Raw genomic sequence first — 72089 nt, forward strand, 5'->3', positions numbered from 1 at the left:
CAGTTGGAGAAGCTCGGCATTCAGACAGGATTGATTATGATATAGAGACTCAAGCAAAGCTTAACTACCTAGTCTGCGGCATGCCAGTGGTAAATAGAGATATCAAACTATTCATCGAGTGCCAGGAATTGGTAAACAAGCAAAGAGCAAGAGCATGTGGGAATATAGAAGGAACAGAATAAAAGCTGAAGGAGGCTGGATTATGGGAGCATGTAGGCCGGTCTTGGCCTCAGAAACCCCCTGCTGAAGAGCCACAAGAAACAAGCAAGAAGAGGAAGCAGGAGCAAAGAAAGAAAGGAGAGTCCAGCAAAGGAAAAGAGCATATAAAGTGGAGGTGGTGAAGTTCCTTCATAATCTTAATAAATAGGGAAGATGCATATCTGCAAAATGATATGCCTTCCAAGATATGCAATTTTCAAGATAAAGATTTTATGTTTTGCAATTTTATGTTTCAAGTAAGTTTTGCATTATGTCTTTTATCTTATCTTTTAATATTCAAAATAAGTGATCTAGCCAAAGTGTCTGTCTCAATTTTCATCTTACTTGAATATAGGCTTTTTTCCCCTCGCATGAATAAGAGAAAAATGTTGAAACAGGAAGTGATTGTCCAATGTGTTAGGAATTAGAATGAAGTTTTGTGGTGGTAATTGCTTGATTGGATGGAAAGCTCAATAATAAAAGCTGCATAATAGAATGCTCCTTGTAGTATGAACTTAGTTGCTGTTATAAAACCTGTCATTAATAATAATCCCTTGGAAAATGAATAAAAGTGAGAAAGAAAAAGAAAAGAAAAGCCAAGGATTGGCAACAAGAAAGAAAGAAACAAATAATAAGGCTAGACACCAATAGCTTGGACCTTAGGACATATGCCTGTGGTGCTTCTTGTACTAGGATATGCTTAGACAATTAGGTTCTGGGGAGTCTTTTAAAACTTGGTAACTTTGATTAACTAATCCAGGATTACCAACCGAAAGTCCATTATCAAGAGCAACCTAGTTATAAAGCATTTAGTAGCCCAAAGAGGTGCTGGGCATCAATGTCTTAGGATGAATTGTGAGCTAAGTGTCTGTGGTGGAGATGTGTTTACTGAAAAACAAAGCTAAAAGGATGCTGCAACACATAACACCAATCTATGAATAAAAATGTAAAACAAAAGAAAATCAAAACACCAATGATGGATGGATAATAAGGTTCATAGCAACAACTTTATTCATCAATTAAAAGGACATTTCTATCCTAATTTCTAATAAAAGCAGAGCTTCAAGTTTATCTACATAAAACGCCATGAACCAAATTCATTTATCTGCTAAATAAGGACACATATGCTTTTCTGTTTTCTTTCATTTATTTTCATGTTTTAGTGCTTGCTTGGGGACAAGCAAGATTTAAGTTTGGTATTGTGATGACAAGTCATCTTATGCTAGTTTTACCAGCATTTTTCACTAGTTTCATTAGGTTTTATGTACTTTCTTGCACAATAAGTAAGTGATTGGAGTAGAATTTCATGTTGCTTTGACTCAATTAAACATTGTATATTTTTGTATAAAATCATGAGATTTATACATAATTTATTTGATTATTATAGATGATGCAAAACCTTATGATTTTGGTGAGACTTTGATGGCATGTTTAATTAATAACAGGTGAAGAAATGAGAAGAAGAAACAAAGAGAAAAGCAACGTGCAGGAGAATGCTGCGTTCACTCAATGAACGCAATGTTCACAAGGGCACATACGCGCACAAGCCGCCTCCACGCGGGGAAGCAAGTTTGGAGATCCAAGCGCACGCACGCACGCATAGTGCGCACGCGTGGATTGAGGATTAGCGTTCACCAACAACAAACACTACGTTCATTTCGAGTGAACGCCTGCAATACTTTCAGAGTGGGAAAAAGGAAATCGACGCGCACGCGCACATGTTGCGCCCGCGCCGATGGAATAAAATTAGCGATGGATGCAGATGCGTACAAAACGCTGGAACGCAGAATTGATATGTGGCTATACACGTGCAAGCGCACAAGGCGAGCACGCGTACATAGCGTTAATAGCGCGAACGGAGTGTTCAGTTAATGAACGCTGCTCAAGGGCGCACTCGCGCACAGTACGCGCCCGCGCCAATGATAAAAAGCGCAAGGGACGCGGATGCACTAAGGACGCGCACGCGTCGGTAAAAGAACGCTACGTTTAGTTTGAGAACGCTACGTTCACCTGAGGCTGCATGGAATTGCCATTTTGAATCCACTTCTTCAAAGGCCAAAAAGCCCACTCCAAGTGTTGAGATCCAGAAATAGAAGGTGTATATATAGCTAGGAATTTGATTTCCTAGGAGCTCTCTTTTTTAGTTTTTCATTGTTAGCATTTTTAGAATTGAGATCAGATCTAGTTTTCTTTCTATTCATTCTTTCTTCTACAACCTCTATTTTCTGTTTTGGGTTTTGAACTAAGATTGGAGAACTCTACTGAATTCTTCATCTTAGAATCATCTTTCACTTTTCCTTTTTGTTTTGTTTCCAAGAATTGAAAGTTGGATCTGAATTTCCTTTGCTGTTTTCATTTTCATTTCTTCTGCAATTTCTTTTCTGTGTTGTCAAGAGAGTAATTGAGATCTAGATCTACTTTCTGTTCTCATTACTCTTCTTCAATTGTCAATTTCTCTTTAGGATTTCATAATTGATTTAAGTTTTCTTGCTGTTTTGTCTCTTCAAGCAATTTTCCATTTCTGTTTTGCTACTGAGCTGAATCTCTTTATCTCATAGCTCTCTGACTTACTTTCATTTACATTCTATAGTTCAATTTGAATCCCAGCACCCAAATCCCTTTACTCTTAATGCAATTTTTATTTCCCAGCAATTTAGATTCAGCAATTTAAGTTTCTTGCACTTTAAGTTTCAGTCATTTACCTTTCTTGTAATTTAAGTTCCAGCTCCTTTACTTTCTTGCTCTTTGAGTTTCTGCAATTTACTTCTTCTGCACTTTAATATTTAGTCAATTTTCATTCTGCATCTTTTATTTTCTTTCAATTTCACTTCTGTTAATAAAAATCACTCAAATCATCAAATATTCGCTTAACTAAATTCATCACCTAACTAAAATTGCTCAATCCATCAATCCTGTGGGATCGACCTCACTCTTGTGAGTTATTACTACTTGATGCGACCTGGTACACTTACCGGTGAGTTTGTGTGGAATCGTTTTTCCCTCATCAACTATCACGTTACTTCCTTGGTTCCATGGCTTTCTTGCTAGTGCTCACTTAGTGTGGTTTTTTCATCCCTTGTGTTACAGGTATATAAAAAACACTTTCATGTATATTTCACTTTATTGATTTCATGTTAAAGTTAGCATTAGATGTATTTCTTTTTTAACTTTCTTGAAGTTGCATCTTTTAATTTTGGATCATCTAATAGATGTTATTTTTCTCTTTATTTTTTCTGTAATTATTGAATACTAAATAGGTGGGGTCCGTTCTTTATTCGTAACACTTTATTTTTGAAATAACAAAGATTACTTATTCATAAAACCAACTGACATTCTTAACATACATACCTTGCCTTAACTAGAGTAAGTAGTTAATTATCATTCATTGGTTTGTATTCTAGTCTTGACATGATTGTTAAATTACAATTACAATGAGACAGGTGATAATTAATATGGCATAGGAATATATAACACCTGGTTGATAATCGGGTGATTGGGAATTTCTATATTTGCTTGTTGCTTACTTCAAGCTATTTTTGATACTTGAGTAAATTATTAGCTGATAAATGCTTGCATGTATGAGTGAATATAGGTTTTGGCAACTGCTGTAGTTGTTGGATTGGTGGCTCGTATTTGTGGCCAGGTTGGTCCTGCAGCTATCGTCATTGGGAGTGGCCTCACATTATCATTGACTGCTGTTGTTCTACAGGTAAATAACCTCACTACTATACAGGTAAATAACAGGTGTTGTAGGAGAGAGGTGTGAGCACATCATGGCATGGACGAGCTACATTCTCTGCTTTACTTTTTCAGGTTACTTTATAGTTTGTAACTTGGCTATATATCTAGAGACTGCAAGAAATTATCTATTACAATTAACATCCAAGCCAACAGATACCTTGCCCCTCAGAAGCCTTTTGCTAAGGAGGTAACATCTTATTACAATAAGTTTCGTGCGGTGAATGGTGATGCACTTTATGATGTTCTAAAAGTGTATAAATATGACATGATTAGGCTATATATTTTCTGTTCACAAGAAGATCCTTCCTACAAAAGTCTAGCCGTCTTTCTTGCAGTGGCAATGACACTACAAAAAATATTGATTAAAATGGCAATAGTATTATAGCATGTCCATAAAATTGCCATTTTTTTGGCTAATTTCTGCAGTTTTAATCTCCGTCGTAATGTTCAATTTCTTTTGGCAGTCATTTTCCCATCTTATTACATTTGCACACAAGTCTCATCTGCTTCTCTAATATATCCTATTTACTCTTCCTAGGTTGGGCCTTTGACATTCTCGGTTGGGGATTCTCTGATCTAGGTTTGTTTTTGTTACTTACTCTTCCTATTTTATGTTTGTTCCTCTCCCTAATTTTTTATTTTAATGATTCTCAATTTGTCTTCTTTTCTTCAGCAGAAAAACTTACTTCATGTGATGTGGTATCAAAGCACGAACACTTCTATCAGGTGCTTAACAAACTATGTGAACTTGAGTAAGACAGTTATTCTATAGGGTCTAACTTGTTCCTCAGCCTATATTCTAAAGGAATATTTGTATTGCCAATTTTCAAGTTTTATTTAATGTGTATATTGTTGTTTTTGTTGCAATTGTTTCGGATTGTATTGAGCATGGATTTGATTTACCTACCAGTTTTGCAAGTCTTACATCAAAAGGCCAATGATATTGGTTAGACCAAGCCTTGGTTCTACTGTTGCCATTGATTTTGCAGTCAATTATCCAGAAGTTGTATGTCCTATCTAATAATTTAAATTCAGACTATTCACAACAAGCCAGTTTTTGAGTAATTTATTTTACATTAAGCAAAATTTTCATTGTGAACTTATCATTCATTTGCAGTTCATCTTTTCAGGTGGAAAAGCTTGTTTTGATTGATGCTAGTATATATACAGAGGGAACAGGAAACCTAGCAACCTTACCTAGACTTATAGCAACCTTACCTTATATTTTGCAACAAAAGATAGTTAGACTTACAAAAGTAATGTGAGTTTTCTTTCCTCATTTGAGTTGATCATGGATGAAAGAATTCTAATGTTCCTACTACTCATTTTCAGTTCTTTGTTAGTTGTCACAATAAGAACAGCAAATCAAGATTGTAAATTTGGTTTTTCAATGCTGTTGTGTCAATCAGATACTTTCTGGGATTTTAAAATACTCATTCTTTTGATCATGTATCTTTTGTTGGATTTTTGTTTGGAGATTGACAACCCCCAAGAAATTACCCATTGGTGGAGACTAAGTTTTCTGTTCCCCTAGCTTTGTTTGATTCAACTTGACGCAGATTTGTTCTTTATCTTTTCTATATCTATTGTATCAATCTATTAAATAATACCAAATAAAAGCCTTTTCATTTTGTTTGGAGATCCTCTTGATTGAATGTTTCTTATGTGTTTAGTCTATGAAAAGTATCATATTATATTTCTTGCATCCCTTTATCTCATTGTAAAAATGTTGTTAAACCTTGAAAAAGCATAGCACAGGTAGCACTTGTTATTTTTGTATTCTATAAAAGAATTAGTGATAATAGAAGATCTAATTCCTTGGTTTCTAGGCTTTTGATAAAGTATTATTATGTTTTGTGATAATAGAAGATCTGTTGATTTCAGATGTGTTACTCCAACTTCATCAAGATTTGCCAATAATAACAATAATAATGATGCACTAGTTCCAGCAACTAAGAATATCAATAGGCCTAGCATGGTGGTGAATGTGAAGGTCTTGAAGAAGCTGTTATCTATTAACAACTATCAAAAGAAACCAAGAAGGAGAGTAAGATAATTATCCTTTTCCTGTGGTGATTTATGTCAATCATGTATAAAATTGATCTTTTATTTAGGTATAAAATTAGAAAGGCTTTTGTTAGTCTTTGGTGAGGGGATTAATCTTCATCACTAGAAAGCTATGCCTCTTCAAATGCAATGTAAATATAAATTATAGGAAGAATTTTTCTTTGATTCATTGTTACATGTCACATATTTTCCTATTGGTTCTGTTCTAATCTCTTTTAGCCAAACCAATTAGATGAAGTTTGAGGCTTTTAAAGTGGCACTATAATCTTCTTGTTTTGGTAGGGGAAGGAAAATAAGCACAATAATGTAATTTTCATTATTCATTTTTTGTTCACTTGTAAGCGTTGATTTCTCCATCGGTTATTTATGGATAGTTTCTCAGTAGCTTGTTGCGCTTTTCATTTATTCTCTCTTTTCATTTAGCACTAAGTTACATTTTGATTTTCATCTTGAACCATAATGGTACATGAAATTGTGATCACACTTTTCACAACTCCACATAACTAACCAGCAAGTGCACTGTGTCGTCCAAGTAATACCTTACGTGAGTAAGGGTCGATCCCACAGAGATTGTCGGCTTGAAGCAAGCTCTGGTTATCTTATAAATCTTAGTCAGGAGATTAATGATAAAAATGGTTTTGTTATGAAAAATAAATAGCATGAATTAAATGGTACTTGTTATTCAGTAATGAGGAACAGGTTGAGGTTCCGGAGATGCTCTGTCGTCTGAATCTCTGCTTTCCTATTGTCTTCTTCTCCAAACATGCATGGCTTCCTTCAATGGCAGGCTGTATGATCCTCTCGGATGAAAAATACCAGGCACGATCTCTACATAGCTAATCAACTATTGGATTTCTCATCTCAGATGACAAATACCAGGTACAGCTACCGCACAGCTAATCATCTGTCGGTTCTCACTAGCGTTGGAGTAGGATCTCTCTATCCTTTTGCACACTGTCACTGCGCCCAACATTCGTGAGTTTGAAGCTCGTCACAGTCATCCCTTCCCAAATCTTACTCGGAATTCCACAGACAAGGTTTAGACTTTCCGGATCCCAGGAATGCTGCCAATTTGTCCTAGCCTATACCACGAAGGTTCTGATCTCACAGACTCGGTCCGTGGATCAGAGACCCAAAAGATACACACTCAAGCTGTCGCCGAATGACTACGTTGAGCTCAGGTAGAACGGGAGTGGTTGTCAGGTATGCATTCATAGATGTGAGAAGGATGATGAGTGTCATGGATCATCATCTTCTCCAGGTTGAAGTACGAGTGAGTATCTTAGAATAGAATCAAGCGTGATTGAATAGAAAATAATAGTAATTGCATTAATCCATTGAAACACAGCAGAGCTCCTCACCCCCACCTATGGGGTTTAGAGACTCATGCCGTAGAAGATACAATATGGAATAAAAAATGTCATGAGTTGCTAAATGAATCTTTAATAGTAGCTTTTATACTAAACTAGTAACTTAGGTTTACAGAAAATGAGTAACTAAGTGCAGATTGTGCAGAAATCCACTTTCGGGACCCACTTGGTGAGTGTTTGGGCTGAGCTTTCAAGCTTTCATGTGCATATCCCTCAAGTTGGAGTTAAACGCCACCCTGGGTGCCAAAATAGGCGTTTAACGCCAAGAATTATGCCAGTTCTGGCGTTTTACGCCAGAAAGTTTTTGGCTAGCATTTAACGCCAGTTTGGACCATCAAATCTCAGGCAAAGTATGAACTATTATATATTGCTGGAAAGCTCAAGATGTCTACTTTCTAACGCAATTAAGGGCACTCCAATTGGGCTTCTGTAGCTCCAGAAAATCTAATTTGAGTGCTGACGGGTCAGAATCCAACAGCATCTGCAGTCCTTTCTCAGCCTCTGAATCAGACTTTTGCTCAGGTCCCTCAATTTCAGCCAAAAAATACCTGAAATTATAGAAAAACACACAAACTCATAGTAAAGTCCAGAAATGTGATTTTTGCATAAAAACTAGTAAAAATATAATAAAAAATAATTAAAACATACTAAAAACTACCTAAAAATAATGCCAAAAAGTGAATAAATTATCCGCTCATCACAACACCAAACTTAAATTGTTGCTTGTCCCCAAGCAACCAAAAATAAAATAGAATAAAAAGAAGAGAAAATACAATAAATTTCGAAAATATCAATGAAGATTAGTTTTAATTAGATGAGCGGGACTAGTAGCTTTTTGCTTCTGAACAGTTTTGGCATCTCACTTTATCATTTGAAGTTCAGAATGATTGGCATCCATAGGAACTCAGAATTCAGATAGTGTTATTGATTCTCCTAGTTCATTATGTTGATTCTTGAACACAGCTACTTTATGAGTCTTGGCCGTGACACTAAGAATTTTGTTTTCCAGTATTACCACCGGATACATAGATGCCACAAACACATAACTGGGTGAACCTTTTCAGATTGTGACTCAGCTTTGCTAGAGTCCCCAGTTAGAGGTGCCCAGAGTTCTTAAGCACACTCTTTTTGTTTTGGACCACGACTTTAACCGCTCAGTCTCAAGCTTTTCACTTGATACCTTCACGCCACAAGCACATGGTTAGGGACAGCTTGATGTAGCCGCTTAGCCCAGAATTTTATTCATTTGGGCCCTCCTATCCATTAATGCTCAAAGCCTTGGATCCTGTTTACCCTTGCCTTTTAGTTTGAAGGGTTATTGGCTTTTTACTCTTGCCTTTTGGTTTAAAAAGTTATTGGCTTTTTCTTCTTGCTTTTTCTTTTTCTTTTTTTTCGCCACATTTTTTTTTCCGCAAGCTTTGTGTTTTTCACTGCTTTTTCTTTCTTCAATAATCAATTTTATGATTTTTCAGATTATCAATAACATTTTTCTTTTTTCATTATTCTTTCAAGAGCCAACAATTTTAACATTCATAAACTTCACTATAAAAAATATGCATTGTTTAAGCATTCATTCAGAAAACAAAAAGCATTGCCACCACATCAAAATAATTAAACTATTTTCAAGATAGAATTCGAAATTCATGTACTTCTTTTTCTTTTGCAAATAAAAGTATTTTTCATTTAAGAAAGGTTAGAGATTCATGGAATCATTCATAGCTTTAAGACATAGACTCTAAACACTAATGATCATGTAATGAAGATACAAACATAGTCAAAACATAAAGCATGAACCAAAAACAGAAAAGAAAATAAACAAGGAGATTAAAGAACGGGTCCACCTTAGTGATGGTTGCTTCTTCTTCCTCTTGAAGAACCAATGGAGTTTTTGAGCTCCTTTATGTCTCTTCCTTGCCTTTGTTGATCCTCTTCCTAGAGGTTTTCTCCTGCCTTAGGTGCCATTAGTGGTTATGGAAAGCAAAAAGATGAGCTTTTCCATACCAAACTTAAAAGCTTTGCTCGTCCTCGAGCAAAATAAGATAGAAGGGAGTAGAAGAAGAATGATACGATTAATTTTGAAAACTTATTACTGTATACTAGAAAAGTTAAAAAGAGTTGAAAAGAATTTGAAAAGATATGTAAGTTTTGAAAACGTTTTGAAAGGAATTGAAAAGAATTGAAAAAGAATTAGAAAGAATTGGAAAGATTATTAATTTTTTGAAAATAGAAATTGAAAGATGAATGTTTAAAATATGTTTGATGCAAAAAATTATGAATTAAAACATGAAAAATTGAAAAAAATCGAATTGGAAACAAAATTACCTCCCTTGTGTCATCCTGGCGTTAAACGCCCAGAATGCTATCTATTCTGGCGTTTAACACCCACTTGACTGCCTTTATGGGCGTTTAACGCCCAGTCAAGTACCTGGCTGGGCGTTAAATGCCAGGAATCCTTATTTACTAGGCGTTTTTTTGAACGCCCAGAATGCTACCATTTCTGGCGTTAAACACCTAGAATGCTGCCTACATGGGCGTTAAACGCCCATTCTGCTATCCTTACTGGCGTTTAAACGCCAGTAAGCCTGTCCTCCAGGGTGTGCTATTTTTTTATGCTGTTTTTTATTCTGCTTTAATTCTACAGCAGTTTTTATGACTCTACATGATCATCAACCTAAAGAAAACATAAACTAACAATGGAAAATGAAATGAAAAAGTAATTAACATAGATAAATAAGATTGGGTTGCCTCCCAATAAGCGCTTCTTTACTATCTTTAGCTGGACTTTTACTGAGCTTTTAATTTAGTCTCAGTTTTGAGCATTTCTGCTCAACATTGCCTTCAAGATAATGTTTGACTCTCTGTCCATTAACAATGAACTTTTTGTCAGAATCAATATCCTGAAGCTCTACATATCCATATGGTGACACACTTGTAATCACATATGGTCCCTTCCACCGGGATTTCAATTTACCAAGGAACAATCTGAGCCGAGAGTTAAACAGCAGGACCTTCTGTCCTGGCTCAAAGACTCTAGATGACAGCCTTTTGTCATGCCATCTTTTTGCTTTCTCCTTGTAGATTTTAGCATTTTCGAAAGCATTGAGTCTGAAATCCTCCAGCTCATTCAACTGGATTAATCTCTTCTCTCCAACTACCTTAGCATTAAGGTTTAGGAACCTGGTTGCCCAGTAGGCCTTGTGTTCCAGTTCTACTGGCAGATGACAGGCTTTTCCATACACAAGATGGTATGGAGAGGTCCCTATAGGAGTCTTGAATGCGGTTCTGTATGCCCACAAAGCATCATCCAAACTTCTTTCCCAATCCCTTCTACGGGTGCTTATAGTCCGTTCTATGATTCATTTTAGTTCTCTATTCGAGACTTCAGCCTGCCCATTTGTCTGTGAATGATATGGAGTGGCCACTTTATGGTTAATTCCATATTGGACCAGGGTAGAGTCAAGCTGTTTATTGCATAAATGAGTGCCTCCATCACTAATCAGTATCCTAGGGACACTGAACCTGCTGAAGATATGCTTCTGGAGGAACTTCATCACTGTCTTAGTATCATTAGTGGGTGTTGTAATTGCCTCTACCCATTTAGATACATAGTCTACTGCCACAAGAATATAAGTGTTTGAGTATGATAGTGGGAAAGGCCCCATGAAGCCAATACCCCATACATCAAACAACTCAATCTCTAAGATCCCTTGTTGAGGCATAGCATAACCGTGAGGTAGATTACTAGCTCTCTGGTAACTGTCACAATAACGTACAAACTCTTAGGAGTCTCTATAGAGAGTAGGCCAGTAGAAACCACATTGGAGAACTTTTGTGGCTGTTCACTCACCTCCGAAATGTCCTCCATATTGTGATCCATGGTAATGCCATAGGATCTTCTGTGCCTCTTCTCTAGGTACGCATCTACGGATTACTCCGTCTGCACACCTCTTAAAGAGATATGGTTCATCCCACAGGTAGTACTTTGTATCAGAAACCAATTTTTTTGTTTGCTGCTTACTGTACTCCTTGGGTATGAATCTCACAGCTTTATAGTTTGCAATGTCTGCAAACCATGGTACTTCCTAAATGGCAAAGAGTTGCTCATCCAAAAAAGTTTCAGAGATCTCAGTAGGAGGGAGGGACGCTCCTACTACTGGTTCTATCCAGGACAGGTGATCAGCTACTTGGTTCTTTGTCCCTTTTCTGTCTCTTATTTCTATGTCAAACTCTTGCAGAAGCAACACCCATCTTATGAGTCTGGGTTTTGAATCCTGCTTTGTGAGGAGATATTTTAGAGTAACATGGTCAGTGTACACAATCACTTTTGATCCCACTAAATAAGATCTGAACTTGTCAATGGCATAAACCACTGCAAGCAACTCCTTTTCTGTGGTTGTGTAATTCTTCTGTGCGTCATTCAAAATACGGCTAGCATAGTAAATGACATGCAGAAGCTTGTCATGCCTCTGTCCCAATACTGCACTAATGGTATGGTCACTGACATCACACATTAGATCAAATGGTAATGTCCAGTCTGGTGCAGAAATGACTGGTGCTGTGACCAGCTTAGCTTTCAGAGTCTCAAACGCCTGCAAACACTCTGTGTCAAAGAAAAATGGCATGTCAGCAGCTAGCAGATTGCTCAAAGATTTTATAATTTTTGAAAAATCCTTTATAAACCTCCTATAGAATCCTGCATGCCCCAGAAAGCTTCTGATTGCCTTAACATTGGCAGGTGGTGGTAATTTTTCAATTACCTCTACCTTAGCTTGATCCACCTCTATTCCCATGTTCAAAATTTTGTGCCCAAGGACAATTCCTTCAGTCACCATAAAGTGACATTTCTCCTAGTTTAAAACCAGGTTAGTCTCTTGGCACCTTTTCAGAACAAGTGCTAGATGGTCAAGACAGGAGCTGAATGAGTCTCCAAATACTGAGAAGTCATCCATGAAGACTTCCAGAAATTTCTCTATCATATCAGAGAAGATAGAGAGCATGCACCTCTGAAAGGTTGCAGGTGCATTGCACAGACCAAATGGCATCCTTTTGTAGGCGAATACTCCAGATGGGCATGTGAATGCTGTTTTCTCTTGGTCCTGAGGATCTACTGCAATTTGGTTGTAACCTGAATAGCCATCCAAAAAGCAATAGTATTCATGACCTGCTAGTCTCTCTAGCATCTAGTCTATGAATGGTAAAGAAAAATGATCCTTTCTGGTGGCTGTATTGAGCCTTCTGTAGTCAATACACATACGCCACCCAGTAACTATTTTTGTAGGAACCAGTTCATTATTTTTATTATGAATCACTATCATGCCTCCCTTCTTGGGGACAACGTGGACAGGGCTCACCCAGGGGCTATCAGAAATAGGATAAATAATCCCAACCTCTAGTAACTTAGTGACCTCTTTCTGCACCACCTCCTTCATGGCTGGATTCAGCCGCCTCTGTGGTTGAACCACTGGCTTAGCATCATCCTCCAATAAGATCTTGTGCATATATCTGGCTGGGCTAATGCCCTTTAGATCACTTATGGACCACCCTAGAGCTGTCTTGTGTCTCTTTAGCACCTGAATTAGTGCTTTCTCTTCCTGTGGCTCTAAAGCAGAGCTTATGATCATGGGAAAAGTGTCATCTTCTCCCAGAAATGTATATTTTAGGGATGGTGGTAGTGGTTTGAGCTCGGGTTTAGGAGGCTTCTCCTCTTCCTGAGGAGTTTTCAGAGGTTCTTCTGTTTTCTCTGGTTCCTCCAAATCAGGCTGAACATCTTTAAAAATGTCCTCTAGCTCTGATTCGATACTCTCAGTCATATTGACCTCTTCCACCAGGGAGTTAATAAGATCAACGCTCATGCAGTCATTTGGGGTGTCTAGATGCTGCATAACTTTGACAGCATTCAACTTGAACATATCCTCATTGACTCTTAGGGTCACCTCCCCTTTTTGGACATCAATGAGGGTTCGTCCAGTTGCTAGGAAAGGTCTTCCTAGAATGAGAGTTGCACTCTTGTGCTCCTCCATTTCCAGCACCAAAAGTCAGTGGGAAAGGCAAAAGGCCCAACCTTGACAATCATGTCTTCAATTACGCCTGATGGAATTTTAGTGGAGCCATCAGCAAGTTGGAGGCTTATCCGGGTTGGTTTAACTTCATCAGCCAAACCAAGCCTTCTGATAGTGCATGCAGGTATCAGGTTGATACTTGCCCCAAGATCACATAAAGCTGTCTTGGTACAAGCACCCTCTAATGTGCATGGTATCATAAAGCTTCCGGGATCTTTAAACTTTTCTGGTAAGCTTTTCAGAATGACTGCACTGCATTCTTCAGTGAGGAAAACTTTTTCAGTTTCTCTCTAATCCTTCTTATGACTTAAGATCTCTTTCATGAACTTAGCATAAGAGGGTATTTGCTCAAGTGCCTCTGCAAATGGAATCTTTATTGCAAGAGTCTTGAGATAGTCTGCAAAGTAGGAAAATTGTTTATCCTGTTCTGCTTGGCGGATTTTCTAAGGATAAGGCATCTTGGCTTTATATTCTTCAACCTTAGTTGCTGTAGGTTTCTTCCTATAGAAGTGGTTGGAGAAGCCTGCCTAAGGGGGTTGTTATCAGCACTTGCAGGTGTCTGATCCCTTGTTGGCGTTTGAACGCCAGAATTGGGTGCTGCATGGGCATTTAACGCTAGATTGCCACCCTTTTCTGGCGTTTGAATGCCAGAATTGGCCATCCCTTGGGCGTTTAATGCCAATTGTTTACCCTTTTCTGGCGTTTGAAAGCCAGAATCATTCCTCTCTGGGCTCTTACTGTCCTCAGAGGGATTTTGGACAGTGGTTTGGTCATCCTCTGTCAGTTGTTCCTTTCTTGGCTTTCCGCTGCCTTGAGTTGAGATATTCAATGTCTTCCCACTCATTAAATGAACAGCTTGGCACTCTTATGTTATTTGTTTAGATAGCTGCTATCTTGTCTGATCCAATTGTGCTTTCATATTCTTGTTAGTATTTTTAGTGTCTTGTAGCTTCTCTTTAAATTCTGCTAACCGTTTTGTTATAAGAAGCAATTGCTGATTGAATTCAACAACTTGTTCTGGAGGACTAAGTTCAGCGGATAGTGCTCTAGCCTCTTCTTTCATGGAGGACTCACTACTTAAGTACAGATGCTGATTGCTAGCAACTGTATCAATGAGCTCTTGAGCCTCTTCAATTGTCTTCTTCATGTGTATAGATCCACCAGCTGAGTGGTCTAGAGACATCTGGGCCTTTTCTGTAAGCCCGTAGTAGAAGATGTCTAACTGCACCCATTCTGAAAATATTTCAGAGGGGCATTTCCTTAGCATCTCTCTGTACCTCTCCCAGGCATTATAAAGAGATTCATTATCCTCTTGTTTAAAGCCTTGGATGTCCATCCTTAGCTGTGTCATACTTTTTGGAGGGAAATATTGATTCAGGAATTTGTCTGATAACTGTTTCCATGTTCTTATGCTTGCTGTGGGTTGGTTATTTAACCACCTCTTAGCTTGATCTTTTATAGCAAATGGAAACAGTAATAATCTGTAGACATCCTGATCTACTTCTTTATCACGTACTGTGTCAGTAATTTGTAAGAACTGTGCCAGAAACTCAGTAGGTTCTTCCTGTGGAAGACCGGAATACTGGCAATTTTGCTACACCATGATAATGAGCTGAGGATTTAGCTCAAAGTTGCTGGCTCTAATGGGGGGGTATACAAATACTACTCTCATATGAAGCAGTAGTAGGGTTAGCATATGACCCCAGAGCCCTTCTGGACTGTTCATTTCCACTTAGGTCCATGATGGAGAAAGGGAGATGATGTGGATTGTGAATAAAAATTTTATTCCCCCCTTTTTTTTGAAATTAACAAAATTAAAATAAAGTAAATAAAAAAATGATGCAAGTTTCGAAAATTAAGAAAAGAAAAAGAAATAAACGAAATTAGAAAACTAAATTAATTAATTAATTAAAAAGATTTAAAAATTTTTGGGTGAGGATTTTCGAAAAATTAAGAGAAAGAAAGTGGTTAGGAAGTTTTGAAAAAGATATGTCTTAAAATTAAAGATACTTGTAAGAAAATAAATAAAAGAAAAGATTTGAAAAAGATTTGATTTTAAGATTTGAGATTAGAAAAGATAAGATAAGTTAGGTAAGAGAAAATAAGTTTTTAAATTAAAAAGTTTTGGAAATTAAATTTTGAATTTTAAATTTTGAAATTTGAAATATGAAATTTGAATTTTGAATTTTGAATTTTAAATTTTAAATTTTGAATTTTGAATTTTGAAAAAGTCAACAATATAAGATAAAGATTTGAAAAAAGATTTAAATTTTGAAAAGGTTTGATTTTTAAAATTTTAAATTTAAATTTTGAAATTTGAATTTTGAATTTTGGAATTTAATTGAAATTTGAAATTTGAATTTGAAATAAGATAAGATAAGATTTTGAAAAAGATATGATTTTTGAAAAAGATTTGAATTTTGAAATTTAAAAGTAAGATAAGATAAGATAAAAATTTTAAAATAAAAATAAAAATTTTTAAATGTAAATTTCAAAAATTCAATTAAAATAGAGAGAAAATATATTTTTGAATTTAATGAGGAAAGAGAAAAACAATAAAATGACACCAAACTTAGAATTTTTAGATCAAAATAAAGAAAACAAACAAGAAAACTTTGAATGTCAAGATGAACACCAAGAACACTTTGAAGATCAAGATGAACACCAAGAATAAATTTTGGAAATCTTTAAGAAAATAGAAACACAAAGGACACCAAACTTAAAAATTTTTATACTTTGGACACTAATAATTCGAAAATGCACAAGGAAAACAAGGAAAGACACAAAACAAGAAAAACTAAAGATCAAACAAGAAAAATAAACAAGAACAACTTGAAGATCAAGAAAGAACAAGGAACATAAAACTCGAAAATATGAAGAATAAAAAGAACATACAATTCGAAAAATTGAAGGAAAATAAAAATATTCAATTGACACCAAACTTAAAACATGAAACTAAACTCAAACATAAGACTCAATTATCAGTTTATTGGTTTTTATCTATTTATTAAAAATTTTAGAAAAAAAATCTAGAAAAAGAAAACAAGGATTTTAAAATTTTAACAAAAAAACAATAATAGAAGACTCAATTTTAGTGACTCTAAACCAAAAAAAGATAAATTTTTTCTAATCTAAGCAACAAGATGAACTGTCAGTTGTCCAAACTCGAACAATCCCCGGCAACGGCGCCAAAAACTTGGTGCACGAAATTGTGATCACACTTTTCACAACTCTGCACAACTAACCAGCAAGTGCACTGGGTCGTCCAAATAATACCTTACGTGAGTGAGAGTCGATCCCACGGAGATTGTCGGCTTGAAGCACGCTATTGTTATCTTGTAAATCTTAGTAAGGAGACTAATGATAAAAATGGTTTTGTTATGAAAATTAAATAGCATGAATTAAATGATACTTGTGATTCAGTAATGAGGAACAGGTTGAGCTTTCGGAGATGCTCTGTCGTCTGAATCTCTGCTTTCCTATTGTCTTCTTCTCCAAACACGCATGGCTTCCTTCAATGGCAGGCTGTATGATCCTCTCGGATGAAAAATACCAGGCACGGTCTCTGCACGGCTAATCAACTATTGGATTTCTCGTCTCGAATGACAAATACCAGGTACAGCTACCACACAGCTAATCATCTGTTGGTTCTCACTAGCGTCGGAATAGGATCCCTCTATCCTTTTGCACACTGTCACTGCGCCCAACATTCGTGAGTTTGAAGCTCGTCACAGTCATCCCTTTCCAGATCCTACTCAAAATACCACAGACAAGGTTTGGACTTTCCGGATCCCAGGAATGCTGCCAATTGGTTCTAGCCTATTGATAAACCACTTATTTATGGTTTATCTTGTGCTCATTTGAGTGATTTTTATCAAGTCCTTACCCACTTATTCATACTATTCGCATGTTTTACAATTTTCTTCCTGATTTTGTGCTATGATTGAAAACATGCTTCTTTGGGCTTTAAATTGCTAATTATTAATCCTCTCTTATTACCATTCGATGCCGTGATATGTGTGTTAAGTGTTTTCACCTATACCACGAAGGTTCTGATCTCACAGACTCGGTACGTAGATTAGAGACCCAAGAGATACGCACTCAAGCTGTCGCCCAATGACTACGTTGAGCTCAGGTAGAACGGGAGTGGTTGTCAGGCACGCGTTCATAGATGTGAGAATGATGATGAGTGTCACGGATCATCATCTTCTCCAAGCAGGTTGAAGTACGAGTGAGTATCTTAGAATAGAATCAAGCGTGATTGAATAGTAGAAAACAATAGTAATTGCATTAATCCATTGAAACACAGCAGAGCTCCTCACCCCCACCTATGGGGTTTAGAGACTCATGCCGTAGAAGATACAATATGGAATAAAAAATGTCATGAGTTGCTAAATGAATCTCTAAAAGTAGTTTTTATACTAAACTAGTAACTTAGGTTTACAGAAAATGAGTAACTAAGTGCAGATAGTGTAGAAATCCACTTTCGAGACCCACGTGGTGAGTGTTTGGGCTGAGCTTTCAAGCTTTCACGTGCATATGCCTCAAGTTGGAGTTAAACGCCACCCTGGGTGCCAAAATGCTCGTTTAACACCAAGAATTATGCCAGTTCTGGCGTTTTACGCCAGATAGTTTTTGGCTGGCATTTAACGCCAGTTTGGGCCATCAAATCTCGAGAAAATTATGGATTATTATATATTACTGAAAATCCCAAGATGTCTACTTTCCAACGCAACTGAGAGGGCGCCAATTGGGTCAAAATCCAACAGCATCTGCAGTCCTTTCTTAGCCTCTGAATCAGATTTTTGCTCAGGTCCCTCAATTTCAACCAGAAAATAACTGAAATTACTGAAAAACACACAAACTCATAGTAATGTCCAAAAATGTGATTTTTGCATAAAAACTAATAAAAATATAATAAAAACTAATTAAAACATACTAAAAACTACCTAAAAATAATGCCAAAAAGCGTATAAATTATCCGCTCATCACATAGCAAATTTCATTTTATTTTTGTATCTCGATTGATAAAGAGAAATTTATTTTTGCGTTTTGCTTGGGAAATAATTAGAGTATGCATATATATGATGTGTAGCTTTAGAAAATGATATGATGCTCATTTACTCTTTCTCACGTTCTGTTTTCCCTCTATTTACTCATTGAATGAAAAATTGCAGGTTGTTAAAAATGTTGCTTCTCAATCATTGGAAGTGAAGAAGCTCATGTACTTGTACCTCCTTCATTATGCTGAAAAGTATGTACATGTAATCAGCCTATAACTCCGATGTTTATAGCATATTTGGATGGTCGCTTACCTTTTTGTCATTCTATTTCTTCTCAGGGTTTATTTAGTGAGGGCTGTATTTGTTGTTTATGTCTTATGAATCGTTTAAATGTAATTATTAGTCTTCTGCACATTTGATCATTATACTAGAAAAATGTCCTATTGACCCTCAAGTAGTTATACCCCAGTTTCATGAGCTGTAGTATTATAGAATGTTAAATTTTGTTAGATAATGAATTATTGTTATGAGGCCATCATTCTCTTGTTTTTTCTGTTTCATTCTTTATGTGTCCAAATGAAAAATAGCTATCAATTAATTGTTTCCAGAAGGACCTAGGGGACATAAATCTATTGGTCCGGGCATGGGCACTTCATGCCATGGCAGGAATTCGCCTTCATGTAATTGCACCTCTTGTTCTTGTTGCGGTGGGAAAATGTGTTTAATCAGGTCAGGTTCTGAAAGTGGACTGAGGATTTTTCAATATGAGAGGCATGTTATTTTACTCATAATGTGTTGTTTCATAACAGGATATAACTAATCAAGTCGCTGCTTATATGAGGGATCGCAGTAGAATGATCAAACAGATGCGGTTGAGAAAATCTGCCAGTAGAATTTTTTGAGACAGTTGATCCTAATTCATCTTGTAAAACATTTTGTGGCTGAAAATCTTCACATATAGCTCTTTTGCTGCCAGTGTTTTTAATTTCCTGGCTGAATATTATGCCCTTAAACTCTGTTCTTTAATAGTGTACGTCAAATACCTCATTTTCTGTTATTTCTCTTTTATAGAGACAGCATTTTATGCATTGAAGAGAATGCAAAAAAAGAAACGAAAAATTGTTGATCGCCGTGCCTCAAAAAGCCGCAAGATAAGGTATCAAGAGACTGCCAATACTTTTGAGTTTCTTTCCCTGGGTGTTTCTTTCATCATATTAACTGAACAAGCTTTTGAATGATTTGATGTTGAAGGTATAATGCTCATGAAAAGATAGTAAACTTTATGGCCCCTCAACCGATGAATCTTCCTCCTAAGGATCCAAAGTTATTTGAGAATTTGTTCGGATTGAAGACTCAAAGATCATCTACTGCAGCCTCATAATCATGGTTGGCAAACAGAAACATATGTTGTATCAATTTTCCAACACTACCAAAGGAAATTTAATTTCTTGCCCGTGCAGGCCAAAATTTTGCTCTATGTACTCCATATCTATTCAGGATAGATGTGCCTAAGAGATTTTGATTAATTTAAGCTAGCTTATGTTGTTTTCGACGTCCACACATTTAAGAAGGAACAACATTACATAGCCATAGAAATCTACATTTTTGAATAAATATACATTATTGTGAAATATTAAACAAAAAATTATTTGTTTAACACGGTAAAAACGACGGTTAAAACTACATTTCTAAACGATAAAAAATGTCACTTCATACGGTAAAAATGGCGGTTTGTAATTGCCATTTTAAACAACATGAAAAGTCATTTTAACACAGTAAAAACGGCGGTTTTAAACGTCGTTTTAACCAATAAAAATACCACTGTCAGGGTAAAAATGGCAGTTTAAAATGCCATTTTAACCAACCAAAAATGCCGTTTCAACTTGGTAAAAATGGCGGTTTCAAACTCCATTTTAACCAACCAAAAATGCCGTTTTACCCTTGAAATAACGGTGGTTTGAACCTCCGTTTTAACCAACCAAAGAACCACCGTTTTACTTGGAAATAACGGCAGTTCAAACCGCCGTTTTAACCCAGAAAATTGTGGCGGTTTTCTGAAAACCACCGTAATAACCAGAATGGCACCCATAATTACGTCACTTCCTAAAACCGCCGTTCTTGGTAATAATGGCGGTTCAAACCGCCGTAAATACCCAAAAAAACCGCCGTTTTAACCAAAAGTTTTTGTAGTGTAGGATTAGGTGGACACTCAAGCTAATCAAAGAACTAATTCTTTAAGTCCACTTAACCATATTTCATCCTACTTAAACCCTAGCCCCATTACAACCCTCCAAAGACCTCATGATATTTGTTATTCATGCATTAAATACTAGTTGATTGTTAGATGACTTGCAAATCTTTGAAAAGCATGATAAAAGGAGAATTGAGTGGTTGAACCCTAAACACTGAGCGAATTGAGTGGATACACATCCGGTGAGGGGTTCAATCGCTCAATTCCATGTTCTTAAGCCTCATATTGTATCTTCTTGCAAGTTGTTTAATTGGATAGTTTTTGATAAGTTCAATTCAATTCTTTGGACATCGATCTTAGTGCATGAACTCTTAGCATTGGCCCTAAAGTTTTCTTGTGATGGATTGGAATTTCATGGTTTGTTTCTACCAACTCTCATGATAGTACATATTGGCGATTGGCCATAGGATAGTTGCATGCATTTAAGTAGTATATAGCATAAGTCATTTTCCCTTTCATCTATCTCCTTTACGTGTGTTTAGCATGAGGACATGCTAGTGTTTAAGTGTGGGAGAATTGATGAATCCATATTTGATGATGATTTTTGGTTAGAATTGAATGGATTTTCATCACATAAACTTGCACTTATTCCCTTGAATAGCATGCTTTTGAACTTTCCTCCCAAATTGCGCTTGATTATGAAGATATGCTCTTTTATGCCTAATTTAATCTATTTTATTCTATTTGCCTTCCATTTGATGCCTTGATGTTGTTTTTGAGTGATTTCAGGTGTATAAGGTAGGAATGGGTTGGAGAAAATGGAAGAAGAGCATGCAAAATGGAGGAAACATGAAGATTCAAAGGAGATGAGTTCAGAGACGTGTGCGTGCGCACAGCAACTTGTGCGTACGCACAGCTACCCAATCAGAGCACATGGATCATTACGAGGGCGTCGCGCATCCAACCAGGCATCGCCTAGTGTGCATGCGCACAGCTACTTGTGCGTACGCATAGGAAGGGATTTTCGCAAAGTGTGCGGACACACGCATCTGTGCATCCACACGGGTGTCCGCGCATGACTTCATTAAAATGGCACATGACTCGCGATTTGGAGGCTTTGGCGGCCCATTTCTGAAGTCTTTTAGCTCATATTGGAAGGGAAATGAAGGTGGAGAACAGAGCATATCATTAGTATAGTTTAGGAGTAGCAGTAGGAAGCTTTTAGTTTAGTTTTTCTCTAAATTTTTCATCATCTCTATTAGGGTTTATATTAGGATTTTACATTCAAGTGCCATTTCCATTTTTGATCTTGGATTTTGCTAGCTTTCATTGTAAGTATTCTCTTGTTATTACTCTTTATAGTTACATTGCTCTTACTCTTTCTTCTAATTCAAGTTATATTTCAATTTTACTTCTCTCTTGCAATTTCAATTTTTTGTTGATGAATTTGATGTTTGATGTTTGTTTCATGCTTTCTTGTGTTATTCTTGTTGATTGAGATCAATTGTTGCTTTTAGTTTCAAGCCTTTTCTCATTTTTCCCATGTTTAAGGTTTTTGCCCACCAAGTGTTTGACAAAATGTCAAACATGGTTTTAGGCTAAATTTTTTGCTCTTAGCTTGGATAAAGTGAGCAATTGGGTTCCTAGAGTGGAATGTCCAACATTTAGTGTCAATTCTTGGATTGTTAATTGTTCTTGTTTCCACTAACGCTAATTTATTGCTAAGGCAATTAGCAAGCAATTTAGGATTTGGGGGTTAAGAACACTTATGCTCATTTAACTTACTTTCCGATGTGAGGGTTGATCAAGTGAGACTAATCCATCATAATTGTCATAGTTGTGGTTCCAACAAGGAAAGGAGCCTTAGCTCACTTCAAGCCAAGACTCTTTTTGATGCTTTCAATCTTTCATACACTTCTATGTTAATCTCATTCATACTTTACTTGTGTATATTACATAGTCGGTTCTTTAATTTCTTCATTAGTTCAATCATTACAATGCATGTTCTTTTATTGCTTTATATGTTCATTTTTTTATTGACAACCCTTTGATCACTACAACCGGAATTGCACACTCATTGTTCTCAAGTGCTCCTTGGGAGACGACCCGGGAGTCAAATACTCTCGGTTTTGAATTAGTTTTGAATTGTGACATATCTTTTGAATTTTCAATTTGATCGATGATCGATTGTTGGGTTTGGTCTATGCTTGCAACGTCAATCCTATTTTTAGTGTAAAAATCCAAACCCGTGCTCTCGATCGCTCCATCAGTCGTGCTAAAAGTGTGACCATAGATTAGGTTATGGTCACGGTTTTAATAAATAGGTAACCATAAAGTAATCTATTGTCACGGTAAAAAAATGTGGTCTAAAGTGCCAGAATTTGATCACTGCAACAGTGACCATGAAAACCGTGACCATAGATAAAAAAAACTGTGATCATAGGTCTATAGCCACGACAGAATAGGCCACAGTAAAAAAACCGTATCTATAGTTCAAAAACCGTGACCATAGACCTATAATCACGCTTTTCACTAACTATGGTCACGGTTTTTTATCAAAATCATATATATTTTTTTTAGTGTTTTGAGATGAAGATTTTTATCTATAAATTACTTTATATTTAATTTTCTTCTCATCAAAACAATTTTACAAAACCACATTTATTCAAATCCAAATTGACAAATGCTAAATTTGCAAATTAATTAAGTTTTAGTGTTAGTGGTAACGAGGGCCTAACGGGATTCAAAACTCACTATTGAACGGAAATTCATTTAGGCAATTATTGGAAGATTTAGCTATGTCTTACTGTCATAAACATATAATGAAGAAAATGTTGAATTGATAAAAAGCTCATACACACTTTACAAATATTTTCTATTAGCTTTTTAGTGCAAGTAGCAACACTTTTTTCTCCAAGAAACTCTCCAAAATGAATATCTTACCTTCATTATTATTATTGTTGTTGTTCCTGCTTCTTTTGTATCGACATACAAATTTTTTTCTTTGATAAAAATGTCAACTATAATAAAGTTAAATCATTATTATCTCCTCACTAATCTAATCTCAATGACGTCAAATCTAGAATAAATATCATGATAAGGTTCTTAAACAATAATTGAGCACAAAACTCTCTCTAGAATGTCATTATAGTAGTTGAAAATTCCAAGCTCAGAGTTTATTTTCACAAAAGAAAATAAGATTGTAGAACCTAGATGCTATTAGCAAACAAAGAGCATAGTAGAGATCAGCATAAACTCCTTAGCGGTTTTTTATATGATTTATATGCGGTCCTAAATCCCCTTTTTTAATGATTCCAATTTCAAAAATGGTCGAACTTTGACCAATTGACCATTCTTACTCTAATAATGATAATGATGCTTTTTTTTCTATATCTCGCCCCATTTAGAGGGTTAGTAACTAGTTCACTGTTTCGAATTAAAATTTGACTTGATGAGAATGTTAATAACTTAGACGTCCTGATTCTGATATATGGTAGATAGCTAGTTATTAGTACTGAAGCTAAGTTATTTCCAACTTTACGGAAGAACTCTAATAAAGCATGGCATGAAGACGATCGATGCACATGATTCCGCTCAAATGAAGCTGAGCTGAACCTTAAGGCTCTGAATTGATAATGTAAGTGTGTAACAGAGTCCCAGGAAAAGGACGGTTGGGGACCTTATTTCGAAAAGTTACATCCATAATATTATACTAATAAACTAGCTAGCTAGCTAGCTATAGTACTGTAATTAAGATTAGATTTCTTCAATTATTTGTTGCTATAAATGTAGGAGTAATTCAATTCCAAAAACCAACCAAAGTGGAAGTTCAAATTCAGAATGTATGAGAGAGAGGGAGAGAGCTAGAAACTAAATCCATGGAGTGTATTAGTACTTAGTAGTAGTTTATTTACTACTAATTAAATTTGTGAGGCGTTAGCATTGAATGATTAGCAAAAGTCAAAAAGGCGTAATGTAAGACACTATTACACGCGTCAGCAAGACAAACCCGGCTGTCTTCCATTCCTCCTCACGCTTTATGCCAAATGTCATTATTTCATTCGTCGAAGTAAAACATCATATTCTATACTTTTTTTTTGTGAGTAGTTAGGGCTTAGGCCCTTCCTCCCAAACACTCCAACCCCCTCCTACACACTGTACTGAACAAAGACACAGAACGAAGCAGCATTGTTCTTGAAAAAGCTAAAGTCTGAGAGAAGAGAGAGAGAGAGATAACATAACAATAACAATAACACACTAAATACCATTTTTCGTTACACTAAGTAAAGAGAGAGAATGTGTATGTGTTGATCTGAATACAATACCACACGCATACACCATATTGTACAGAGAGAGAGAGAGAAAGAGAGAGAGAGATGGGACCATTGTCCTGCGCTTAAAATTTAAGCTTTTTCGTGGACGACAGGATCCGACTCTGCCGCATAATTCCTCCCTCTTCCTTCTTCTTCTTCTCCTCTCTCACTCTCTCTCTCTCTCTTTCTTTCAGCTTCATCATCTTCTTATAATTAACTTATTTTACCGTCAAAAAACGAAATAATAAACCTCTTCAATATTCCTTCTTCTCCCAATGGAAATGGAGGATCATCATCATCAACACCAACAGTATGGCGGCATCACTGATCTGAGGCAGCTTGTGAGTAACAACGGACCCCGTTCAACACATTTTCCTACTTCCATACCGCCACAGCCCACGGCGGAGCTCTTCCCGGGCCACCCAAACCTCGCGGCTGCGCATCAGCAGCAGCACTACGAGCTGATGATGTTTGGGCGCCAAGTAGCTGACTTAATGCCTCGCTGTCTCCACGACTTTGCTGACGCCAGCAATAATAACACAAGCAGCATCGGTGTTGCCACTGCCACTACTCCCACCACAACCACAAGCGCTTCAACTCCTCCTCTTAGTGGGTTGGGCGGCGCTGAGGCTGTAGGATGCTTAGGTGGAGACGCATCCACTGGAAGATGGCCTAGACAAGAGACTCTTACTCTTCTTGAGATCAGATCTCGCCTTGACCCCAAATTCAAAGAAGCTAATCAGAAAGGTCCCCTCTGGGATGAAGTTTCTAGGTATCAATTTTACTTCTTTTTCAACTTCTTTCTTCTTCTAATGATAATTGCCTCTTTCATTATATATATATATATATATATATTGGGTTTAATAATTTAATAATTCAAATTATACAAGACAGTAACGAGAAGAGAAGCTATGGTTTTGATTTTGGGATGAGTGTGGTTTCTACATTTGTAGCAGTTTGCAAAATGTGTGTGAAGGTTCTCTTTCATTGATGGGAAAAGACTATACACATAAAGTAGTATTAGTGTTAGTAGTAGTAGTCGTCGTCATGATCTCTATCTTCTCTACTGAATTTTATCGATTATTGATGGCGTACTTGAGATGCATTTACGTTTATATACCAAGATTAGTACGATTCTACCACTGTCCCCTTTTCCTTTTTGAAAATTTGTACCCTCTTTTAAGTGTATGCGTGTTAATTTCCCTTTTTTCTTATTATTTATCAAAAATTCATTGGACTTTTGGGAGCATTTGGATTGCCACCTATACTAATCCCAATTCTAATTCTGTCATTGTGAAATGACATGAAGCGGAGGCTCTTCCTTCGAAACTAACTTCCGTAGTTGTGATTTTGCTATAACTAGCCATCAATATGAATGGCATAACATGGCGTTGTTATTAATTGTTATTATTATTCAATGCTCTCCGATTACTAGGGCTATGTGTCATACACTATGCAATGACCTCATCAATACTCAGACTTGTTTTCTTTATTTTTTTTATTATTATTGGCCTATTTTTTTTTTCTTCTTCTTGCTATTCTTGTTCTTCAGGATCATGTCTGAAGAGCATGGATACCAAAGGAGTGGGAAAAAGTGCAGGGAGAAGTTTGAGAATCTGTACAAGTATTACAAGAAGACAAAGGAGGGAAAAGCTGGAAGACAAGACGGGAAGCATTACCGATTCTTTCGCCAACTCGAAGCCTTATACGGTGAAAGCAACAGTAACAACAGCAACGCTGCCTCAGCACAAGAAACCAATTTTGGTGGTAGCAACACCCTCCATTACCAAAACAATCCTCATGCTTTCAATTCCCAACATCAGATGAATAACCAAGAAATGCTGCTTCTTGGTTCCCAGAACAGCCTAAGCCTCACCAACTCCACTGAGTTTGAAACCTCTTCTTCGGATGATGATGATCACAATAGCACTGGGGGAGTGAAGGGGAACGATGAGTCCATGGAGAAGAGGAGGAAGAAGAGAGGAGGGAGCAAGAGCTGGAAGGTGAAGATAAAAGACTTCATTGACTTGCAAATGAGGAAGCTTGTGCAGAAGCAAGAAGAGTGGCTTGACAAGCTTATGAAGACGCTGGAACAGAAGGAGAAAGAGAGGGTTCTGAGAGAGGAAGAGTGGAGGAGACAAGAGGCAGCCAGGTTGGAGAGGGAGCACAAGTTTTGGGCCAAAGAGAGAGCATGGATTGAAGCAAGGGATGCTGCTTTAATGGAGGCCTTGCACAAGCTGACAGGAACTGATCAGGTAAAGTCTCATCATCATCATCATGATGGGATAATAACTGGTTCCGCAATGCAAAATAAGGACCATAACGAAGATGATGAAAACTGGCAAGAATGTGAGATATCAAGGCTTGTTCAGTTGAGAGCTGAGATGATGGAAACAAGTTTTAGGCATGGTGGTGATGGTTGTTCAGAAGAGGCTTTGTGGGAACAGATAGCAACAAAAATGGCATGTTTTGGGTATGAAAAGAGTCCAGTAAAGTTGAAAGAGAAATGGGAAACAATCAGCAAAGAAAACAACAAGAAGAAGCGGAAGGAGAATAACTCAAACTCAGTACGAAGTAGTAGTTCTTGTTTTTACATTGAAAACAATAACAATGACCATTATTCTTCTTCTTCTTCTCTATATAACAACAACAACAACAACCAAAGTGGTGGTGGATACTGTGATATCAACAATGATCAAAGGCGGCAACAACAATCACCTTCGAATTCCAACGCTAATGCATCAGTTCATCAAGCTGAGAACTGTTTCCCATTCTTGATGAGTTGTGAGGGAGGAACTTTGTGGGACAACTACAGCTTAAAGGTTAATAAACCAAATCAAAATCAGTAGGTTAATCAACTCCCTCGTAAGAGGCACCGATTAAGATTTCACAGACTTCTTCTTATTTCCTTTTTTTTTTAAATCTGAGATGGTTTAATTTCATTCCATCGCATTATGTAAGCAAAGAACTAACTACTGAGGGTTTTTGTGTATAGGGATTAATGAATGATGATTAGGATGGTCAATCTTAATTATTAATGTATTTATTAATTATTAGGAGGAAAAATAATATGTTCAAGCTTACACAAGTTTCATATGGGAGACATATGTTGGCAAAATCTCACTGATGAAGTCTTAGGACGATGTGCCACAAATTCTTCAGGTAAGTCTCTCTCTCGTGCCAGATTTTCTTCTGTGCCTGCAAATAATGTCTTGCAACTTCAAACTGATCACTGTTTTTGGCACTCCTCATCCCATCTCTTGGCTTTTTATTATTATTATTATTGATGTAATTTCGGAATATTTAACAGTGGTGGTAGATTTTGGTGTGTGTACCGAAGGGGTGTATTTAAGGTAGCAATATCTTGAACTTTGGTTCTTTGTTCAATATTTTTATGAACGAGAATATAGATTGATGTTATTGGATATATTATTTAAGCATTGGGCCTGGTTAAAAAGTTTTTTAAATTATATATGAAGGATCTTTGTGAATTAAAGGACAAGCATTTTCTGTATATTGATGGACATTACTACAGTACTACTACTTATATTGGACTAGCAACGCTTCATAGTTTTTCTATTTCTCTTTCGGTTTCTTTGTCCTCTCTTCGTTTGGTTTCATTTCCCAACTCAATATGCTTGTACACGAATTTCCTTTTTGTAGAAACTCAGTAATTTAATATAAATTACCACTTCAAGAAAAAATACATGAGAATGGTTGGTTGAAGAAACTATTACCATTAGACCAGTATTACAACTTTCGGTAAAGGTATGGTTTTATTTTCTTGAGATTTATTAGAATTGCATTAGTATAAGAGGTAGTAGCACCTGTTATGCTAGGTGCTATTTGAGATAATGTGCTCGAAACATAATATTAAGTTCATGAAAGTTTTGAAGGATTTAACAATAACAAATTTCTCCTCCTAAGGGTATCATTTGTCGGGTCTAATTGAATCAATGACCTTGTTGTTGTTGTTTCTTTTTTTTTTTGGAAGTTGTTATTGAACTAGATACGCCTTCATCTCAGCATCACATTCATGAACATGCAAGATACATGTAATTTCAAAGGAGGAAGGTTTTGTATTTTTATTTAGATTGTATACTGGAAAAATGAGCATCTAAAAATTAAAACAACGTGGAAGTTTGGTTTGTATCAATCATGTTCATAAATGTTCAATTTGATAAGTTTAACTTGTTAACAATATAATTGTACTTAGTGGAAGCTAGGTGGGGGTGCAATTAAAATAGACGTCACTTCTTACTTCTGAACATTTTGTGCTCGATACTAGACAGATATTCAATTGATTAATTACACACACAGTGCTTCCCAATTTCTGCAACCTTCTTACAATAGTAATACACACAGGCGCCCCCCCCCCCCCCCCCCCCAACAAACAAAAACAAAAAAGAAAAACCCCAAAAATAAAATCAGAATAGATAAATGCATTTTATATATGTTGATGGAGGATAGATTATTTAGTCAAAATGCATGTTTGTACTTGTTATTAGCTTGATGGGTGACTAATAAATAAATGGGCATGAAACTATAGTTACCTGTGTTGCACAGAAAGGGATCAATAAATATCATCTTCATACAGCAAAGTAACATTGCATCACAGGAATTCTCTAGAGATGCAGTTTCATATTGTGTGGTCCTAGAGATACAGAATCAAAATCGTTGACCGTAGCGCATTTTCCTCACCCTCTTATGTGGTCACACTCACATGTTTTTGCTTGCTTTCAACAACAACTAGAACAATAATAATAATAAAATAATAAATCAAATGATGATTCAGAGCCTTACTTCTAAGCGTGATAAGCCTTACCACATTATAATATAATATAACATAATAAAAATATAAACAATATCCTTATTTTAATTTGCAATAACAATAATAAGGGTTGAAGGTAAAGTTTGCATAAAATAGAATATTAGTGATTTAGTATTGCAAGAATTAAATATATATATATATATATATGAAAGGAGAGCTGAGTTTTTGCATTTGTTCGTTTGAATTAGTAAGGAATGAGGTAGCATTAGTTATGTTGAGAGAGAGAAGTGAGATTTAATTTTTGACCTCTTGTGCGTATAAAGATCAAACGCAACGCTAGGAAGCGTGTCGTGCGTCGTTATGCCGTTTTGAAAGGTGAATCCGCCATTAATCCATCATAAAGTCATGAAAGCGAAATACCTCAGCAAAATACCTCACACCCAAAAAATAAAAATCCATCCGTTTGTATTTATAAATGGAGAAAGGAAAATTAAATAGCAGTGAGAGGACACATGATGACAGGGCCAAATATGATGATGTGCAGTGGCAATGTAACAATATTTCTTTTCTTTTGCTGGCAAATTGAAGATCAGAGTAACTAGTGTGTATGGGATGTGATGCAGTGGCACCATCACAACCACTAATTAGTCCACATACAAATACATACATTATATACACACACATGGTTACGTTCTTGGACAGGCAGTGGCCGTACCTGGGAAAGAGTAAAGAAGTTTCCTGCTAAATCATCATCTTCATCATCTTATCGCACTCCTCATACCCCATTGCCATACCTTTTCTTTCTCCTTCTCCCCCTATATTTTCTTTCTTTTTCTCTCTCCCATCTCCAGTATATACAATAAATTAGTAGCATAAGTATTTTTTGTTTATACTTATCAATCTAGCAGTATACATAAGAACAACAATAATAATGTACATAAAAAAATTAGTCGCAAAAATAATTACAGTTATAAAATATATATAAAAATATAAAATACATATTAAATAAGTTAAATAAGATATATATATATATATATATATATATATATGAAAATTATTTTAATAACAAATATTTTATGTGTGCATAGTATTTTTGATCCAAAAATATTTTGGCTTTGTAATTAGAGTAGAATAGTTACAATTAGCCAAATGCTAAGTGATAAATACACAATGGTAATGTTCAGTCAAAAATACGAATACAAAAATATGTCTAAACTTGAATACAAATTAAACAACTAAATAATGTATTATATAAAAGTTTTTAGGGAGTGTTTGCTTTTATTATGCTATATTTTAATTATCTGACACAATAATCGAGGACATCAAAAAATGAGATAACGTGTAAAAAAATAAAAATAAATTTTGATAAATTTTAAATTATATAATTTATAAGTTTTTAAACATACAAAATTTTTATGAGTACGATTATTAGTCTATTATCTTGGTTTTCCTCACAGTACCGTATACAATATCAATATGTGATATGCTGATATGCATGCAATGCATCCATTAGTGTTCTAACTTCAAAGAAAAGCTCTCTCCTTCGTAGCTTGGTCTTCGTAGCTTTTTTTTGTCTTGTTACTTTAGAGACAGTTAAGTAATTAGGGGAGTCAAAGGAAACGAAAATCGACATCATATGTACAATAATGGAAAATATGAGATGAAACCAAAATCATGCACAACATAACCAACGTGCTTTTTCCTCCCTCTGAAGCCGTGACGTGACTACTTACTGACCTGCAGATAGGTTAGCAACCTCTGATTAAAGAAAACAATAAATAAAGAAAAGGTTTTTTCTTTCTCTTTCCTTTGCTTTTCTGTGCGTCTCAGAATCCAGATGGGAAATTCTGGCTTCTGCAACTTGCTTTTTAATTATTTCTGCCTGAAAAAGCCAATCCATTATTATCCATCACCACCAGTAAATAAATAAGAAAATATTTTTGCAATCAGGTTCTGACCTCTCAGTGGCTCAGATAGGTAGAGTGAGAGAGGGACGGTTCCTAATACTATTAGGGGTGTAGGTTAATGCGATTACAGATTAGTATAGCCCGAAAATAACTACCCTATCGTAGGCACCTGAGCTTGTAGCCCAAACACACCACCACTACCACTCTCACTTTGCTGCCATAATTGACATCAGAGTTTTGGGCCTTTATGGGTTTCTGTGGCAATCGAGCTAGAACCACTAAATCCAAAAAAGACAACAGAAACTACAACCAACGCTATGGGCTTTAAGTTCCAAGACCGATAAAATAGGCCCAAAAGGGCCACAATAAAAAATATTCGTACAGTCCGTCACCAACGTCATCCTTGTCTGTCCCTCCTCAATAAAATGGCCATGTGGGATTTTGTCGTTTTTCTCGTCTTATCCGAGGAAGAGTGTTGGAGCCAGAAACTAGGTTGTACCATACTGGCTAGTGGCTAGGGAGAAAATCCGTGAGTATTGGTTGAAGACTATGAATAAATGAATGAAAGCAAGGGATTACTTCCCCAAGCTACCCTTGCTTTTTAGAAACGACACTACAAAAGCATGAAATTGCAGGAAAGCAATGTCAAAGTCAAACCACCATTCATCCGTACCAGTACCACAGATTCAGGTTAGATCGGAACTTGTCATTTGTATCTACCAAGTAAAATTGAAATTTGGGAGCCATAGTTATTAATTAATCAATACTCCAAATCGCATCTTTTGAAGTAGAAACGAATATTTGTGCTTAGGCTTTCTACCCAGGTTCATCCATTTTAAGATTATTTTATAAGTAGCATTTTGTTTGATCACGTTATTCACTTTCTTAATATTCGTTTACTTTGATTATCTGGAACGAATAATTATCACAAGTACATTACTAAATAAAAATGCTGTTTTGTAAAAAAAAAAGGAAAAGGTTTTGCGTTGTAAACGAACAATGCTTCAGAGCATAAAAATGGTGGCAAACTGTTCTCCAATTGCATTGAAGCAAGAAATAACTCTTACCCAATACTCTATTACACAGGAAAACTAACTCAACGAAAACCGAAAAGATATCCAAAGAAAGGGAAAAAGGGGGAAGGGGTAGCTGATAGCCAATGCAGCTAGAAGCAATTATTCTTTAATCCCTGACCCTCCTATGATTAATCAAAGAGCAGAAGGAAAAAGAGTAGTAGTCTAAAACTAGAAAAGAACACCAAGAACTTGGTGTCAATAGTGAAAAAAAATGTCGAAAACAAGTTCTTGAATCACACAAGCTTAGTATTTGTAGTCCTTGACATGAAGAGACTCGGAGGCACCATCACCAAGGGTAGCGTCACCCTTGTATGTTCCCAAGGTTGCTTGTGAGTTGGCCTTGCACCTCGTGAACAATGCATCCTGGGCCTTCTTGATGTTTTCATCCTTTCCGGCCCATGCCTTCAAGGTGCTCTGCTGAAGTGCCCTTCCGAAAGAGAAGGAAAGTGACCATGGCTTCTTTCCCTTGAGCTTGTTCATGGCATTGAGGTTGAGGGTTGCCTCCTCCTCGCTCTGCCCTCCGGACAAGAAGACAATAGCAGGGACTGCGGCCGGAACAGTTCTCTGCAAAGCTCTAACAGTGTATTCGGCAATCACCTCTGGTGCAACCTTTGGAGAATCCGATCCAGGGGTCACCATGTTGGGCTTCAACAAAGTTCCCTCGAGCAGGACATGATGATCATTTAGAGCCTTGTAGCATGCGGCAAGAACGCGTTCTGTCACCGCAGCACACTTGTTGATGTCATGAGGTCCATCAACAAGGATCTCAGGCTCCACAATAGGAACCAAGCCATTCTCCTGGCAAATTGCGGCATAGCGAGCCAAACCATACGCGTTTTCATGGATAGCCAGCTCAGATGGTTCGTTGGGGCCAATCTTGAGCACAGCACGCCATTTAGCAAAACGGGCACCAGCTTCATAGTACTTTGCACATCGCTGACCAAGGCCATCCAAACCCTGAGTGGTGGTTTCGCCATTTGTTCCAGGGAGCTCTACTGTGCCCTTATCAACCTTAATACCAGGAAGAACTCCACCTTCCTTTAGCACCTCGACAAAAGGTTTTCCTACCATAAATTAAACAAGTTCAGGATTTACTAAAAGTTGAATATGTAAAGAGCTAATATATGAATACACAAAACATGTGTATGCAAGATGCTGTTTCTTCTAACATGTAGATAGAAATAATCCAATGAATCTTTCAATTATGATAAACATTAAGCATTGATCAGCACCTGCAGCTGTGCTTTGGTATAGAGTTTCCTCGAACAAGATCACACCACTGAGGCACTCCAAAGCACCGGGTGTGGTGAATAGGAGTTCGCGAAGAGCGCGCCTGTTGGTTTCAACGTTCTCAACATTAATGCTGGCTAAACGCTTGCCAATTGTACCGGTTGACTCATCGGCGGCAAGGATGCCCTTTCCTGGGGTGCCGATGTAAGCAGCGTTGGCAATAAGCTCATCTGCAATTTACGCAATTTTATTAGATCAAACCATAAAATTATAAAAGGACAACACTATAATTTGAATTCATCTTGAAACAAATAAACAAGAAAACACGAGGATAAAACAAACAACATGAACCCAAGTTATTGAGTGGAATTACTAAATCATGTAGCCAACATATCCAATTCATTTTTCAACCGGTTTGTACGACTCAACAGGCAACAGCCAACATTCAATAGCCAAGAGTCAAAACCCAGATCCAAATCATTGACAGAAAGCACCGGAGCCAAACAAGATCTAAATCATATTTTAAATACAGCAAGTTGATCCTCTTTGATATTTACATAGCTAGCCCAACTAAGGTGCCAAAAGAGCTCAATACACACTCACAGTCTCGCACTAAATCAAGGTTAATTTTGCAATCTGAGGCCAGAGTTATGAACAAGTCTAGACAAGCCTAGACAGCGCAGATCGTGATCGAGATCTATATATGCAAAGTAAAATTCCATATTTGAACTCGTAACAAATAAAAGAAGCATGCAGGTTAAAAAGAAGGAAAATTATGGTGGAGATTACTAGGCTAATAGCGCCAGCATGATTGTTAAAGCACAAGGCGACCATAAAATTGCAGATAGGAAAAGCAGACGAAAGAATTGAAAGGAATATATGAAAAAGAGACTAAATAGACATTGAGTACCTTGGTACTTGCTCTTAAAGGAAGACATGGTTGAGAGAAAGATTGAGAATTGGGAGAAGGCGGGTTTTGAATTGGCAGAGAAAAGTGTTGGAAAGGGAGGGTTTTAAAGGAAGAGTGGGATGACTCACGAGTCACGACTGAAAGGTGGCTTGGGGAAGAGGGTAGGTGAGGTAAGTCTTAGTTTTTATCGTCCTTTACCCTTTTTGCCCTCCTTCCGCCGCCGATACTTCTCCACCCTTTTCTCCTTTATCATTTCATATTTTTTTGGAGTAAATACTTAAATATGTCTTAACTTTTGTAAACTTAAAAAACTTTAACATATTTTTTTTTTCGCGATGCAAATATAGAAGAATGTTAGGGCCAGCAACTTTTGTGATTTGTAGCCATTAAATAGTTATCAATAATAGTTTTAATGGTGTGAGATTGATGTGAGATTTCATTCAATGGCTCACTTTTCTTTGTTGGTTACATACTGGCCAAAATTTAATAAAATTGTTGATCACCTAAACTATTCTTATATATTTAAAAAATATATATTCTATTTTTTTTAACAATATTCCACATTAGCCTCCTTAAAATTTTCAGAAATTAGTCTCCTTAAAATTTTTAGTTGCACAAATCAATTCTTAATTCTTTATTTTATTAGACAAATCAGTTAAATAAATAAAATGTTAGACATAACAATCTTTAAAAAATTAAATAAATTAGTCTATGTTATTATTTAATAAAGCTATAATAGTCTTTAAAAATTTAAAAAAAATTTCAGATTAATCTCTTCATATTAACAAACAATCTGATGCAGAGGTTGTTTGCATAGTTGTCAGAACTGAACCGATGATCGAACTGGTGAAGTTACTGGGTCACTGGGTTACTGGTTCAACCGGTGAGTCACTGGTCGAACCGGTTAACCCGGTATAATTAAGTAATTATGTAAAATTTAATTATTTTTTCTTTATTATAAGTACTTTTATTTTGTTTTTATAAAAATAATAATTATTTTCAAATTTTAATACTTTATTAATTAATTTATATTTATTGTATTATTATATTAATATAAATAAAAACTTACATACAGTTAATTTTCATGTGAAGTTGATATTTAAAAACAGTTAGATGATTTGACAAGTTTAACTAAATATCATCTAACGATTTTCAATTATTAACTTCATATGAAGATAACTGCATGTGAGTCTTTACCTATTATTATATGCTACAAGTATTTATTGAAAAAATAATATTAATAGATATCATATAATCATAAAAAGAAAAAATAAATTATGGTTAATAATTTTTTTATCTTTTTAATATATATATATATATATATATATATTAATAAAATTTATAGTTAAATAAAATATAATTGATTTAAAAATGAGTGACTTTAAAATTAAAATTAATTGAATATAAGTAAAATAAAAAATTGCTATATGTATTTATTAAAAATAATATTAATATATTATATAATTATGAAAAGAAAAAATAAGTGAGTTTATAATTATTGTTAAATAAAAATATAATTAATTTAAGAATAAGTGAGTTTATAACTAAAATTAAAATAAAATAAATAAAAGTAAACTATTTGATGAAAGATATCTATATATATTATAATTTGCATATTTATTAACGAAAATCAACGCAGCTCAGTGGCAAGGAGAGGTTTTGATTTTCCAGCAGATAGGGGTTCAAACCCCATATCATACATTTTGGATAATTTGCCTTTCAAACGGTTCGGTCAGACCGATCTTATCGAGTTTGACCGGTTCTCACCGGTTCACTCCAGATTTGACCGGTTCGTTCTGATTTTATACCTTGTACGGTCCAAACATCAAATCGGACCGGTCCTACTAACTATGGTTGTTTGTTTTAACAAAATAAAAATTTGAAGATCAATTTAATAATTAAAATTTGTTGAGAATTAAAATGTCCAATTAAAAATTTTTTAGAAACAAATTTAGGATATTACTTTTTTTTAAATATTAATCAATAAATAAAGAGAAAAAAAAAGTCTAATTACTATTGTTCTTGTAAGGATACTCTCGCTGAAGTATACGTCCTTTCACGGGTTTGACGATAACCAGGAGCAATCCTATCCGTTGATGGAATATCCCTTTTGAACTTGGCACGAGCGGGGTACCTGCAAAAAGGATTTTGACGCTCAAGTCAGTAGTTAATAAATGAGTAATTGAGTGAGCGATTAACGTATGCTGGGTATTGTGTGTTGGGTATCGTTCTCCCTATTGAATTTATAGGCTTCTTTCCTTTGAATTATTCGCCTGAGCCGTTGATTGCCAAATGGCCAAGAGCCGAGATTCTTGAGAGGAAGATGGAGTCCGCATGCAAGTGGGTGAGTGGGATCAAGAATCTCGGGATAAGTTGGACTATTATGATTTTGATTTGAATTCATGCAACCGTGGCATAACTCGTTTATCCGAGATATAAGGGTACAATACAACTATCAAGTAAGATAAAGTTCTAATTATGATAAAATATTATTTTATTCTTTATAAAGCTTTAATGAAAGCATAATGATTAAAAGTTCCAATTCATCTTTTTGACTAAAAACTTCTTAATATTTAAATAAATAAAAGTTTAAATATATATTTTTAAAAGCATCAAAAAGATAAAAAATTAAAAATCATTTTTTAATAATTAGGAAGATAATTAAAAAGATGTGTTAGGACTCCGAATTATTTTCTTGTCAAAATTTAAAATCTTTCTTAACATTTTTTTTAAATTATCTATAAGATCCATAATTATCAAATCCGGCTCGACCCGGCTGGTTCAACCGAAAATCCGGTTACCTGGCCGGGTCGAGCCACTCGTTGAACCAGTTATGTATGGGACCCGGTGGAACCTGGTTTGACTCGAAAGATTTTTGTCAAAACCGATGACCCGGCCGGTTAATTCAACCCGGTCCGGGTGTTTTTTTTTTTAAATGAAAACGACGTCATTTGGCTTTCAGTTCCCCCTACCCTTTCAACGAAACCCTAATGGCCTAATGGTTATTCCCCCTCCCCATTGCCCCTAATCTGAGAAATCAGTGTGATTCCGGTGGAACCCCCCCAGCACTTGTCTATGTACTCCTTTGTAGCTGGCACTCGGCAGTCCCTCACCTTCGCCCTCAATCCATCGTCTCTCTCCTCAGTCCCTCACCTCGTTACGTCATTGCCTCTCCGCTCACCTTGTCACTCTCGATCTCTCACAGTCACGGCCTCTCCTCGTCGCTCTCTCAGTCTCTCACCTCGTCTCCTCACCTCTTCGTTGTCGCGGTCTCGTGCTCCAGTTCTGCGTTTACTTCGTCGGTGGCAAAATGCTCACATAAGACAGAAATCAAGCAGTATCTCTGCATTTGCTCCCTCGGGTCAGTCAGGTGGTGGTTGTCATCTTTTTGGTCGCGATCTGGGAACCAGTTATCCAGGTGAGCTCCCTTCAAGTTTTTTACCCTGGTCTTTCACTAGAATTGTTGAATACTAAACCTGGTGATTGTTGTTGACTGTTGTAATTGAATTTTAGAGTTGTTGAAGTTAAGCATATTTTAGTTAGTATTGTTATTGAATTTGGTGGTTATTACTATTGTATTTGATTTTTTAGACTTGTTATTGAATTTGGTGGTTATTACTTTAGTTAGAATTATTTTTGAACTTGAATCTAGTGGCTGTTGATGTTGCATTTAGTTTTTTAGTGTTGTTGTTTGTTGCTGGTTGCTGTGTTTTAGAGTTGCTGTATTTTTAGAGCTGTTGTTTATTGCTGAATTTTTTTAGAGTTATTGTTTGTTCACTTTGTTGAATCATAGAGTCAGTGAACTTTGGTGGAATGGTGATGGTTGCTGTGTTGCTTAAATGATTGTGTTATCTTTCACTTGCTCTTGTTGATTTAAATTGAGAACATATTTTGTACTAGAGATTAGTTTATTATCTTTCACTTGCTGTGTTTTAGACATCATTTTAATTTTATTTATATAATTTTATATTTTTTTAATTATGACCGGGTTAATCGGGTGAATCAGTGATCCACCGATTAAACCAGTAACCTGGTGATCCGGTCGTATGACTGGGTTGATTACCGGTTCGGTTATGATAGCTATGATAAGATTACTATATAATTGTAAAATGATCATTCCTTATAAGCAATGTTAATTTTTTTTCACAAATTCACCATTGACAAAACAAAAAAATTTACCAAATTCTAAGGCCTAAACCCTACTACAATTGTACCAACTAACCCCACGCTTCACACCTCACCACTATTTCAACTCCCACTGCCGCACCTAAATATTGTCATCGCAAAACCACCCCCACTCCTCTCCACACCACCATATACATTCTCCTACTGTACCTTGCCACTACCACCCAACCCTCAATCATCATCATCGTCATTGCCACTAATATATAAACTTGAAAAGATTATTGTTGTATAACACATTCAAACCATAAATCCATAATCCTCAAATCAATGATAACCATGTACCAAAAGAAAATAAAATAATGGAAAATTAAATTCTGATAAGCATATAAGAAATGACGAATACAATTATATGGATCAGCAATTTTCATATACTTTACAATTTTAACATTTTGATTTCATATTTACTTTCACTAATTAAGTTTTATGTGCACAGAAACACTTTGAGGAAGCCATGGAAAAGGCCAAGGAGGACCGTACCACCCAACTCTCTACGTTGGTGTCAAACCTTCCTCCTATTTCATAATGTTAGAAACAAGAGACTAAACTAGAGAAAGAATTTGTGTATTATTGAGTGTATTCAAGTTATCTAGAATGATACAATATAGGGTAAAGTATGATTTTGGTCCCTAACATAGAGGTCGAAAATTTATTTTGTCCCCAGCCTTTTTTTCACTACAAAATGGTCCCAAAGGTTTCATTTTGTTTTAAAATCATTCTTTTTTACCAAATTTTTTATTTTTATTACCATTTTATCCCTAACTATAAAAATTCTAAAATAAAATAAAAAAGAAAAAAGAAAGAAAGGGAACGACGAGGGGAGGGGGAAGAAAGAGAAGGGGAAACAAAGAGAATGGGGGGGTGGGAAAGGTAGCGCCGCCGCGCCACCGCGCCGCCGCCTGTGATGGACAGTGGGGAATCTTCATGCCGCCGCCGCTCCTTTCTTCCTCAGTACACACCCACGCCGCTGCCACCATGGCATTGCCGTTCTCGTCGCAATTTGTGGCGTCACCACCACTACCGTAGCCCTTTCCACGTGATCTGCCACCACTACCGCAGCTCTCCTCCCCTTGCGATTCATAGTTCACCGTTGTAGCCCCTCCTCCCCCCACCACCGATGCAACCCCTTTTTCTTTAATTTTTCAATTTTTTTTCTGGTTTTACTTTTGTTGTTGCTCTGATTTCATTATCCATTGTTGTTGTTGGTGTTGTTCTTCTAGGTGTTGTTGTTGTTTTACCGCTTCTGCTTTGTGTTTCTGCCTGCTTCTGTTTCTATTTTTACTTCTGCTTCTGGTTTTGCTTTTGTTATTGCTCTGATTTCATTATCCATTGTTGTTGGTGGTGTTGTTCTTCTAGGTGTTATTTCATTGTAGTTGTTGTTTCATTGCATTCTGCTTCTGCTTCTGTATTCTGCTTATGCCTGCTTCTGTTTCTGCATTTTGGGGAAGAAGGAGGAAGGACATTTTCATCCAAAGGACGAATTTAAAACAAACTGAAACTTTTGGGACTATTTTGTAGTGAAAAAAAGATCGGGGATGAAAAAAATTTTCAGCCCCTACCTTAGGGACCAAAATCGTACTTTACCCTACAATATAAAAGGGTATTTATAGGTGCTAAGAGAATCCTAATAATAAAGACGTAATATTCTATAATAAATATTCAGATATACTAAATAATTCTAACAAATGCTAATTGATCCTAATATATTCTCACATCCCCCTCAAACTCAAGTGACAATTTGAGTTTGAAACTTATTTAAAATAACAAAAAAAATCCATAAACCGATAGCTGCCAGGAGGCGCAGATAGAACTGCCATTGTCTGAAGAAAGCACAGACAGAACTGCCACTGTCTGAAGGAAGCACAGACGAAATTGCTGCTGTCTAAAGGAAGCACAGACGGAACTGCCGAAAGGAAATGCCGATAGAATTATCGCTATTTAAAGGAAGCGTAGACGGAACTACCACTGTCTGAAGGAAGCGCGGACAGAACTGCCACTGTCTGAAGGAAGCGCAGACGGAACTGCCGGAAGGTAGTGTAGAGGGAACTGCCAGAAGTATACGCAGGCAGAACTACCGGAAGAGAACGAAGATAAAACTATCAGACGGGAAAGCAGACGGAACTGCCAGATGAAAATACAGACGAAACTACTGCAAGAGTGGCCAACTGCCAAAAAATTACTAAAAAGATGGTGAATTGCCAGAAAACTGCTGAAAAGTGACAAAGTGCAAAGAGAAGGCAAACTATCAGAAGGTGACGAAAAATATATAGTTTCTCCATGAGAATAAGTAAGTAGTAAATGAGTGGTGCGGAATTTACAATCCAAAAACTAACCAGCAAAGGTACCGGGTCGTACCAAGTAGTACCTCAGGTAAATGAGGGTCGATCCCACGAGGATTGATGGATCAAGCAACAATGGTCAAGTGATTTTCTTAGTCAGACAAACAGAAAGTAGTGTTTGGGTCTCAATGGTTTAGCAATTTTTGAAAAGTTCTTTATAAATCTGCTATAAAATCCTGTATGACCTAAGAAACTCCTGACTGCCTTAACATTAGCTGGAGGTGGTAATTTTTCAATTACCTCAACCTTTGCTCTATCAACCTCAATCCCCTTACTTGAAATCCGGTGTCCAAGAACAATACCTTCTGTAACCATAAAATGACATTTTTTCCAATTCAAAACAAGGTTTGATTCTTGACACCGTTTTAAGACCAGAGATAAATGCTTAAGGCAGGATTCAAAAGAATTACCAAAGACAGAAAAATCATCCATAATTACCTTAATGAATTTTTCAACCATATCAAAAAAAATAGAAAGCATACACCTCTAAAAAGTTGCTAGAACATTACAAAGTCCAAATGGGATTCTTTGGTAAGCAAATACTCCAAAAAGGCATGTGAATACTGTCTTCTCTTTATCTTGAGGGTCCACTGCAATTTGATTATATCCAGAATATCTATCTAGAAAACAATAAAAGGCATGACCAGCTAACCTCTCAAGCATCTGATTAATGAAAGGCAGGGGAAATGATCCTTTCTTGTAGCAGTGTTGAGCCACCTGTAATCTATGTACATTCTCCATCCTGTGACTGTTCTTGTAGGAATAAGCTCATTCTTTTCATTCTTGACCACTGTCATCCCTCCTATCTTAGGAACTACCTGCACAGGACTTACCCAAGGGCTTTCAGAAATAGGGTAAATAATACCTGCTTCCCATAGTTTCATTACCTCTTTTTGGACCACCTCTTTCATAGTTGGATTGAGTCTTCTTTGTGATTGCACAATTAGTTTAGCATCATCTTCAAGAAGGATCTTGTGCATACACTTGGTTGGACTAATCCCTTTTAAATCACCAATGGTCCACCCAAGAGCTGTTTTTGGCTCCTGAGCACTAAAATAAGCGCCTCTTCCTGCTCAGGCTTCAGAGAAGAGCTAATAATCACTGAATATGAATCATTTTCACCCAAGAACACATATTTCAGAGAAGGAGGTAAAGGTTTGAACTCAAGCTTGGGGGTTTCCTCTTCCCTTTTAGGCATATTCATCACTACTTTCTGGGGTGGTGAATCATCAATTTCAACTAGTTCATATTCAGAAATAGGTTCTAGAACATCATCAAGTACCTCATCTTCTAGTACCTCTTGAACAAGCGGTTCAACAACATCAATTTCATACACCCTTCAGAATCATTAGGGTGCTTGAGAGATTCAAAAACATTAAGGACCACCTGTTCTTCATTGACTCTCAGGGTTAATTTACCCTTTTGCACATCAATCAAAGCTCTACCTATAGCTAAAAAAGGTCTACCAAGAATAATAGAGGATTTGATATCCTCTTCCATGTCTAATATAACAAAATCAGTAGGAAAAATAAATGGTCCTACTTTCACAAGTAAATCCTCAACAACACCCACAGGCAATTTAATAGAAAGATCAGCACGTTGAAGAGAAATACGAGTGAGTTTTACCTCCTTAATTTGAAGCTTTTTTATCACTGAAAGTGGCATGAGATTGATGCTAGCTCCAAGATCACATAAAGCTCTATGAATGGTGACATCTCCAATGGTGCAAGGAATTACAAAACTCCCTGGATCCTGCATCTTCTCAGGAAGGTTATATTGAATAATAGCACTGCATTCCTTGGTTAACATCATTGTTTCTTGTTCCTTCCAATTCCTCCTGTTAGTCAGTAATTCTTTCATAAATTTAGCATAAAGAGGCATTTGCTCTAGAGCCTCTACAAAAGGAATGTTGATCTGCAGCTTCTTGAAGACCTCTAAAAATTTAGAAAATTGCTTGTCTTTGGAAGCTTTCTGAAGCCTCTGAAGATATGGCATTTTTGGCTTGTATTCAGGAGCCTTTGGTAATATAGGATATGTGTCAAGAGAGTTTGGGAATGGGTTGTCTGCACGCTTTGGAGGGGCGTGCTCTACTTCTTCCTTCTTCTCCTCTGGAGATTCTTTTTCAACTAGTCCCTCATTGACCTTGGTCTTAGAGCCGGCTACTTTACCACTTCTCAATTGAATAGCTTGCAATCTTCTCTTGGGTTCACCACTGTATCACCAGGAAATGTACTTGAAGACCTCTCAGGTATTTGCTTGCTCAATTGGCCCATTTACACCTCCAAGTTTCTAATGGAAGCTCTGGTTTCCTGTATAAAACTATTCATCATTGTCTCCTAATTAGAATTTTGTTGGGGCTGAGAATTTGCCTGCTGAGGTGGTTGTTGTTGATGAGACTGAAATTGGCGGTTATTATGATTATTCTGTTGGAAACCGCCCTGAGAATTATTGTTAAAATTCTGAGGTCTCTGAGGTTGGTCTCTCCACCCAAAATTGGGTGATTTCTCCACCTTTGATTGTAGGTCTTAGAATATGGATCATTATTGGGGTTTCTAGAACCACTCCCCATGTAATTGACCTGTTCAGAAGAAGATTGAGCATAATCATAATTCTCATTTTGGATAAAGTTACCTGTCATGTCATAAGGGACCTCTTGAGGTGAAATTTGGGTGTTGACAGCTGAAACTTGCATTCCACTCAATTGTTGAGTAAGTAGATTTATTTGCAGAGACATATGCTTGTTTTGAGCAAGAAGAGCATTAACAGCTTCCACTTCTAACACGCCTCTCTTCTGAGAGGTCTCAGAGTTCACAGGATTCCTGTTATAAGCATATAAAAATTGGTTGTTAGCAACCAACTCAATGAGCTCAGTAGTCTCCTCTGGCATCTTCTTTATGTGTAATGAACCGCCTGCAGAATGATCTAAACTCATCTTGGACATTTCTCTTAAGCCCTCATAAAAGATATCCAGCTGAGTCCACTTAGAGAACATGTCTGGAGGGCATTGTCTAGTCAGTAGCTTGAATCTCTCCCAAGCTTCATAAAGGTTCTCACCCTCTTTCTGTCTAAAAGTTTGAACTTCCACCCTCAGCTTAGTCAGCTTTTGTGGTGGAAAAAACCTAGTTAGAAATCCAGTAACCACCTTGTCTCAAGTATCCAGACTCTCCTTGGGTTGAGAATCTAACCATAGCTTTGCTCTATCCCTCATAGAAAGTGGGAAGAGCATAAGTTTATACACCTCAGGATTTACTCTATTAGTCTTCATAGTATCATAAATCTGCAGAAAATCAGAGATAAATTGATTCGGGTCTTCATGAGGAAGTCCATGATACTGACAATTTTGTTGCACAAGAGTGACAAGGTGAGGCTTCAGTTCAAAATTGTTTGCAGCTATTGGAGGCACCACAATGTTTTTTCCATAAAGATCTGCATTGGGAGCATTGTATGAGCCAAGCACTCTCCTAGATTCTTCATTCCCAATTGGATTTGCCACATTGGTATTAGCAGCATGATTATTATGATACATGTGGGACTCTGCGGCTTTGTAAAGTCTTGCTTGTTATAAATGCCGCCTAAAAGTCCTTTCGGATTCAGGATCAAAGTCTAAAAGAGGTTCCTTGTCCCTGTTCCTGCTCATAAACAGACAGAACACAAGAAAAGATGGGACTCTCTACGTCAGAGTGTAGAGAATTTCCTGTGAGGTAACCTATGTGAAATAATAAAATAAAAATACTAAATAAAATAAAGAAATAAAATTCGAAATTGATGACTAAAATTAGAGAGAAAAATTCAAAAAATTAATAAGCAAATTAAACGGGAAAATTAAAATAAAATCAACTAGGTAATACCAAACTTAATTTTAGAAATTAAGGAAAAATGCTAGTGCTAATGTTCGAAAATAATAAAGCAATAATTATTTAAAATTAAAACTAAAATGCCTAATCTAAGCAATCAAACAACTAATAGTTGTTAATCACAGTCAATCCCCGGCAACAGCGCCAGAAACTTGGTGCAGAATTTATAACCCACAAACTAACCGGCAAGTGCACCGGATTGTACCAAGTAGTACCTCAAGTGAATGAGGGTCGATCCCACGAGGATTGATGGACTAAGCAACAATGGTTAAGTGATTTACTTAGTTAGGCAAACAGAAAATGGTGTTTTGAGTTCAATTGCATCAAGTAGTAAATTCAAAATATCAGAAAGCAAGCAGTAAACAAGTTGTGAAATATATATGGAGAAAACAGATAAGGCTTCAGAGTTATCTATTTTCCAGATTGACTTTTCTTACTAACTATTTTAATCATGCAAGATTTAATTCATGGCAAACTATATGTGACTAAACCCTAATTCCTTAAACCTTTTTAGTCTCCTCTAACTCTCATCAACCGCCAATTCCTTGGTCACTTAATACCAATTAGAGGGTGAAGTTCAATTCCAGTTATATGCCACAAAAACCCTAATTACCCAAATATAAGAGGATTATTTGTCACGTATCCCGTTAAGTCCAGATAATTAGAAGTTTAAGAGAAATTATTTTCAAGATGTTGTTCAAGTAAAGAGATTTTCCAAGTTATACAAGAACTCAATTAGAACAAGAGTCCTACTTCTGTTCGACCCAAATTCATAAGATAAAGAACGAAAATAATTCTTGAATATAAATCAGTACATGAATTAAAATAGAAAAATAATAGTATCAATCCATACAATAGACAGAGCTCCTAACCTTAACAGTGGAGGTTTAGTTGCTCATGATTCAGAGAGAAAAACTTGGACTCGTAAAACTGTAAATTACGGAATGAGGTAGAAGAGAAGAGAAAAACCCGAAGGGATGATTCTTTTCCCTTTTATATCTAATCCTAATTAATGTAAAATATATTTTCTAAAACTAAAATAATATCTTTTCCTAATTTTAATAATAAAAGTTAAATCAAAATTTTCAAAGCTTCACGTGTAATGCATCCTGGGACGAGTGGGGACCATTGGGCTCATTAAGGTCCATGCTGAACTTGGAAATTTCCAAGTTCAACATGGAGGAGGCAGTGGCTACTCCTTTGCTTTTCTTGAGTTCACGCTGAACTTGGATTAACCCAAGTTCAGTGTGGAGTGGTGCGTGTAACTTCCTTTGGTGCGCTAGACTGGCGCTAAACTTGAGAAAGCTCAAGTTCAGTGTGAAGGAGGCAGAGCAGATTCCCTTAGAACTTCAAGCATTGGCGCCGAACTTGACCATTGTCAAGTTCAGCGTGGAGGTCACGCGTGCATTCCCTGGGAGCTTCTTCATGCTGGCGCTGAACTTGAATAACTTCAAGTTCAGCGTGGGGGAGGCAGCTTACATTCTTCACTCTCTCCATTTTCTAGCCTTGACTTAAACTCCGTGAAATTCGTCCAAAATGCTACCTGAAATAAACAGAATTGCACACAACTCAAAGTAGCATTCATAGTGATTTAAATATATTAAATTTTTATTAAACTTAGCAATTCAAGTGCAAATTCACAAGAAAAAGATAGAGAAGTTGCTCACGCATCATTGAGCTAATCGGTGAGGTAAGAAAAGCATCAATGTATTGACAATAGAGAAGAAAAAAATGGCACAGAAGAAAAATATGAAAAATATGGTGACTTCACCAGAAGAAAAATAACATATCCTCCTCAAGGAGGATACCATGGCTCTAATACCATGTTAGAAACAAGAGACTAAACTTGAGAAAGGATTTGTATATTATTGAGTGTATTCAAGTTGTCTAGAATGATACAATATAAAAGGGTAGTTATAGGTGGTAAGAGAATCGTAATAATAAAGACATGATATTCTATAATAAATATTCAGATATACTAAATAATTCAAATGAATGCTAAATGATCCTAATATATTTTGACACACAAGATGAGGTTTGGATACAAATGGTCGGTGGACAGAAGAATGGCAAGGTGTATGGCATATTACATCCATGAAGCGACGCTTGAGGAGAGCTCCACTGCCAATAGGTTAGATCTCATGGAGAAAATCATTATGCTCAATAAGGAGTTTACCCGGAAGTTCAAAAGTTCAAGCAGTAGACGAAGTAGCAAACACATTATATGCAAAGCTCGAGGTGCGCTACCTAGTGCGAATTTTCTAACCACAAACTAACCGGCAAGTGCACCGGGTCATACCAAGTAATACCTTACGTGAGTAAGGGTCGATCCCACGAGGATTGATGGATCAAGTAACAATAATTGATTGATTGGCTTAGTTAGATAAATAGAAAATAGTGTTTGGAAGTTCAAAGGCATTAAAAAGTAATTAAGAATTTCAGAAAGCAAGCAGTAAATGAGCTGTGAAATATATATGGGAAAACAGTTAAGGCTTCAGAGTTATCTATTTTTCCGGATTAACTTTTCTTACTAACTATTTTAATTATGTAGGATTTAATTTATGGCAAACTATATGTGACTAGACCCTAATTCCTTAGACCTTTCTAGTCTCCTCTAAAATTCATTAACTGCCAATTCCTTGGTCAATTAATTCCAATTAGAAGTTGCATGATCGAATTCCAGTTTATATGCCACAAAAACTCTAATTACCCAAAAATAAAAGGATTATATGTCACATATCCCGTTAAATCCAGATAATTAAAATTTAGGAGAATATGTTTTCAAGCTGTTGTTCAAGTAAAGAGCTTTTCCAAGTTATACAAGAACTCAAATAGAAAGAGGGTCATACTTCCGTTCCACCCAAATTCATAAGATAAAGAGCAAAAACAATCCTTAAATTATAAATCCATACATGAATTAAAGAGAAAAAGCAATAAAATTAATCCATAGAAATAGACAGAGCTCCTAACCTTAACAATGGAGGATTAGTTGCTCATAGTTCAGAGTAAAAAATAAAGATTATAAATTGGAATGGAATAATGTTGTGTTGGAATCACCCTGTTGGAATCCCTTTTATATCCAATCCTAATAATTTAAAATCTATTATCTAAAACTAAAATCATATCTTTTCCTAAAAATAATATTTGAATTTAAATTTGAATTAATTAACAAGTCTTCAGTTGATGGGTGGGGACCACTTGTTTTGTCCATTCTGTAGCTTCTAATCTGTGTTTTCTGGGCTGAAAACTGGGTCAAAACAGCACAGAAATCACCCCCAGCATTTTTCTGCGTTTTCTGCATGTAGCGCATGTCACGCGTACGCGTCAGTCATGCGTACGCGTGACAAACCCCAATTTGACGGTTTGTTTTGCATTGAATTTAGAGTATTTTGGTAACCTTTTATCACATTTAGCCTAGGAATTAGCATGACTTTGTTATCTCTCCCATATTTGTGCTTAAGTGTGAAAACATGCTTTTTAAGCCTTATTTTGATGAATTCTAGTTCTTCTTTGATTCCATAAGATGCCTTGATGTGTTTGTTAGTAATCTCAGGATGAAATAGGCTAGGCATGGATCAAAGGAAGTAAGGAAGAAAACATACAAGTGGAGAGAAGCATTAAAAGTCAAAGAAGTAAAATCAGAGCCATGCACGCGCACGCGCGCATATTGCGAAACAGGCCAAGGACGCGCACGCGTACCATGCGCGCACGTGCCGATGATGGCACATGACCTCATTAAATGCAACACGTGCCTGGCAATTTGAGAGGTTTTCTGAACCCATTTTTGGCGCCAAATTGCTAAGGGAAAGGAATAAAAGGATGAAGGATTAAGGGGAAGGCATCACTTTTGGACTTATCATCATCACTTAAAACCACTAATCACTTTTAGTTTAGAGTTTTAGAGAGAGAAGCTCTCACTTCTCTCTAGAATTAGAATTAGGGTTAGGTTTAGTTCTTAGGTCTAGATTTAGATTCATGTTCTTCTACTTCTACATCTCAATTCCTTGTAGTTACATTCATTCTTCTTCCATTCTTTTATTGCAATTTCCTTTATGTTGTTCTTGTATTTTGTTATAGATCTAGTATTGTTCCTTCTACATTCTTCCAATTCAATAAGAGGTAGTTCATAATAAATGTGTCTTCTTTGCTTTTCTATTGTTGATCTCTTGTTTTTGTAATTGTAGATTCCTTTAATTCTTGCATTTAATAATGTTTACTCCTCTTGCACTTTACGTGTTTGTTGAAATGTCTCTTTTAGTTTTAGTGTAGATTTTATTCCTCTTGGCCTAGGTAGAGTAATTAGTGACACTTGAGTTATCTAATTCCTTTGTTGATTGATAATTGGAGAGATTGCTAATTGGTTTGGAGTGCACTAAAGCTAGTCCTTCCTTGGAAGTTGGCTAGGACTTGTGGCTCAAGTCAATTCATCCACTTGACTTTTCTTTAATTAGTAAGGGTTGACTAAGTGGTAGCAATGAATAATTCTCATCACAATTGAGAAGGATAACTAGGATAGGACTTCTAGTTCTCACACCTTTCCAAGAGCCTTTTATAGTTTTTAGTTTATTTTCATTGCCAATTACTTTTCATGCTTCTTATCCAAAACCCCAAAATAACTCATAACCAATAACAAGACACTTTATTGTAATTCCTAGGGAGAACGACCCGAGGTCCAATACTTCGGTTTATAAATTTTAGGGGTTTGTACTAGTGACAAACAACTTTTTGTACGAAAGGATTATTGCTTGGTTTAGAAACTATACTTTACAACGAGAATTCATTTGTGAATTTCTATACCATCAAAAATCCATTCGTCAAAATGGCGCCGTTGCCGGGGATGATGCAATGGTGTTATGTTATTGGTTATTGTATATATGTGAATGGTGTGAATATGTTTGCTTTTGTTAGCTCTTCCTAGTTTTAGGATTTGATTTTCTTGCTTCTTATTTGATTTTGTTTTCATTTTCTTCTTGCCATCATGAATTCTCACCTTGGCTATGAGTTTGGTTATCAACATGTTGTAGGAAATGAGGACTATAATGAAGATGTGTATCAAGAATGGGATGACCAAAGGTGGGAGGAGCCATATGCATATGATCAATCTTCATGGCAACAACCTCCACCAACGCACTATGAAGAAGAGCCATTCTATGATGCATACCAATCCAATGGCTATGGTGAATCACCTTGTGACTTCCAAGCACCGCCACCATATGCCTATGACTCTCACCCTCAACATGAACCTCAACCATTCTCACAAGCCTTCCCATACCAAGCACCTTCCTATGATCCCTACCCCTCATATAACCAACCACCCCTATCATATTCTTATGACCATTATGAGCAAGAGCCCTTAGAACCACCACCCTATCAAGATCACTACCAAGAACCACCTCAATACACACAATCTCCACAACCTTACCAAAAAGAACCACCTTCCTATTATGAACTCTCTCTCCAAAACAACGAACCTTCCTACCCACCACAAGCCCCAATAGACGATTCTCTCACTTTATTACTTCAAGGACAAGAGGCCATGAAACGGGATACACTTGAGTTCGTGACCAACTTGACTAAGGTGGTGCACATTTTAGCCCACCAATGCTTGAATACTCAAGGTACTTCCGTGACCACATGTGAAAAGTCAAAAGAAGAGCAAAGCATGAAGGAGAAATTGGAAAATTCGGTGGAAAAGGAGGAGACAAATTTTGTGTTGGAACAATTAGAGAAGCCTATGATCATTGAAGAAAGGGGAGAAGTGGTTGAAGATCTCGGAGATGTTGAAAGTCCATGGGAATGTAGCATCATGGAGAACTCTTCCAAGAAACTTGATATTGATGTTGAGGAGGGTGCGCAATCTCCAAGACATATCATCGTTGGAGACTTGGAAGAAGTTTATCAAGAAATGGATTCAATCATAAATTAATTGCTCTCTACAATGGAATCTTCACCCGTTGGACATGGAGTTGAAATTATAGAAGAGTATGCACAACCTCCCAAGGAAGATGAGAAGGGCATGGTGTATATTGAAATTGAAGAATATGAAGAGGTTGATCAAGAGATGACCTTGTTCATCAATGAATTTCTATCCAAAATTGAATCGCCTCTCATTAAACAAGAAGAAGTTCTTGAAGATAACACCAAGCCACGTAACAAAGAGGATGAGGTTGAAAGTGAAGAGAATTGTGAAGAGGTGGAAACAACTAAAGCGGAGCACGAGAAAGTGGACCTTGCATGGTCCAAGTGTGGGGAAGCCTCTCTCCCCAAATTACCATCCAATACAACATTTAAGTGGGTAAAATCTCTATCCCTGAGCTTCAATCTCTCACTTGAATATGATTTGCTTGAAAATGATGGTCAACTTAGAACTCTTTGTGGAATTAAAAGTAAAAACGAGTTGTGTAGTGGTTGGAAAATAGGTGTTAAGCTTATCAAGGTCAAGGCCTCAAGGTATAGGGATGATGTTGGGACAAGGACTACTTTATACGGATCTAGGAGGAAGCATTGGTGGAGTAAAGAGAATTCTATGAGTCAATCACCTTTATGTCAACCGCTCATCCGACAAAACCATGAAACTCAACTACCGGATGGGTGTGAAGACAAGATATGGGATCCCGGTTCGCTATGTGAAGACCAACTATGGGGACTCATATCTTAGGTAGAACTGTGCCCGAGCTTGATGAACATGGTTGGAAATTCTGTCAACCAATTGAGAAGCAAAGATCCTTGGAGATTCAAGGACGAGTACAAACACAAGCCACCATGACAATAGGCTTCTCAAAATGTCCAACTTAAGGACTTAAACTAAAAGTGCTAGGTGGGAGACACCCCACCATGGTAAACTCTTTCCATTCTCTTTTAAATTTGCCTAATAAGTGATTTGAGTTACCATTGTAGGTAGATGTTTCACATAATTTGTTTGTACAACTTCATTGTTAGCTTAGTCACATGCATGTTGTGTTTAGTAGTAGATGAATAATATCAAAAATTACATTTTTGTGAATTGTATGATGGTTGAGTGAATAAGAGTTGTGAACACTAAGGGGAGCACCCAGCAACTTTTTTTTTTTTCTGAAAAAAAAAAAAGAAGGGCGTGGACGCGCGCGCACAACGTACGCGTACGCGTCCCGGTGCGCAGCCACCACGAGCCACACTCCCGAGAGTTGGGCCTCTCTTGGGCAAACATTGTGCCTTGAGCCCAACCTGACCCACGCGGACGCGCACCTACCGCGTCTGCACTGATTTGCTGCTGCAAATGATTGAGCCAAACCCCAGAGAGTTAAGCCATTTCTGGGCTAGCTTTAGGCCCCAGGCCCAACCCGATCTGCGCGAGCGCATGCATCGCGCCAGCGCGCCATTTCACAATTCGTCAATGTACGCTGACGCGCATTTACCGCGCGCGCGTCCTTGCATGTTGCCACCAATCTAGGCCACGAACTCGAGAGTCGGGCATGCCTCAAGCCCATTCTAAGCCTCAGGCGCAATCTCATGTACGCGTGCGCGCACCGTACGCGCACGCGCCCCTGCCTAATATGGCACCCCACGTTAGCGTGCACTGCAGGCTCACGCATGAATCTCCCTTTCCCCCAATGCGCGCGGACGCGTACATGCCGCGTGCGCGCAGGTCTGGTGCGCGACTCCCAGGCCAGTCTCCAGAGAGTTAGGCCTGAGTTAGGCCAACTCTAAGCCCCTAGCCCAACTCCATGCACGCGTGCGCGCACGGTACGCGCACGCGTCCTTTCCTATTTTGCTCATCCCCGCTCAAGCGCGTTGTACGCGCACGCGTAGGGCCCACGTTCTCTCAATGGACACGGACGCGCAAGGTGCGCGCGCGCGCCGATTCAAAAATAGGGATAACCCTAGCTCGCGAAGCACACTGCGCAGTCGCACACCCCTTTCCCCAACCTCCACCTTCTTCTTCTTCTTCTCTTCCCCAACTGCCGTCGCAGCAGCAGCGCCGGCCGCCGCCGCACGACCTACCTCCGTCACCGTCCTTGGCCACCAATTCCCTTCCCCTCTCACCACCACGCGTCTCTCTTACTCCTCTGACCTCCTCTCTGTCTCCGTTCCTCTCTGCCTCTGTGCTCACCGCCGATACCGCCCATCACCGCCGGCGACAATCACCGGCAACCCCTCTCTCTTTCTCCATCAACACTTTCTTCTTCACTCTCTCCATCTCTCAGCTCCCCTGCTCTACCTTCACTCTGCCCTCTACCCCGCCAACCATCTGCCACTCACAGCCGTAACCGCCACCAACCGCGGCGGCGCTCTGCCCAGTTCAATCCCTCTGCTTCCATACCCCCTGCCCTACTTCCACTTCCCATCTTCACTCTGCTCCCAGGTTTTTGCTGCAACTTCTGTTAAAATTTTGATTACTGTTAGCTTAATGTTAGTTAGTTGGAATTCAAATTTTGTATGTTAGGTTAGATAGATATAATTGCTGTTAGGTAGCTAGGGCTGGATAGAGGATTCTAGGCCTGCTAATTGCTCTGTATGTGCATATCTGCTGCATGCTTCCTTGGGTACGGTATGTTGGTTTTGGGTTGATATTCCATGCACTATGTGTTGCCAACTAACATCTGTTTGCTGCTGTGCGTGATTGATGTTATTTTTTGTGCCAATTGTGCTATTTTGCTATCCGGGAACGTCCAATTTTAAGCCGGAATGCTGCCCGATTTTCAAGGAAATTAGTTTCATTTTGATCTTTATTTCATTTTTGGGCAAATTTCTGTTTCTTTTTTGACTTCCCGGATTTGCACAATCATTGTGAACAGAAACCGCAACTTCTCGTTCAATTGAGCCTATATATCATCATATCGCTAATTCACTTTTCTAACTTACTAATTTCTTTAACCGTTTTACTTCCACTCACCTTTAACCCTCTTTAACAATTCTTTCAAAAATATGATGATATTATTGCCTTTTGAATATGAGATGTTGCCTTTAGTGAAGATTACAGTCTTGGTTCATTCACTTATGTTTACTTGTTCACTTTTACATATTCAGTGTAACATCATGATTGCTCTTTGATAATTGTATCCTGAACATGCCTTCTTTGTTACATGCTAAATGTTTTATATATTCTATCATATTTTTCAGGATGTCGGATAGAGGAAAAGCTATAGCCTCTGCTTCCAAGAAAAGGAAGCGCTCCAAGACCTCTACACCCCCACCATCTGCTAACTATGCGAGGAATCCGCTGAATGAGGAGGAGAAAGAAAATCAGTTACTCCCATCCACTGATCCAACCAAATTTCCAAATCTCTACTGCGAGCTACGCCTTTCCCGTTATGCAAAGAAGAATCTGAATATTGAGAAGAAGCTGAATCTTCCCAATGATGTGAGGCGTGCCATAAACGCCCGTATTTCTGAGCTGGGCTTGGATTTCGTCGATAGGGACTTGGGACGGATTAACATCTCGTGGGTCAAGGAATTTTACTGCAAATTCTTCCGACCAGGCTTGGATTCAGTATTCTTGAGGGGTAGAGAGATTATGATCACTGAGGATGCCTTGAGGGATGCACTGCTCTGCAGAGTTGGTACTCTTGAGACTTGTGCCTACCGGCAGGCAGAGGTAGCTCTCCTCTCCATGACTTTCAACTATGAGGCACTTAGGCGCGTGATTGCTACACCAGATGCTTCTTGGGTAATGGATTCGAGCAACACAAAGCCCAAGGGCATGCTATTTGCACATCTGACTAGGGAGGCTAGGACTTGGCAACAAATATTTGCCCACTATGTCTTCCCGACCACTCACTTTTCAGAGATTCCGATGGATATGCTGGTCTTGATTGGGTGTGTCATGGAGGGGAAGGAAGTATATTTTCCCCGACTGATTAGGCATAGCATGTGGAGAGCTCATATTCGCGGCTTGTTACCGTTTCCGACACTGGTTACTAGCTTAGCTGAGCTAGCTGATGTCCCATGGGAGGACGATGACGTGACACCACCACCTCCAGATGACGACGACAAGGAAGTTACTATTCCCTGGGGTGTGTGGGTGCACGAGAGGCCCCCGACCAGCCACCGTTCTCGAGCTAGAGCGGCAGTCGAGGCAGCTACACCATCTTCTTTGCCAGCAGCCCCACCTCCTTCAGCACCCGAGCCCACTTACCTACTGGTTCAGCGTCTGTTTCGGTTCTTGGAGCGCGAGAGGCTTCATGTCAGACGCCGACTGGATCGGATGGATCAGGCACTCATCTCCCTTGGCGCTGAGTTACCTTCGTTTCCAGACTCTCCGACCTCCGATGAGCAGGATCATCAGGAGGAGGACGCGGAGGCACCGGTTCAGCAGGATGCCCCTGACACTATAGAGCCGCCACAGACTCAGGAGGAGCCGGTCCCACAGCCACAAACTCAGGAGGAGCCGGTCCCACAGCCACAGTCAGAGCCAGAGCCTATCGTTGTACCTCCCACTGATCCTCCGGTTTAGCATCGAGGACGATGCTTGGTTTTAAGTGTGGGGAGGGCACCGGTAGCATTATTTGGGAACCGGTGAACTTTTCGGCCTAGTTATCTCATTTTGCACATCTTTGTATATATTTTGATGCATTTCTAGTTTGCTTTGGATACTTTTATTGCTTATTTTGGATTTTAGATATTTTGATGCTTTTGGATATTTTTTAGATGTTTTGGATGATAGATTCCATACTTTTAGTTGGATTCTTCTTTATACATTTTGTTTATCTTTGTTTTTAGTTTGTAGTTGTGATTAGAAATCATACTTTGGATTGCAAATATTTAGTCACCCTTTTTGCATAATATATTGGTTCTAAGTAAAAAAAGGAAAGGGTGAACTAAGAAAATTTTTGAACTTTTCAATCACAACAATGCTTAGTCAAACATTGAGATTTTTCAAGAAGTTTAAATATAGGGCATTAACCCAATTGATTGAAAGAGAATTTTTGAAACTTGCTTGAATTTCATACCTTGTGAAGCATGTATTGAATTGAGAACACAAGCTTGTGAGACTTGAGCCTATTGATGTGGTTACATTTTATAACCACTTATTTTCCATTCTTGTGTGAAATTGTTCTCTTTCCATGATTGTGATCCTTGATTTGCTTGATTCTATATATCCGCTTATTTCTTGTGTTTGTGCATTTATATGATTGAGGCCATTCTTTCATTAGCCACTTACCCAAATAGCCAACCTTTTACTCTCCATTGTTAGCCAATTTTGAGCCTATGCTTAACCAACTTATTCTTATTTTAGCACATTACAAGCCTAAGGCGGAAAACCAATGAAAAGTCCTTGTTTGGATCTTTGATTGACCTAGGCTAGTGAGAGTGTTTTATTATTCAAAGTTGGTGAGGCTTGGGAACATTGGATGGGATAAAAAGGGGCAGTACACTTTTATGTTTAGGAATTGGGCACATATTCATGTATTGATTAAATGTAGAGACCTTATGCATTGATGTTCTTGTATTTAGTTTGAAAGAAAATATATATATATATATATATATATATATAAAGAAAAGAAAAAAAAATGATGAAAAGAAAAGAAAAAAAAATGATGATGATGAAAAAGAAAAAAATATAATACAATAAAGAAGGGACAGAATGCCCCAAAGTGAAGTCAATAAAAAGGGGATCAATGCATAAGTATTATGAATCAAATAAGAATGCATGAGTATGTAAGAAAAAGTGAAGAATGGGTAGTTAGAATAGCTTGCATTTGTATAGGTCATTAAATAGGTTAGGTGGGAAAGTCTATGCTAATCAAAGATTCAAATCCTAGTCCACTTGACCATAAATGATCCTACCTTGACCCTAACCCCATTACAACCTAAATGAAAGACCTCATGATGAATGTATGCATGCATTGAATAAGTGTTGATTGTTAGAAGAAAATCAAATTTTGGAAAACATGATTAGAAGAGAATTGAGTGAATTAACCCTTAAACACTTGAGTGAATAGAGCGGATACACATTCGGTGAGGGTTCAAAAGTTCAATCACATGTGTTCACCCATATTATCTATATTCTTGCAAGTTTGAACTCTTTTTGACAATTCAATACAATTGTGGTTTGGACTTAGTCCTTATTGCCTAGCTCTTGTGCGTACACATGCTCTCTTGGGAATTGATTTGTTTGAACTAAGCACTTCCAATTGCTTTAGATAATTGCATTTAGATAGGACTCATATAGTTTAGTTGCATTCAATAAATGTCATAACCCTTAGTTCCTTCTTAATTTAGCATGAGGACATGCTAAGGTTTAAGTGTGGGGAGGTTGACAAACCCCAATTTGACGGTTTGTTTTGCATTGAATTTAGAGTATTTTGGTAACCTTTTATCACATTTAGCCTAGGAATTAGCATGACTTTGTTATCTCTCCCATATTTGTGCTTAAGTGTGAAAACATGCTTTTTAAGCCTTATTTTGATGAATTCTTGTTCTTCTTTGATTCCATAAGATGCCTTGATGTGTTTGTTAGTAATCTCAGGATGAAATAGGCTAGGCATGGATCAAAGGAAGCAAGGAAGGAAGCATACAAGTGGAGAGAAGCATTAAAAGTCAAAGAAGCAAAATCAGAACCATGCATGCGCACGCGCACAAGGCGCTCGCGCGCATATTGCAAAACAGGCCAAGGACGCGCACGCGTACCATGCGCGCACGCGCCGATGATGGTACATGACCTCATTAAATGCAACACGTGCCTGGCGATTTGAGAGGTTTTCTGAACCCATTTTTGGCGCCAAATTGCTAAGGGAAAGGAATAAAAGGATGAAGGATTAAGGGGAAGGCATCACTTTTGGACTTATCATCATCACTTAAAACCACTAATCACTTTTAGTTTAGAGTTTTAGAGAGAGAAGCTCTCACTTCTCTCTAGAATTAGAATTAGGGTTAGGTTTAGTTCTTAGGTCTAGATTTAGATTCATGTTCTTCTACTTCTACATCTCAATTCCTTGTAGTTACATTCATTCTTCTTCCATTCTTTTATTGCAATTTCCTTTATGTTGTTCTTGTATTTTGTTATAGATCTAGTATTGTTCCTTCTACATTCTTCCAATTCAATAAGAGGTAGTTCATAATAAATGTGTCTTCTTTGCTTTTCTATTGTTGATCTCTTGTTTTTGTAATTGTAGATTCCTTTAATTCTTGCATTTAATAATGTTTACTCCTCTTGCACTTTACGTGTTTGTTGAAATGTCTCTTTTAGTTTTAGTGTAGATTTTATTCCTCTTGTCCTAGGTAGAGTAATTAGTGACACTTGAGTTATCTAATTCCTTTGTTGATTGATAATTGGAGAGATTGCTAATTGGTTTGGAGTGCACTAAAGCTAGTCCTTCCTTGGAAGTTGGCTAGGACTTATGGCTCAAGTCAATTCATCCACTTGACTTTCCTTAAATTAGTAAGGGTTGACTAAGTGGTAGCAATGAATAATTCTCATCACAATTGAGAAGGATAACTAGGATAGGACTTCTAGTTCTCACACCTTTCCAAGAGCCTTTTATAGTTTTTAGTTTATTTTCATTGCCAATTACTTTTCATGCTTCTTATCCAAAACCCCAAAATAACTCATAACCAATAACAAGACACTTTATTGTAATTCCTAGGGAGAACGACCCGAGGTCCAATACTTCGGTTTATAAATTTTAGGGGTTTGTACTAGTGACAAACAACTTTTTGTACGAAAGGATTATTGCTTGGTTTAGAAACTATACTTTACAACGAGAATTCATTTGTGAATTTCTATACCATCAAAAATCCATTCGTCAAAATGGCGCCGTTGCCGGGGATGATGCAATGGTGTTATGTTATTGGTTATTGTATATATGTGAATGGTGTGAATATGTTTGCTTTTGTTAGCTCTTCCTAGTTTTAGGATTTGATTTTCTTGCTTCTTATTTGATTTTGTTTTCATTTTCTTCTTGCCATCATGAATTCTCACCTTGGCTATGAGTTTGGTTATCAACATGTTGTAGGAAATGAGGACTATAATGAAGATGTGTATCAAGAATGGGATGACCAAAGGTGGGAGGAGCCATATGCATATGATCAATCTTCATGGCAACAACCTCCACCAACGCACTATGAAGAAGAGCCATTCTATGATGCATACCAATCCAATGGCTATGGTGAATCACCTTGTGACTTCCAAGCACCGCCACCATATGCCTATGACTCTCACCCTCAACATGAACCTCAACCATTCTCACAAGCCTTCCCATACCAAGCACCTTCCTATGATCCCTACCCCTCATATAACCAACCACCCCTATCATATTCTTATGACCATTATGAGCAAGAGCCCTTAGAACCACCACCCTATCAAGATCACTACCAAGAACCACCTCAATACACACAATCTCCACAACCTTACCAAAAAGAACCACCTTCCTATTATGAACTCTCTCTCCAAAACAACGAACCTTCCTACCCACCACAAGCCCCAATAGACGATTCTCTCACTTTATTACTTCAAGGACAAGAGGCCATGAAACGGGATACACTTGAGTTCGTGACCAACTTGACTAAGGTGGTGCACATTTTAGCCCACCAATGCTTGAATACTCAAGGTACTTCCGTGACCACATGTGAAAAGTCAAAAGAAGAGCAAAGCATGAAGGAGAAATTGGAAAATTCGGTGGAAAATGAGGAGACAAATTTTGTGTTGGAACAATTGGAGAAGCCTATGATCATTGAAGAAAGGGGAGAAGTGGTTGAAGATCTCGGAGATGTTGAAAGTCCATGGGAATGTAGCATCATGGAGAACTCTTCCAAGAAGCTTGATATTGATGTTGAGGAGGGTGCGCAATCTCCAAGACATATCATCGTTGGAGACTTGGAAGAAGTTTATCAAGAAATGGATTCAATCATAAATGAATTGCTCTCTACAATGGAATCTTCACCCGTTGGACATGGAGTTGAAATTATAGAAGAGTATGCACAACCTCCCAAGGAAGATGAGAAGGGCATGGTGTATATTGAAATTGAAGAATATGAAGAGGTTGATCAAGAGATGACCTTGTTCATCAATGAATTTCTATCCAAAATTGAATCGCCTCTCATTAAACAAGAAGAAGTTCTTGAAGATAACACCAAGCCACGTAACAAAGAGGATGAGGTTGAAAGTGAAGAGAATTGTGAAGAGGTGGAAACAACTAAAGAGGAGCACGAGAAAGTAGACCTTGCATGGTCCAAGTGTGGGGAAGCCTCTCTCCCCAAATTACCATCCAATACAACATTTAAGTGGGTAAAATCTCTATCCCTGAGCTTCAATCTCTCACTTGAATATGGTTTGCTTGAAAATGATGGTCAACTTAGAACTCTTTGTGGAATTAAAAGTAAAAACGAGTTGTGTAGTGGTTGGAAAATAGGTGTTAAGCTTATCAAGGTCAAGGCCTCAAGGTATAGGGATGATGTTGGGACAAGGACTACTTTATACGGATCTAGGAGGAAGCATTGGTGGAGTAAAGAGAATTCTATGAGTCAATCACCTTTATGTCAACCGCTCATCCGACAAAACCATGAAACTCAACTACCGGATGGGTGTGAAGACAAGATATGGGATCCCGGTTCGCTATGTGAAGACCAACTATGGGGACTCATATCTTGGGTAGAACTGTGCCCGAGCTTGATGAACATGGTTGGAAATTCTGTCAACCAATTGAGAAGCAAAGATCCTTGGAGATTCAAGGACGAGTACAAACACAAGCCACCATGACAATAGGCTTCTCAAAATGTCCAACTTAAGGACTTAAACTAAAAGTGCTAGGTGGGAGACACCCTACCATGGTAAACTCTTTCCATTCTCTTTTAAATTTGCCTAATAAGTGATTTGAGTTACCATTGTAGGTAGATGTTTCACATAATTTGTTTGTACAACTTCATTGTTAGCTTAGTCACATGCATGTTGTGTTTAGTAGTAGATGAATAATATCAAAAATTGCATTTTTGTGAATTGTATGATGGTTGAGTGAATAAGAGTTGTGAACACTAAAGGGAGCACCCAGCAACTTTTTTTTTCTGAAAAAAAAAAAAAAAGAAGGGCGTGGACGCGCGCGCACAACGTACGCGTACGCGTCCCGGTGCGCAGGCACCACGAGCCACACTCCCGAGAGTTGGGCCTCTCTTGGGCAAACATTGTGCCTTGAGCCCAACCTGACCCACGCGGACGCGCACCTGCCGCGTCTGCGCTGATTTGCTGCTGCAAATGATTGAGCCAAACCCCAGAGAGTTAAGCCATTTCTGGGCTAGCTTTAGGCCCCAGGCCCAACCCGATCTGCGCGAGCGCATGCATCGCGCCAGCGCGCCATTTCACAATTCGTCAATGTACGCGGACGCGCATTTACCGCGCGCGCGTCCTTGCGTGTTGCCACCAATCTAGGCCACGAACCCGAGAGTCGGGCGTGCCTCAAGCCCATTCTAAGCCTCAGGCGCAATCTCATGTACGCGTGCGCGCACCGTACGCGCACGCGCCCCTGCCTAATATGGCACCCCACGTTAGCGTGCACTGCACGCTCACGCATGAATCTCCCTTTCCCCCAATGCGCGCGGACGCGTACATGCCGCGTGCGCGCAGGTCTGGTGCGCGACTCCCAGGCCAGTCTCCAGAGAGTTAGGCCTGAGTTAGGCCAACTCTAAGCCCCTAGCCCAACTCCATGCACGCGTGCGCGCACGGTACGCGCACGCGTCCTTTCCTATTTTGCTCATCCCCGCTCAAGCGCGTTGTACGCGCACGCGTAGGGCCCATGTTCTCTCAATGGACACGGACGCGCAAGGTGCGCGCGCGCGCCGATTCAAAAATAGGGATAACCCTAGCTCGCGAAGCACACTGCGCAGTCGCGCACCCCTTTCCCCAACCTCCACCTTCTTCTTCTTCTTCTCTTCCCCAACTGCCGTCGCAGCAGCAGCGCCGGCCGCCGCCGCACGACCTACCTCCGTCACCGTCCTTGGCCACCAATTCCCTTCCCCTCTCACCACCACCCGTTCTCTCTTACTTCTCTGACCTCCTCTCTGTCTCCGTTCCTCTCTGCCTCTGTGCTCACCGCCGATACCGCCCATCACCGCCGGCGACAATCACCGGCAACCCCTCTCTCTTTCTCCATCAACACTTTCTTCTTCACTCTCTCCATCTCTCAGCTCCCCTGCTCTACCTTCACTCTGCCCTCTACCCCGCCAACCATCTGCCACTCACTGCCGTAACCGCCACCAACCGCGGCGGCGCTCTGCCCAGTTCAATCCCTCTGCTTCCATACCCCCTGCCCTACTTCCACTTCCCATCTTCACTCTGCTCCCAGGTTCTTGCTGCAACTTCTGTTAAAATTTTGATTACTGTTAGCTTAATGTTAGTTAGTTGGAATTCAAATTTTGTATGTTAGGTTAGATAGATATAATTGCTGTTAGGTAGCTAGGGCTGGATAGAGGATTCTAGGCCTGCTAATTGCTCCGTATGTGCATATCTGCTGCTTGCTTCCTTGGGTACGGTATGTTGGTTTTGGGTTGATATTCCATGCACTATGTGTTGCCAACTAACATCTGTTTGCTGCTGTGCGTGATTGATGTTATTTTTTGTGCCAATTGTGCTATTTTGCTATCCGGGAACGTCCAATTTTAAGCCGGAATGCTTTCCGATTTTCAAGGAAATTAGTTTCATTTTGATCTTTATTTCAGTTTTGGGCAAATTTCTGTTTCTTTTTTGACTTCCCGGATTTGCACAATCATTGTGAACAGGAACCGCAACTTCTCGTTCAATTGAGCCTATATATCATCATATCACTAATTCACTTTTCTAACTTACTAATTTCTTTAACCGTTTTACTTCCACTCACCTTTAACCCTCTTTAACAATTCTTTCAAAAATATGATGATATTATTGCCTTTTGAATATGAGATGTTGCCTTTAGTGAAGATTACAGTCTTGGTTCATTCACTTATGTTTACTTGTTCACTTTTACATATTCAGTGTAACATCATGATTGCTCTTTGATAATTGTATCCTGAACATGCCTTCTTTGTTACATGCTAAATGTTTTATATATTCTATCATATTTTTCAGGATGTCGGATAGAGGAAAAGCTATAGCCTCTGCTTCCAAGAAAAGGAAGCGCTCCAAGACCTCTACACCCCCACCATCTGCTAACTATGCGAGGAATCCGCTGAATGAGGAGGAGAAAGAAAATCAGTTACTCCCGTCCACTGATCCAACCAAATTTCCAAATCTCTACTGCGAGCTACGCCTTTCCCGTTATGCAAAGAAGAATCTGAATATTGAGAAGAAGCTGAATCTTCCCAATGATGTGAGGCGTGCCATAAACGCCCGTATTTCTGAGCTGGGCTTGGATTTCGTCGATAGGGACTTGGGACGGATTAACATCTCGTGGGTCAAGGAATTTTACTGCAAATTCTTCCGACCAGGCTTGGATTCAGTATTCTTGAGGGGTAGAGAGATTATGATCACTGAGGATGCCTTGAGGGATGCACTGCTCTGCAGAGTTGGTACTCCTGAGACTTGTGCCTACCGGCAGGCAGAGGTAGCTCTCCTCTCCATGACTTTCAACTATGAGGCACTTAGGCGCGTGATTGCTACACCAGATGCTTCTTGGGTAATGGATTCGAGCAACACAAAGCCCAAGGGCATGCTATTTGCACATCTGACTAGGGAGGCTAGGACTTGGCAACAAATATTTGCCCACTATGTCTTCCCGACCACTCACTTTTCAGAGATTCCGATGGATATGCTGGTCTTGATTGGGTGTGTCATGGAGGGGAAGGAAGTATATTTTCCCCGACTGATTAGGCATAGCATGTGGAGAGCTCATATTCGCGGCTTGTTACCGTTTCCGACACTGGTTACTAGCTTAGCTGAGCTAGCTGATGTCCCATGGGAGGACGATGACGTGACACCACCACCTCCAGATGACGACGACAAGGAAGTTACTATTCCCTGGGGTGTGTGGGTGCACGAGAGGCCCCCGACCAGCCACCGTTCTCGAGCTAGAGCGGCAGTCGAGGCAGCTACACCATCTTCTTTGCCAGCAGCCCCACCTCCTTCAGCACCCGAGCCCACTTACCTACTGGTTCAGCGTCTGTTTCGGTTCTTGGAGCGCGAGAGGCTTCATGTCAGACGCCGACTGGATCGGATGGATCAGGCACTCATCTCCCTTGGCGCTGAGTTACCTCCGCTTCCAGACTCTCCGACCTCCGATGAGCAGGATCATCAGGAGGAGGACGCGGAGGCACCGGTTCAGCAGGATGCCCCTGACACTATAGAGCCGCCACAGACTCAGGAGGAGCCGGTCCCACAGCCACAGACTCAGGAGGAGCCGGTCCCACAGCCACAGTCAGAGCCAGAGCCTATCGTTGTACCTCCCACTGATCCTCCGGTTTAGCATCAAGGACGATGCTTGGTTTTAAGTGTGGGGAGGGCACCGGTAGCATTATTTGGGAACCGGTGAACTTTTCGGCCTAGTTATCTCATTTTGCACATCTTTGTATATATTTTGATGCATTTCTAGTTTGCTTTGGATACTTTTATTGCTTATTTTGGATTTTAGATATTTTGATGCTTTTGGATATTTTTTAGATGTTTTGGATGATAGATTCCATACTTTTAGTTGGATTCTTCTTTATACATTTTGTTTATCTTTGTTTTTAGTTTGTAGTTGTGATTAGAAATCATACTTTGGATTGCAAATATTTAGTCACCCTTTTTGCATAATATATTGGTTCTAAGTAAAAAAAGGAAAGGGTGAACTAAGAAAATTTTTGAACTTTTCAATCACAACAATGCTTAGTCAAACATTGAGATTTTTCAAGAAGTTTAAATATAGGGCATTAACCCAATTGATTGAAAGAGAATTTTTGAAACTTGCTTGAATTTCATACCTTGTGAAGCATGTATTGAATTGAGAACACAAGCTTGTGAGACTTGAGCCTATTGATGTGGTTACATTTTATAACCACTTATTTTCCATTCTTGTGTGAAATTGTTCTCTTTCCATGATTGTGATCCTTGATTTGCTTGATTCTATATATCCGCTTATTTCTTGTGTTTGTGCATTTATATGATTGAGGCCATTCTTTCATTAGCCACTTACCCAAATAGCCAACCTTTTACTCTCCATTGTTAGCCAATTTTGAGCCTATGCTTAACCAACTTATTCTTATTTTAGCACATTACAAGCCTAAGGCGGAAAACCAATGAAAAGTCCTTGTTTGGATCTTTGATTGACCTAGGCTAGTGAGAGTGTTTTATTATTCAAAGTTGGTGAGGCTTGGGAACATTGGATGGGATAAAAAGGGGCAGTACACTTTTATGTTTAGGAATTGGGCACATATTCATGTATTGATTAAATGTAGAGACCTTATGCATTGATGTTCTTGTATTTAGTTTGAAAGAAAAAAAAATATATATATATATATATAAAGAAAAGAAAAAAAAATGATGAAAAGAAAAGAAAAATAAAAAAAAATGATGATGATGAAAAAGAAAAAAATATAATACAATAAAGAAGGGACAGAATGCCCCAAAGTGAAGTCAATAAAAAGGGGATCAATGCATAAGTACTATGAATCATATAAGAATGCATGAGTATGTAAGAAAAAGTGAAGAATGGGTAGTTAGAATAGCTTGCATTTGTATAGGTCATTAAATAGGTTAGGTGGGAAAGTCTATGCTAATCAAAGATTCAAATCCTAGTCCACTTGACCATAAATGATCCTACCTTGACCCTAACCCCATTACAACCTAAATGAAAGACCTCATGATGAATGTATGCATGCATTGAATAAGTGTTGATTGTTAGAAGAAAATCAAATTTTGGAAAACATGATTAGAAGAGAATTGAGTGAATTAACCCTTAAACACTTGAGTGAATAGAGCGGATACACATTCGGTGAGGGTTCAAAAGTTCAATCACATGTGTTCACCCATATTATCTATATTCTTGCAAGTTTGAACTCTTTTTGACAATTCAATACAATTGTGGCTTGGACTTAGTCCTTATTGCCTAGCTCTTGTGCGTACACATGCTCTCTTGGGAATTGATTTGTTTGAACTAAGCACTTCCAATTGCTTTAGATAATTGCATTTAGATAGGACTCATATAGTTTAGTTGCATTCAATAAATGTCATAACCCTTAGTTCCTTCTTAATTTAGCATGAGGACATGCTAAGGTTTAAGTGTGGGGAGGTTGACAAACCCCAATTTGACGGTTTGTTTTGCATTGAATTTAGAGTATTTTGGTAACCTTTTATCACATTTAGCCTAGGAATTAGCATGACTTTGTTATCTCTCCCATATTTGTGCTTAAGTGTGAAAACATGCTTTTTAAGCCTTATTTTGATGAATTCTAGTTCTTCTTTGATTCCATAAGATGCCTTGATGTGTTTGTTAGTAATCTCAGGATGAAATAGGCTAGGCATGGATCAAAGGAAGCAAGGAAGGAAGCATACAAGTGGAGAGAAGCATTAAAAGTCAAAGAAGCAAAATCAGAGCCATGCATGCGCACGCGCACAAGACGCTCGCGCGCATATTGCGAAACAGGCCAAGGACGCGCACGCGTACCATGCGCGCACGCGCCGATGATGGCACATGACCTCATTAAATGCAACACGTGCCTGGCGATTTGAGAGGTTTTCTGAACCCATTTTTGGCGCCAAATTGCTAAGGGAAAGGAATAAAAGGATGAAGGATTAAGGGGAAGGCATCACTTTTGGACTTATCATCATCACTTAAAACCACTAATCACTTTTAGTTTAGAGTTTTAGAGAGAAAAGCTCTCACTTCTCTCTAGAATTAGAATTAGGGTTAGGTTTAGTTCTTAGGTCTAGATTTAGATTCATGTTCTTCTACTTCTACATCTCAATTCCTTGTAGTTACATTCATTCTTCTTCCATTCTTTTATTGCAATTTCCTTTATGTTGTTCTTGTATTTTGTTATAGATCTAGTATTGTTCCTTCTACATTCTTCCAATTCAATAAGAGGTAGTTCATAATAAATGTGTCTTCTTTGCTTTTCTATTGTTGATCTCTTGTTTTTGTAATTGTAGATTCCTTTAATTCTTGCATTTAATAATGTTTACTCCTCTTGCACTTTACGTGTTTGTTGAAATGTCTCTTTTAGTTTTAGTGTAGATTTTATTCCTCTTGGCCTAGGTAGAGTAATTAGTGACACTTGAGTTATCTAATTCCTTTGTTGATTGATAATTGGAGAGATTGCTAATTGGTTTGGAGTGCACTAAAGCTAGTCCTTCCTTGGAAGTTGGCTAGGACTTGTGGCTCAAGTCAATTCATCCACTTGACTTTCCTTTAATTAGTAAGGGTTGACTAAGTGGTAGCAATGAATAATTCTCATCACAATTGAGAAGGATAACTTGGATAGGACTTCTAGTTCTCACACCTTTCCAAGAGCCTTTTATATTTTTTAGTTTATTTTCATTGCCAATTACTTTTCATGCTTCTTATCCAAAACCCCAAAATAACTCATAACCAATAACAAGACACTTTATTGTAATTCCTAGGGAGAACGACCCGAGGTCCAATACTTCGGTTTATAAATTTTAGGGGTTTGTACTAGTGACAAACAACTTTTTGTACGAAAGGATTATTGCTTGGTTTAGAAACTATACTTTACAACGAGAATTCATTTGTGAATTTCTATACCATCAAAAATCCATTCGTCGACGCGTCGATGGTCTTTTCTGCGAGTCACGCGGATGCGTCGGTCACACGCACGCGTCGCTGTGCAAATCTTCAAATCACGCGTACGCGTCAGTCACATGCACGCGTCGCCATAGAAAGCTCCTATTCACGCGTACACGTCAGTCACGCGCACGCGTCGCTTCTCACTGCCATCTCCTTTTATTCTTGTGCTGCAGAAACTCTATCAAATCCAGCCGAATGCTACCTAAAATAAACAAAATTGCAAAAGACTCAAAGTAGCATCCATCTTGGCTAAAAGATAATTAATTCTTTATTAAACTCAACAATTTAGATGCAAATTCACTAGGAAAAGATTGGAATGATGCTCACGCATTACAACACCAAACTTGAACTATTGCTTGTCCTCAAGCAACCAAAACTAATATAAGCTTAGGATGTGAATTTGCATGAGAATGAGAGTTCAATTAAGCTCTTGTCTCTTCTTATAGTGGGGTTTACAACTGCAATCCTGAATAGTTTTGGCATCTCACTTTATCCTTTGAAGTTCAGAATGATTGGCATCCATAGGAGCTCAGAATTCAGATAGTGTTATTGATTCTCCTAGTTCAGTATATTGATTCTTGAACACAGCTACTTTATGAGTCTTGGCTGTGACCCTAAGCATTTTGTTTTCCAGTATTACCACCGGATACATAAATGCCACAGACACATATTTGGGTGAACCTTTTCAGATTGTGACTCAACTTTGCTAGAGTCCCCAGTTAGAGGTGCCCAGAGTTCTTAAGCACACTCGTTTTGCTTTGGACAACGACTTTAACTGCTCAGTCTCAAGCTTTTCACTTGACACCTTCACGCTATAAGCACATGGTTAAGGACAGCTTGATTTAGCCGCTTAGGCCAGGATTTTATTCTTTTGGGCCCTCTTATCCATTAATGCTCAAAGCCTTGGATCCTTTTTACCCTTTGCCTTTTAGTTTAAAGGGTTACTGGCTTTTTCGTCTTGCTTTTTTATTTTTTATATATATATATATATATATATTTTCGCAAGCTTCGTGTTTTTCACTGCTTTTTCTTGCTTTAAGAATCAATTTTATGATTTTTCAGATTATGAATAACATTTCTCTTTTTTCATCATTCTTTCAAGAGCCAACAATTTTAACATTCATAAACTTCACTGTAAAAAATATGCACTGTTCAAGCATTCATTCAGAAAACAAAAAGTAATGCCACCACATCTAAGTAAATAAGGCTACTCTTAAAATTAACTCAATTTCTCATGCAATACATCACTTCTGTATTTTTTATTTGAATTCAAGCTCAGTGAGTAATACATGAGACATATTTTAAAGCAATTACGAGAAAACTAAACTAGACCTAGGATTCAAACAAATAAAGGATCATGCAACAAACAGAGCAAAAATAGTAGAAAATCGGAACATAATATAGAAAAAGAGGGGAAGAATAAAAAATGAAAGGAACTCAACCACCTTGGTTATCCTAGCAGTCATTTTATTCTTCAGGTTATGCTCCTCAGTGAAGATGATTCGCCTCCCTTTTGGTACCATAAAAATAAACAGAAAACCCTTAAGTGAAGCGTCAACACCAAACTTAAAGGTTTGCTTGTCCTCAAGCAAAGAAGAACTGAAAACAGAAAGAAACAATTATTATGATGAAGGAAGAATAGAAGGATAAAAGAACAAGAGAGAATTAGGATTGGGAGAGAGAGAAAGAAAATTAAAACTGGGTGGCGAACTAGTGTAGTTGTGCTGCAAAGGCGACGGGTACGGGTACGGCACGCGTACGCGTGGGGCGCGAAAATTTAATAATGACGCGTTAGCGTCAGGCACGCGTCCGCGTGCCCTTGGTTTTGTGCGATTCATGTGAAGCCAGCCGCGCACACGCATAACTCTCTGTTCTCGTGGCTTGGGAACCAATAATTTCATGCGGCGCGTGCGCGTCATGCACGCGCACGTGTGGATGGCCATTTGTGTAGATGACGCGCACGCGTCATGGACGCGTACGCGTGACCAATTTTGTGCCTCTAGCACACTTCCAGCCCCAAGCCAGCATAACTCGCTGCCTAAACACCTTTTACACCGATTTGTGAGGTCACGCGTACGCGTCGATGACGCGTACGCGTGGAGTGCCAAAATCACGAATGACGTGCACGCGTGGGGTACGCGTTCGCATGGGCTTGTTTGTGCGAAAGGCTTCATTCTGGCGTCACTCCCGCGCAACTCTCTGTCAAATTTTATTTTTCATGCATATGCATATGACGCGTATGCGTCAGCGACGCTTGCGCATCATGTGCTCTTCTTCTTCTTTTTTTTTTCCGATTCCTGTTCTAAAATAGCTGCATGATCAGAAAATTAGTAAGAACTCAATAAAATCAAATAAGTAAGAAAACTACTACTACGAAAAATAACTAAGGATACGAAATTATCGGGTTGCCTCCCGACAAGTGCTTCTTTAACGTCACTAGCTTGATGGTCAGTTCTGCTAGTTCAGTAGATGAGTAGACCTCTGGCGATCAATCTCGCCTCCAAGATAGTGCTTCAACCTCTGGCAATTCACTGTAAATTTTCTATCAGAATTCTCTTCCTGTATTTCCACATGACCATATGGTGAAGCTCTGGTAACCACAAATGGTCCTGACCACTGGGATTTCAGCTTTCCGGAAAAGAATTTGAGCCTTGAATTATACAGAAGCACTCTTTGTCCTGGCTCAAAGACTCTACTGGCAATCTTCTTGTCATGCAATAGCTTGGTCCTCTCCTGATAGAGCTTGGCATTCTCATAAGCTGAATATCTGAATTCATCAAGCTCATTCAACTGAAGTATTCGCTTAATTCCTACAGCTTCTGAATCAAGATTCAGGTACCTGATTGCCCAGTAAGCTTTATGCTCCAACTCAATTGGCAAGTGACAAGATTTGCCATAGACTAACTGATAAGGGGACATGCCAATTGGGGTCTTGTAGGCTATCCGGTATGCCCAGAGAGCATCATCAAGCTTCCTAGACCAGTCCTTCCTTGAAATACTGACGGTCTTCTCTAAAATCCTCTTAAGTTTCCGGTTGGAAACTTCAACCTGTCCACTTGTCTGAGGGTGATAAGGGGTTGCCACTTTATGACGGACTCCATATCTCTGCAGAAGAGAGTCCAGCTGTCTGTTACAGAAGTGACTTCCTCCATCACTAATGAGTGTCATTGGGACACCAAATCGGCAAAAGATATATCTCTGAAGAAAGCTCATTACCACCTTGGCATCATTGGTGGGTAGGGCTACAGCCTCCACCCACTTGGACACATAATCAACTGCCACTAGAATATAGTTGTTTGAATGTGAGGATGGGAAAGGTCCCATGAAATCAATACCCCACACATCAAACAGATCAACCTCAAGGATCCCCTGCTGTGGCATTTTATGGTTGGCAGGGAGATTCGTGGCTTTTGCACATCTGTCATAGTGCTTCACAAATTCTTTTGAATCTCGGAAGAGAGTTGGCTAGTAAAACCCACTCTGAAGAACCTTTGTAACTGTCCTTTCTCCACCAAAGTGGCCTCCATACTCAGAACCATGATAGTGCCAAAGAATCTGCTGTATTTCTTCATCTGGGACACATCTCCGGATGATACCATCTGAACTCCTTTTAAAGAGGTATGGTTCCTCCCAAATGTAGTACTTGGCATCAGTCAATAGCTTCTTTACTTGTTGCCTGCTGTACTCCCTTGGGATAAAATTCATGGCCTTATAATTTGCAATGTCTGCAAACCATGGAGCCTGCTGAATGAGGAACAATTGCTCATCCGAAAATGTCTCAGTCACAACTGTGGGTGGTTGTATTCCTGCTTCAGGCTCAATTCAGGAGAGATGGTCAGCTACTCGATTTTCTGACCCTTTTTCTATCTTTTATCTCAATATCAAACTCTTGAAGGAGTAACACCCATCTGATTAATCTTGGTTTAGAATCCTGTTTGGTTAGAAGGTACTTCAAAGCAGCATGGTCAGTATAAACAATAACCTTAGAACCAAGTAAATAGGACCTAAACTTATCAACAACATACACAACAACTAATAATTCCTTTTCTGTAGTTGTGTAATTCTTTTGAGCATCATTTAATACATGACTGGCATAGTAAATGACATGTACAAGCTTACCATGCCTCTGTCCTAAAATAGCTCATATAGCAAAATCACTAGCATCACACATTAATTCAAATGGTGAATCCCAGCCAGGGGGAGCTATAATGGGAGCA

The 72089-nt window shown here is 38.1% G+C and overlaps 2 protein-coding genes and 1 non-coding gene across 3 annotated transcripts; 2 read left to right on the forward strand and 1 right to left on the reverse strand.

The window, feature by feature from the left end:
- Positions 1-24738: 24738 nt before the first annotated feature.
- Positions 24739-28034, forward strand: PTL (Duplicated homeodomain-like superfamily protein). Its single transcript, XM_021104541.2, has 2 exons — positions 24739-25714; positions 26495-28034. The coding sequence occupies exons 1-2, from the start codon at positions 25218-25220 to the stop codon at positions 27789-27791; spliced, it is 1794 nt and encodes a 597-aa protein (XP_020960200.2). The 5' UTR covers positions 24739-25217; the 3' UTR covers positions 27792-28034.
- Positions 28035-32638: 4604 nt separating this feature from the next.
- LOC107648790 (fructose-bisphosphate aldolase 8, cytosolic) lies at positions 32639-35112 on the reverse strand. Its single transcript, XM_016352607.3, has 3 exons — positions 34837-35112; positions 33929-34156; positions 32639-33760 (listed from the first exon to the last, which is right to left on the reverse strand). Exons 1-3 carry the CDS (start codon positions 34862-34864, stop codon positions 32940-32942), a joined length of 1077 nt encoding a protein of 358 aa, XP_016208093.1. The 5' UTR covers positions 34865-35112; the 3' UTR covers positions 32639-32939.
- A 9232-nt stretch (positions 35113-44344) lies between these two features.
- LOC148561717 (small nucleolar RNA R71) lies at positions 44345-44450 on the forward strand. The gene has a single exon (XR_015886866.1). It is a non-coding gene; the product is annotated as a small nucleolar RNA R71 (small nucleolar RNA).
- The last annotated feature ends 27639 nt before the right edge of the window (positions 44451-72089 follow it).

The sequence above is a fragment of the Arachis ipaensis genome, chromosome B6 (genome assembly GCF_059453495.1).
Source record: "Arachis ipaensis isolate K30076 ecotype BB chromosome B6, ASM5945349v1, whole genome shotgun sequence".
In the NCBI taxonomy this organism is placed as follows: Eukaryota; Viridiplantae; Streptophyta; class Magnoliopsida; order Fabales; family Fabaceae; genus Arachis; species Arachis ipaensis.

Bases quoted from the DNA above. Each gene is read 5' to 3' on its own strand.
- PTL (XM_021104541.2), top strand. From the start codon at position 25,218: ATGGAAATGGAGGATCATCATCATCAACACCAACAGTATGGCGGCATC. The intron at 25,715-26,494 runs GTATCAATTTTA...CTTGTTCTTCAG, and splicing joins CTCTGGGATGAAGTTTCTAG to GATCATGTCTGAAGAGCATG.
- LOC107648790 (XM_016352607.3), bottom strand. From the start codon at position 34,864: ATGTCTTCCTTTAAGAGCAAGTACCAAG. The intron at 34,157-34,836 runs GTACTCAATGTC...CGTAAATTGCAG, and splicing joins CTTTAAGAGCAAGTACCAAG to ATGAGCTTATTGCCAACGCT. The intron at 33,761-33,928 runs GTGCTGATCAAT...AATTTATGGTAG, and splicing joins ATACCAAAGCACAGCTGCAG to GAAAACCTTTTGTCGAGGTG.